The following is a 70201-nucleotide window of genomic DNA, read 5'->3' as shown; positions in this document are numbered from 1 at the left end:
ACCCAGATGCCTCAGCAAATACGCTGGAAAGTTCTCGCCTGCTTTGGGGCACAGGCTTCCACAGTCAGAAGACCCAGTGGTGGTGTCAGGAAAACAGCTCATTGCCTTCTCTAGAAAGCCAAGGAAACAGAATGGCCTCCCTGTCACTGCTCACTGCCAGCACCAACAGAATCCTCAGGAAGCCCAGTATTTCTGGTCTTTAACTGGCAGACCAGCAGTCGTGCATCCTACGGGATGTGGCCTCTTGTGTGCACTTGGGGTCCAGACAGTCAAGCTGATTCTAGTTTCAACTGTGGCGCTTCTAAGTGCTGAAGTTTAAAGCCAAAATGAAAGAGAAGAAGAGCGGCAGTCCAGCCATGTGCCACCAGGAAGTTAAATCAGAAGAAAGGCCAGCGTGGCACACGTTCAAGGACAGGGCTGCCTGTAGCCCTTTGGCAGGGAAGCCTCTCCCCATCCAGCCGCATTTCTCCTCCTCTCCTACAGTTCTCCCCCTCTTTGTCCCCATACCTTCAGCTGGAAGGTCTGACTGGGATTCAGTGGTGCCAGGAAGGTGAACTGTCCCAGGAATGTTCCCTGCTCATCGTGTTCTTCCTTGAAGCCCTACAGAAGGACAGGGGTGGAGAAAACAAGAGCGTCTGGTGCACCATGGCAAGACTGAACCTCAGTCGGTGAAGTACAGCGTTATTTCGGCTACGTAGTCCAAGGACCATGAGCACAAGGAAAAGACGAGAAGCTGAGGATCACAAATCCCTCTGGCATTGGAATCCAAGATGGTCTAGGACCATGCATTGTCCAGCTCCTTTTCCCTATGGCTCCTGGTGTAGCCTCTTGCCCCAGAAGCTTCCTTTCGAGTGGTCCATTGAATAAAAGAGGAATACAATGGGAAGGGAGCAACCCCAAGGAGCCTGTTTCTTATGAGAGCCAGGAGGAACCTTCAGGCCACTCCACTCTCAGAACCACCTTCACCCCCTGCTTAGAAATGCTGTGCAAGCCCCTTCCCCCCACTCCAGAGAAATCACTTACGTAGATAGCAAAGTCCTTTGGAGCTCCGGAGACACTTTCTCCATGGAACGCTGTCCCCGACACATGGTCCATGGTGACTGCTCTGGGAATCACTGGCACAGATAGCTTGATGAAGACCTGTCCTTGACTTCCTGGGAAGGGCCAGCAGCTTCCAGGATGATTTTCTGGCTGAACAAAGAAGAAGAAACTACATTGACATGGAGAAGGTTGCCCTGGCCCTCTCCCAGAGCTCTGCAGGCACCTCTGCCCTTCTCCTTCTGTGCCGTGCTGACAGTTTGCACAGCGACTGGGCAGACACAGACTGCAGGAGCAGCCTGGCCTGGTAGAAGCTCCCACCGAGAACCTGGGGCACTCTGGGACAGGAAATACTCAGCAGGGAGACACAGGAGGAGAGCAGGTCCATGCGAGAAGGAGGCAGGAGAAGAAGCTTCGAGGAGCAAAGACGGGGGGAAAGGCAACTCCAGAGCAGCGTGTGTGGTTCATCCTCCTGACCTCTGTTTTACTGCTTCTTGGTGCTCCTACCTCAAGAACAAGCTCAGGGGACCTCATATAATCCATCACCGGCATGGAGTACAGGAAGACTTTGGCTTTGTCATTCCGGAGGGATGGAGAAGTCCTTGAATGAATGACAGCAGCCCCTGGAAATTCAAACATGAGCAGAATCATCAGGCAGTGTTGGGAGCAATATTGCACTGTTGACTTGAAAAAGCTTCTCAGTTGGCATCCATGTCCTACAGTGGGTTCCTCTCTTTCTAATTGGAATGACCCCTCTAGAACACACAGCAGGGAGTCCTGGGGCTGTGCAAAAAGACAAGAACGTGAACCAGGCTTTCTGTGCTTCCCATGGGGTCTGGCCCATTACAGGCTCTGTCAGTGGGGGCACTTGTTAGGGCACAAGGTGACCCTTGACTTCTCGCCCCTTCTCTCCTACCCCTGGGCATCTTCCAATGCCCATCTTGTCAATCTGGACAGGAAGCGCTTTGGAACTGGTTTGTTTGTACAGTGTCACGGTACCTGCTGATTTCAGGGCGTAATCAGGCATTGGGACCTGCATTTCCTCCAACTTCTCCAGGGCTTCATTGATGATCTCCTGAACCGCCTGGGAAGGAACACAAAGGAGAGCGCCTGTTGGAAGGAAAAGGAACGGGGCAAGCAGCTCCCCTGCAAGGCCAACCAAGGTGCATGGAGACAAGGCCCATATCAGATGGAAGGAACACCCAAATTGCCTGGAAGCCTCCCAGGTTTGCTCTGCTGTGCTTGACGGGATCAGAAAGGGGGGGCTGCTCACTCCAGTGCTCTGAATGCTGGAGCTGCGGGAAGGGGCTTTTCCAGTGGAGAGGCCCGAGGCCAGGCAGCACGGACAGACAAGGAAGCGTGGCCATGACAGCACTTGTTCCAGCAGCACCAGCCTGTTGGCTGTGACAGGGAATGGAGTAGGATACGTGCCGGAGGGAGGATAAAACCCCTGAGGAGATCCTTCTGCCTTGTGCCCTTACCCGTCCGGTAAAGCCTGGGAGCCTTCCCTGCTTCATGCCTTCATGGAGAGCCCGCTCAGCCACATCCTTTGCGCTCCAGCGCAGACTATAAAGCTGTTCCTGGAGCTTTCTGAGCTGGTCTGGCAGGGATTGGGTTTCGATCAGGTCTCCTAATTCCGCTGCAGTGCTCCAGAGCGATAAGGCGCCGAGTCGTCCCACATGGAAAACACCTGTCAGACACATACCAGAGCTTAGAACTTGGTCTAAGGCTGGGTTGTGCCTCGGGCTGCCCTCTCCCCTTTCTGTGTCTCTCCCCAGCGCCATTGTTGTCTCTCCTCTTATTGTCTTTGACAGTGGCCATCATGGCGTGCGGGCTCCGCAAGAGATGGGCGTTCCCTGCCCTGGACTGTGCTCCTCGTCCTGCAGAAGATTTTCATCCCCCTGGGGCAGGAGAGCTCAGCCACAGCCTCTCCCTCGGCTGAAGAGAACTGGCTTAGCCCTCCTGGGGAAGGCAAGTCACCCCTTCCTCACCCCCACACCCGTCTCGCTGTAGCAGGGACTGGCACAGCTCTGTCGGGGACTTTCTGCTCTCAGCTGAGCTCCTCTGGTCACAGCGGGGGAAGCGGACCAGGGCATGATGGAGCCCCAAGCACATCCTAAAGCACCGTCCTCAGGTCGGAGCCCTGCAGAGACTCACCGAGAGAGAACAGGCCCAGAAGCAGCACCAGGATTGTTGCCTTTACTGCCTTCATCTTCCTGCAGAGCAACAAGGAGGAAAAGGCTGGTGAAGCTGGCGGTTCCCGTGCAGATCAGCAGCAGACTGGAGAGCAGCAGCAGGGACTGCAGCCCTTGAGCCTGGCGTTCCTGGCGTGTGCGTTGGCTTGGTCCTGCACCAGCTCGAGTCACTGCTGGGGTTGTCACCAGCTGCACTAGTGGGGGATTTGTCACGGCAGCAATTGTTTTGTTAGGGACAAAGGGCTCAAGATTGACTCTGGACTAAGAGCAGGAGTTGCAACAAGAGCTGTGGCCACACCTCCCGTTTGTTGGGCTGGACAGGTATTCTTTGGAAATGGAAGGCACATGACGAATGCTGTTTCTCCTGCCCACCACCCGATGGGCACTTGTGCTGATCCTCTTTTCCACCCTCTCAAGAGAAGGTTCAGCCTGTGCCCCTACGGCAGGCTCTATCGGGACCACTGCTTGGGACTCCCTCTATGCGATCCAAAATAGACCTGTCCCTCATTCTGCAGAGATCAAAGGCTTTCTGGGCCTTGCCCCTGTGGTCATGAAGAGGCTGAAAGGCGGCTGCTGCCTTCCACCAGCTCCAGAGCGAGCTCTCAGGCTGCCCTCGTGTTCCTCTCCTGTCCACCCTCCACCCACCCCAGCTGATGAGGTTGAAAACACACCTGGGCAAAGGGGAGGAAGATTTTTTAACATACCCGTTCAGATCTTCAGCCTTTTCCGTCTGTCTCTTGGTACCTGCTGAGGTGCAGGTAACAAGCATCTGACTCGCTCACGAGTGAACCAAAAGCTCTGCGATCTCAGTTCCCTCAAGATCGAGAGTGACAAAGGCTCAGGGAGACCCCTGCTTTTATACTCTGCTGTTCCGACCTCAGCGCTGATGCTGCTTTGTGACATCAGCGGCAGTGGGTGATGTCACAGTGGAAGAGGCTGCGCCACGTTTGGAGGCAAAGTCCAACCTGACAGGAGCGGGTTTTGCAGTCCTCTCTGCAAGGGCAGAAATCCTTCGCCATAGAAAGACTGGAAAGGTACAGGAACATGTTACTCTCAGAAAACAGACTCTGTCAACCACTCTTCCTCTTGCTTACTGAAGTTCAGATGGTGTGAGAAAAAAAAAACCACCACAAAAAAGCAAGATTCTTGTTCTTATTTTATGGAGCCCATTATATCAGCCACTCAACATTAAGTCCAACTCCAGTCTGAACCTCAGAATAAGAAATGCCATCTTAAAATTTCCAGGAAATGGAAGGGCTTTGAAGTGGCAAGACCAGAAAACATTCATGAAAGCAGCGCCATGCAAGTCCACAGCCCTGATCACAGACCACCTGCCCCGTTACCTAAGGCAATGATGTTCTCAGCTGATTTGCAGCCACTGACATCTGGAAAACAGCACAAGGTCTCTTGTTCTTTCGCGTCGAGCACGTAGGTTGACACTGGAGCTGGTAAGAAAAACATCCACAGTCATTCTGGTTTCATTGGAGGACACCAGGACAAGTTCAGTTCACATTCACAAGGAATCACAGCAGGTCCCACCAGTCCCTGCAGACCCCGACACGGCTCCTGTGCAGGGTCCCAAGGAGCAGTGAGCGCAGAACAAGAAACCTTCCTTCAAAAGAAGGTCCCCAGCCGGCTCTTTCCCCAAGCTGCACAGAGCAGCAGCTGAGAACAACCTCTGCCACAACTACACCCGGCTCTGCCATCTGCAGGAGGAGACCAGCTCCTAAATGATCTCCAGCCCTACAGACACAGATCTTCCCCAGGGCAGTGCTCAGCATATACCAGAGCACAGCGACACCTGGTCATTCAGTTGAAGCTGCTGGGGAGAAGGACAGAGGACTAGAAAGAGACAAATCAGACAAGAGAGAAGAGAGAGGAGCCCCGAGAGAAAGAAACACACAGGGAAAAGGCTGGAGAGATGGAGAGATCAAGAGAAATAGGGACCACAATGAGACAGGGAGGAAGAAAGAGGAGGGTGGAGGAGCAGGACAGAGGGACAAGGGGATGGGAAGGAGAAGAAGGAAAGTTGGGTAGAGAAAGACAGGGACAGGGAGGGGGATGTACAGATGGAGAAAAGGAAGGAGAGAGAGCAGAACAAAGGGACTGAGAAAGAAAGGGAAGGTAAGATGGGGATGAAGAGACTGACAAAGGGAGAAAACCCACAGTGAGCTGGAGGAAGAGGAAAGGAGGGCTGAGAAGCAGCAAAGAGGAAGAGACAAAAAATAAAAGGCAGAGCCAGCTGGACAGGGGTCGATTGCCAGAAGCAATGGGACAGGCAGCGGGGCAAGAATAAAGAGAGAAAAGATGGGGACAGGCAGCAGGACAGAGGGACAGTGAGAGGATAAAAGGGGCAGGGAACAGGATATACATGGAGAAACAATCAGCAGGAACAGAGAGAAAGATAGAAGAGAAAAAAAGAGATGAAGAGGGACATGGGACAGGGAGACAAACAGAGAAGGAAAGGGAGCAGGACAAGGATTGTCAGAGAAACACAAAGACAAATTGTTTGGGAGCAGGACAGGGCAACACAGACAGAGAAAAAGGGTCAGGGACGCAGCAGAAAGGGAAAGACTAGAAGACGAGACAGGCGGCAGGGCACAGATAGAGGTAAAAAGGCCTGGGCTGGGCAGCAGGGCAGAGATGGAGACCAAAAAGCAGCTTTGGGCTGCAGGACAGAGATGGAGTGAGAAATGAAAGTGACAGGGAGCAGAAGAGAGTGACAGAGAGAGTGGAAAAACTACAGAGGGAGCAGGACAGCAAAACAGAGCAGGGGACAGACAGGGAGAAGGGCAGAGAAACAGAGAGGGAATGAGAGGGGCAGGGAGCAGGACAGAGAGCTGGAGCAGGAAGGGAAAATGAGATGGGCAGCAGAACAAAGGGAAGGAGAGACAAAGACAGGGGCAGGGAGCAGGACAAAGGGGTGGAAGAAGAAAAAATAGTAATGGTTCAGGACTGAGATGAAAAAACAAATGAAAAATACACCGGGACTGGGATGGAGTGACAGAGAAAGGGCAAAGGAACAGGGGGCGGGACAGCACTGAAGGAATAAACAAGTGTGGTGGGCAGTGGGACAGAGAGATGGAGAGAGGAAAAACAGAGCAAGAGAGAGAGGAAAGAAGGGGCAGCAGCTGGACAGGGGGATACAGTGAGAAAAGATGGGACCGGGAACAGAACAGAAAGGAAAGAAAAAAAAGGACAAAAAGACAGCAGAGGGGAAAATGCACAATCAAGCAATCAGGTCAAGAAGCCGACACCGGGGGGGCAGCAGCTGGGGAGAAACCGGGGACACCAGAGACCCTGATGAAGCCTCTCGAGTACCAAGGATGGACTTCAGCAAAGTTATGGCGGGGTTATGGAAATAATTTATGTTTGATGCATTAACTAAGCAGGAGAAACAAATGAATATGCAATAGGTGTATGTAAGAAATACCACGAAGTGCGAATCACACACACGCTCGATCAGAGGAGCAATCTTCCGAGTGTCCAGCGCGGTAACAAAAGTGCTGCTTTTACCACTTTCCAAACCGTGTTAAAGAACCTTTTTGCCGACTTTTCGGTACCATTTCCCCCCGCCCAGGAGAACAAGGCCAGAGCAGCCCACGCACACCTGAGCCAGATGCAGCAACAACATCCCCAGGGCCCCAGTTGCAGGAAAAAGGGCCCCAGGGCTGGGCCGGGGGCTGCTCAGCCTTGGGGCAGCTCCACGGGCGCCACGGCAAAGCTCAGCCTGGCCGCCCGCAGAGCCGCCGCCTCCTCAGCCTGGGCTGCGCCGCCATTGGGCGGGAGGGCTGTCAGTCTCCTCCCCTGAGGTGATCCTGGATCTGATTGGCTGCCTTAGGGGTCACTCCCCCCACAGTGCCCGCCCTGCCCTGAGGTAATGTTTCCTGTGATTGGCCGGCTGGGATTTCTCGTTTCCCCCCCTACCAAGTGATGGGTCAGAGCACTTGTCAATCATCCGGGTGCTGCACTCCCGCCAGCTGTGATTGGTGCAGCCAGCACGGCCCGCCCCTGAACGCTGCCCAGCTCGGTCAACTCTCGCCACCTTTCCTGCAGGCCTCAAAGCTGGATTGGCTGGGTACATATCAATCACATGACTTGCCCCGCCTCCTCAAATGCCATTGGCTGTCCTGGGTCCCCTGACTCCCCAGAGACTTCCGGTCGGTTGTTGCCAGGCAACGAGCTCCACCCAAACATGAAACTGTGGGCCCTGATCAGAGGCCGTGGGTGATAAATGACACGTTGGGACCCCGAACATGAGGATTTGTGCCCCAAGAAGGAGGCTCTGGGCACTCAAAAGGACGGGCAGATGCTGCAGGTGGCGCTTTGGGCCCTGAACACGAGGGGACCCTCTTGGTTCCCACCCGAGCTGGGTTTGGTGCCCGTGACCCCACGGAACAGACACCTGTGCTGTCCAGAGTGGCCACGGAACAGACGGAGCCCAAAGCCACGGACTCCATGAGCTCAACGGGGAGTTGTAGACATTTTATGGACGTTTCACAGGGCGGCCCATGGGCTGAGGGCAACTGTGTGTGTGTGACATCAAAGGGTGGGCAGGGGAGCGGTGGTTGGTGAGGACGTGTTGGATCGTGTGGGACCTGAGCCTGACGCCCATGGGGTGGAACAAGGGCTGGAGAAAGGACCGTCGTGTTGAACCCCAGCCGGTAACTGAGCCCACGCAGCCGCTCGCTCCCTCCCCACAGCGGGACGGGGGAGAGAAGTGAAGGGAAACTGTAGAGAACACTCGTGCGTTGAGTTAAAAACAGATTAAAATTGGAATTAACAAAAATAAAGATGAAAATTTTAAAAATGAAGTTAAAAAATTGAAATGAAAATATGTAGTAGTAAAAATTATACCTATGATAATGAAGAAGAAAATACCAAATAGAAAGATAAAAAAGCCATAGAATCATTTCTTGAGCTGGAAGAGACACACAAGGATCACCGGTTCCAACTCCTGTCCCTGCCCAGGACACCCCACAGTTCACACCGTGTGTCTGAGGACGTTGTCCAGTCTCTTCTTGAACACTGTCAGGTTGGGGCCGGGACACCTCCCTGGGGAGCCTGTTCCAGTGTCCAGCACCTCTTGGTGAAGAACCTTTTCCTCATGTCCAACTGACCCTCCCCTGGCACATCATCCTGCCATTCCCTCAGGTTCTGTCATTGGTCACTAAGGAGAAGAGTTCTGTTCCTGCCCCTCCAGCTCCTCTTGTGAGGAAGATGTAGACCGCCAAGAGATCTCAGTCTACTCCAGGCTGAACAAACCCAGTGACTTCAGCTGCTCCTCAGATGCCGCCCCCTCCAAACCCTTCCCCAACTTCGTAGCCTCTTCTGGACACTCTCCAGTAGCTTTATCTCCTTTTGATCCTGTGTCCCCAGCCCTGCACACAGTGAATGCTCCAGGTGAGGCCGCCCCAGCGCAGAGCAGAGCGGGACAATCCCCTCCCTGCCCGGCTGGCCGTGCTGTGCTGGAGGCACCAGGACACGGGTCCCTCTTGGCTCCAGGGACACTGGTGGCTCATGTTCAACTTGCCATTGACCAGAACCCCCAGATCCCTCTCCGCAGAGCTGCTTTCCAGCATCTCATTCCCCAGTCTGTCTGTACAGCCAGGGTTGCCGTGTCCCAGGTGCAAAATGGTACCCCCAGAATATCTGACAGCATTTGTGCTTACTTGGGCTCATCTCGCCTCATGTACATGACATTCATTCTCACATCTCGTTTGTACAATGCAAAGATGGACTTCTGACCCACTCATTCAGTGTTTTTCCATGGAGGGAGAAAGAACCTCTCTGAGCTGGGGTGAGAGGCCAGTGCTGGAGATGGAGGTTGTGAGGGATTGGTCCATGATGATTGGGGCAGATTGCATTGGGGGTCCAGTGCACACGGGCACAGCCCAGACCCTGCTCTGCTGGTCCTGCAGGTCTCTGGCAGGAGGCCTGGCTGTGAGAGGACACTGCTGTGTGCCCAGCCCTGCACACACACACTGTTCAGCTGTGCCCTGGTGTCTTGATCTTCAGGCCACATTCTCAGAATGTTTCTGAGAAAAAGTTTGAATGAAGACCTAAGCCTTTCACCTTTCTTTCTGGAAAGGCTGTTCTGAGGCCAGCTCTGTCCCACAAGTGCCCATTGCCTGTCCCTGCCTCCGCTCACAGGACTCACTCACAGCAGGACGGTGACCAGGCTGCCAGAGCACTCAGGCCTTGCACCAACACAAGGGATGAGAAGGAGAGTGTGGGAGTGGAACGAGAACAGCTCTGGAAGGCCAAGTGCTGGTGCTCCCTGGCAGTGCTACCAGGCTGGAATCTTTTCCCCTCCACCCATGCACAGGAGCTCTCCCTGCAGCTCCAAATAGGCTTTGGAGGAAGAATCTCAGTAAAAAATAGAGGCTGTGAGGCCTTTTAATTTGTTTAAACACAGATACAGCAAAGCTGCTCATTTACACAGCCTCTCAGTAAACAAAGAAGACAGTGAATTGGAAAGGGGATAACAATATTATCAAGTGAAAAACCACAAGCGGCAACATAAAATACAGAAAACGGGCTGGGCCTGCAACAATTTACACTGTAACTGTTATGCAGAAGATGATGGGCAGTTTACTGCTTCAGAAAATAATCCAGTCATCAGTTTCCACACAGCACCCTTGAGCTCCTGGTTCCTCATGCTGTAGATGAGGGGGTTCACTGCTGGAGGCACCAAAGAGTACAGAACAGACACCACCAGATCCAGTGATGGGGAAGAGATGGAGGGAGGCTTCAGGTGGGCAAATATGGCAGTGCTGACAAACAGGGAGACCACGGCCAGGTGAGGGAGGCACGTGGAAAAGGCTTTGTGCCGTCCCTGCTCAGAGGGGATCCTCAGCACGGCCCTGAAGATTTGCACATAGGAGAACACAATGAAAATGAAACACACAGAAATTAAACAGGCACTGAAGACAAGAAGCCCAAGTTTCCGGAGGTTGGAGCGAGAGCAGGAGAGCTTGAGGATCTGGGGGATTTCACAGAAGAACTGGTCCAGGGCATTGCCCTTGCAGAGTGGCAGTGAAAATATTCTGACTGTGTGCAGCAAAGAATAGAAAAACCCAGTGGCCCAGGCAGCTGCTGCCATGTGGAGACAAGCTCTGCTGCCCAGGAGGGTCCCGTAGTGCAGGGGTTTGCAGATGGCAACGTAGCGGTCATAGGCCATGACCGTGAGAAGAAAATATTCTGCTTTAGCACAGAAAAGAAAAAAAAAGAGCTGGGCAGCACATCCTGTATATGAAATGGCACTGGTGTCCCAGAGGGAATTGGCCAAGAACTTGGGGACAGTGGTGGAGATGGAGCCCAGGTCAAGAAGGGCGAGGTTGAGCAGGAAGAAGTACATGGGGGTGTGGAGGTGCTGGTCACAGGCTATGGTGCTGATGATGAGGCCGTTGCCCAGGAGGGCAGCCAGGTAGATGCCCAGGAAGAGCCAGAAGTGCAAGAGCTGCAGCTCCCGTGTGTCTGAGAATGCCAGGAGGAGGAACTGAGTGATGGAGCTTCCATTGGACATTTGCTTTCTCTTACATGGGGCTCTGTCACAGGAGGAAAAGACTGTGACAAGTTAGGTGAGACTTGTTCAAATACAATGAAAAGCTTTTTGCATAGAGTCTCCACCTGTCACAGACACAGACCCTTTTCTTTTTCCAGGGTATATACCTTCAGCTCCATGGCCAGAGCCTTGTTCGATGCAATGAAGAGCAAGTCCTCTGCCCATGGGCTCTTGATAAATCAATCCAACCCTGGAGAACCGAGTAGGGGCAGGGATCGGTCCTGGCATTCAGCTTTCTCAGATGAAACCACTGCCAATGCAGAATGGCCTGTCAGCATCTGCAGTGTCAGTGCTATGGAATGGGAGGTGGCAAGGCAGTTTAAGAGTTCTATGTTTTTTACATCTGCCCCCCAACTCCCCTGGGGAGTGTTCTTGGGTGACAGAAAACTTCAGCACTTCTGCTGCGAGACCTGCATGACCAGAGGGCACCTGAAGGTTTTGTACAGAGTGAGGGGAGCTGCTCTGTCCCTCTGTCACCTTTCTGAGATGGAGTCTGATCACACTCCCGTGGTACCCTGAAAATCCACCAGGCACTGCAGAGAGCAGAGGGATCCACCTCTGACCACAATGTCTCACCCTTTCCCAATGTGTCAGCACCCCACATTTAGCCTAGGACACACACGGCTCATTTCACAAACCCAACAGCATTTTCTCTGTCACAGCATGTCTGTGTTTCTTCATGGCACTTTCAGATAACACAAGGATGCTGTATGACAGATTTGCATCCTGGAGGGATGATCATAGCTTTGATTGAAAACCTCAAGGAGACAGCCAAGGGTCCTAATGATGGCATTTAATTGGGGGAGACTCAGCTCATTCCCCAGCCCCACAGACTGCATTGCCCACAGCCCCACAGGGCAGAGGAAAGCTGGGACACGTGTTCCCATGGACACAGCTGCAGGAAAGGACCCACAAGGTCAGGCTGTGACTGCAGCTGAAACTCCCATCCCCAGAGAGCCTGACAGCAAGAACAAGATCACAACAGCAGTGACCCAGAGCAGTGGAGCAAGAAGGAAACTGCGGTGAGGGTGGGTCTGAGAGAGGCCAGGGCAGAGGCAGCCGGGCACTCAGACAGCGTCACCCTTCCCCAGCTGTGCAGCCACCTCCCACACACCAGCATTGCCGGGCAGCTGCTCTCAGCCCCTGTGCTCTGCAGAGGGAACTGGAGCTCTGGCTGCACAGGAGCTGCTTCATGCCTTGGAGCCCCCGGCCCTGAGGGCAGAGGCTTTGCTGGGTGGGAGAGGAGGTAAGGGGGCTGCTCACAGGAGGGATCTGCATTGGAGGGCTTCGTACAGAGTTTCCCGCATTCTCCCTCCTACAACATTCCTGTTTTCATTTTCCTCTCCTTCCCAGATCATATCCTTGCTGCAGGGAGATTTTCCTCCTGGGAGGTGTTTCCCTGTCCATGTCTTTTCCCTGTCAGCACTCACAGACCATCCCACTCTCTGTGCCCTCACCCTGGCCCTACAGATCCCCTGCCTGTTGCAGGGCACTGCCTGGGGGCATCTTCCTGTTTGCAGCTTGGAAAACAGGACAGGTCAGACTAAAGCTGAGGGGTCCAGGAAAGGTGATGCAGGTGCTGTCCACAGCCAGAGGAGTGGTGAAGAGATGTTGTGAGCCTCCTGGGAGATGAACTCATCACTCAGAGTTGCAGTTCAGGAGTCTCAGTGACTTCTTTAAGCATGAGGGTTCATTTTCATTTTATCCTTTTCTGCACCTCTGAACCCTTGGGATATGAAACTGAAAAGAAAGGCTCAGGAAGGCTTCTTATCTGTCTGGTAATCCTTGCATTGATCTTCTCCTTGAGGCATCTACTTGGAAAAAGTCCTGGGGGTGATCTGGAGCTGTGAGCAGCCCTGAATCACACAACTCCCTCTCCACAGCACAAGCTCCCTTCCTGCCCTCATAGGGGTCACTCCTTCCTCCCACAGCACCGTGGGGATCTCCCTGGGCAGGCTGAGCGCTGACCCTGGCAGGCGGCAGAGTCCCTGCCCCGGCACAGCCCTGGGGTGCAGGGACCCTGCTGTGCAGGACAGCCCTGGGCACCTCTGGGTGCTCACCCGGCTTCACAGCTGTTTGAAATTGCCTGACAAAATCCCCGTCCTTATAGATCCCACCAGCTGTGGCTGTGCCAGTTTTTGGAGTTGACTCCATGAGTTCCAGCTGCATTGCCCTGCACCCAGAGACTTACCATGGCAAGGGCTGCAAAGATTTCTCCTCCAGTGAGCTCTCAGTCATCCTCCCAGTCCTGACCACCTTTAACCTCTCTCTGCCTTGTCCGTCTCCCTGAGATCCCCAGGCAGAGCCCTCAGCCCTGCTGCGCTTTGCAGAGGAGCTGCTCCTGGGCAGAGCTGTCTCTCTGCAGCGCTGCCGCTTGCCATGAGCTCCCTCTGTCCCAGGAGCCCAGCCCAGCTCAGCAGCACAGGAGCAGCCCAAGGCGCTTTAATGCCCCCTCTGTTGGCTTTGGTGCTGAGTCCATGAACCTCAGACCCTGGAGGAAGTTGAAGAAACCTCTCAAGAAGTCAAGTCAGATTCAAACTCCAAAGTTTCTCATAATGTTAATGGGTCCCACTGAGGAACACTACTGAGGAACTGACCCCAGCGTCTGGTTAGAGAAGGAAACTGGAGGCGGAGATGACACATCAGGAAAAACAAGGTGAAGGTCTCTGATGATCAGGAAACCTGGATGTGTTTCATTAACCAAAGGGCCAAGCCCTGACCCCCAGCCCTGGGAAGGCAGATCCTATCCCTCCCACGTTGCCCAGGGCTGTTCCTGGGACAGTGTGATGTGGGGCTGTGCAAGGCCAAGGGCAGGACTATGGTCTAACACCTCCCAGGTTCCTGGCTGGGGACAAGGAGGCCATGAGGCCCCTGTGCTGTAAGGACAAGGTGTCTCCTCACAGGCATCGGTGCTAGAGACAACAGCCATAGCTGAGGGGAGAAGGAGCTCATGTCTGTTGGGGGCTTTCAGCCTCTTTACATCCCTTGATCATCTCCACGACAGCCTGTGCTATGGTGTGGCATCACCTGCACCTCTTTCCCTGCAGGCTGGAGACATCCCCCCTGCTGCCCCACCTTGCTCTTGTCTGAGCATCTTCCTTCCTTTGCTGATCTCTCTCCATCCTCCCCAGCTGTTCCTTGAAGCACAAAGCCTTGGGCTGATGCAGACTCCCTCTGGGTGACCGGCTCCACCACAGCACTGCCCTTCCACTCACATTCCTTTCTCCTCATGTCCAGCTGGAACCTACCCACCTGCACTTTGTGGCATTATTTCTTTCTCAAGCTTTTTCCCACTATGAAGAAAACCTCCACCATCTCTGAAACCACCCTTCAAGCACTCTCAGGCTCCTCCTACACTGCTGCTGCCTCCCCAGCGCTGCTGGACCAAAGCAGCCCAGGTCCCTCAGCATCCCACACCATGTGCACAAGGTCCTGAACCCTGCCTTGGCAGAGCCCTACACTCTCCAGTTCCTCCCTAGCTCTCCAAACTGGGAAGCCGCACACTGGCACACACCCGTGTGTGTGGGGTCACACCAGTGCTGAACTGAATGGGATGAGAACTCCAGGTGTCTGGGTCCCCACGCTCCTCCTCATGCAGCCCCGTGTGCAGCTGCCTTGTTCATGGTGAGCGTGCAGCACGGGCTTGTGTGGCGGCCCTTGTAGTGCCCAGGCCCTTCTCCTCAGGGTCCCTGCTCAGCGTGTCAGGTCCTGCTCTGTCCTGATGGATGGGGTTATTCTCCTGCCCCGATAAAGCTTTTTCAGAGCTTTGTGATGGTGGAATCCCAGATTTTCTCAAGGTCTGGACCCTCCCTGGACTGAAATCCATTTGTGGTCAGCTCTTGATGTTTACATACAGATGGCTTATCCTGATGAGGGTGTCTCTCCAAAGATAACAGCATGAGGAGTTTCAGGGCACTACAAATAGCCCCTCCTGGAGAAACTGTGGAGTCTTGAGGGTCTAGTGCTCATCATGCCAGAGGTCTGGACTCCGAGGGGAAGTTGCCCTTTATGTGAGGGAGCAGCAGGAATGTGTGGAGTTCTGCCTGGGGACAGAGAATATCAGCTCAGAGCTGAGGAGTCAGCATGAGAGGGCAGAGCAACGTGGGCAATGTTGTGGTGGGTGGACATCAGCAACAGACTCACTGGAAGAGGAATTAGATGAGGCCTCCTTCAGACAGATGAAAGTAGCCTCATGTTTGCAGGGCTGTGTCCTCATGGCAAACCTAAGATATCCCAATATTTGCAAGGTACCAGCCATCCAGGATGGGCTTGGAGCTCATTGACAACATCTTCCTGGCACGGATGACTGAGGAGTCAGTGAGGTGAGGTGCCCTGTGGGACTTTACACCTACAAACCAGAAAGAGTTGGTCAGGAATGTAACAGTCAGGGATGGGAAAGGAGACTTGAGGCTCCTGGAAGATGATAACAAGGCAAAGAGCAGGATTTCAGGAGAGCAGGCTTTGGCCTGCTGAGGGTATTACTTGGGTCCTATGGGGTATGACCTTGGTGTCTGTAGCATTTTTCCTTTTATATTTCCTCCCTCCTCTCTCCCACCTGCTGTTGTGCAGTGGTTTTTACCCATTATCAAATGCAATATCACAGAGGTGCTGTCAGCATCACTGAGTGTCTCAGATTTGGCAAGGAGTGGGTCCATCTTGGAGCCAGCTGAAATAGGCTCTGTCTGACGTCAGTCAAACTCCTGTTGTTTTCTCCGAGAGGTGACAACTCTAGCACAGCCACACTCAGCCCAGTTCCAAGACTTGGCCATGCAAATCCAATACAGGGTGACAACGTGTTGGATTTTACAAACTTCTTGACCATGAAGAAGAAATGGGAAAGATCTTCTATCAGCAACCAGAGGAAGTCTCCAGTCAATGAGCCGGTTCCTATGGGGAACTGTAATTGCCCTGGCATTCACTGGCCAGGCAAAGTGGCAGGTGCCAACTGTCCAGAGGGTCTTGGGTCAAGTTCTTAACACGGCTGCCTGGTGGGTCAACAAGGGTGATGCTCACCAGGATCTGGAACTGGCAAACAAGTCGAGGATGTGAACATCAGTGTCCACCTTGGCTGGTGTGACCAGGAAACAGTGGGGTCCCAGGCACCAGAGGGGAGGGAGGAAGGCCAGCAGCAGAGCACAGGCTGGTGGGCTCCAGAGGAGAAGACTTTGACATGACTGGGGGCGCTGGTAGAGGTGGTGCCAGTGAAGCAGCTCTGAAAGCTGAAGGAGCTCAGGAAATCTGACAGGCCTTACAGGACAGCCTGCTCTAAGAACGCGAATGATCTCTCTGAGTACCCATGAGAAGTAGCATTTATCTTGTGAGGCTGCTCGTCTGAACTGACGGACCTCCAGGGGAAAAAGGCAACATACAGGAGGTGGGAGCGTGTCGAGCTGTAAAGGAGGAATTTAGAAACGTTTTCCGTTGATGTGGCAATGATGCCTCAGCTGCCGTGGACTTGAAACCTGCAGGGGAGGCTGAGGGCAGCCAGATGAGCTGACGCTGCTTCCTTACAGTAAAATAACCGACCAGGGTAACATGGACCTGCTGCTGGACTTTGTAAGAGTAGAAGCAGAAAGGACTGAGGTACTTCACGGCTTCTTTGCCTCCATCTTCACCAGCAAGGTCTCCTGGGGCTTTGTTCCTGAAGGCAGGAGTCTGGAGAACACCCAGGAGTGGATGTGGCTCAAGTCAGGGGTTACTTGAGCAAACTCAGACACCATGACAGAAAAGGAAATGGGTCATTTCACCAGCTCCCCGAACACAAGTATCGCTGTGCTGTGGCACCTGAGATTCCCAGGAACACCCACCTCTTGGTCCAGAGGAGTGTGACTCCTCTTGAGCTGTCCTGGCCTGTCTCCTCACTCACGTGGTGATTCAGGCACCCACTTTTCTGACATCTTCAATCTTTATCAGGAGACGCTCCAGATCAATATGAACAGGAGACTGCTGAGATCACCTGTTCTGGAAAGGGAGGGAAGGGTGAGCAGGGAAGGAAACAGAAGAAATACTGGTTTATGGCTATTTATTAAGGAAATGCTCTCTGTTTGGCTGTTCCTGAAATCTCTCTAATCACCCACACCAGACTTGAAGCCTTTTGGAAAATGATGCCCAGAGGCTTGGCTTGTAAGAGCATTTTAGATGTTAGTGATCCCTCTGGTGCCATGATCCTGAACTGCAGCTACTGGAAGAATGAACAAAGCTCTAATGAAGTGAAAGGCAGAAGCAAACCCCAAGTTTCTGAAGGTGTTTGGGACCCCACGAAGGGCCATCACTGACACAGCTGTGAAGGAAACAACCAGTCGAGGTCCCTGTCCCTGGAGGCTGGTGAAGGAAAGACTTGGAAACACTGGTTACAGGTAGTGAGGGTGACGCGCGGAAAGTGACCTTACAACCTGTAAGATTGTAAAGCAGGTATGTTTATTTTAGCGCTGGACACATGGGGAAATAATTTTCACCAAAGACGTGCAAATTTCCAGTAGCTGTGAGCTTAGTTAAATACTGTAAAGTGTTATATATTCATGAAAGTTCTAGGAACGCCTATACATATTCATAACCTGTCCCCGAGAAGGTGGTTCTTATTACAATGAGCTCTGGGAAATCATTCCCATAGTCTCCACCCTTGGCCCCTCCTGGTTGCGCCTGCGCAGTGATGGTGGACCGGGGTCATCTTCTCTGTACACGTTCACCTCTGGCCTGGTGTGATGAGTTGGCTGGGACTCAGGCTGCTGAGTTGGTTAGAACTGGCGTATCTCCTGTCCTGTGCCCAAGTTTCAGTTCTCTAATTCACCCAAGGATGTACCCAAGATTTTGTCTCCCTGCAAGGCCTGTAAAGTCATCAATAAACTTTTGTTTCTCTTACACAAGGCTAAGCAAAGCTAGGCAATTGTAATGTGGGTTAAGGGTTCTAAGTGTTGTGAGTTAAGGGTTTGCTCTCTAAGCGTTAGCTCCTTGAGTGTTAGTTCTCTAAGTATTAATTAGTTACGTGTTAATTAGTTAATTCCCTGTATCAGTCCTCTCTTTTCTAAGACGTTAGTAAATTCTTTTACTAATATGATGATTCTTTATGTTTTCTCTGACCACAGGTAAGAAGGGTACTTCTACCTGAGAAAACCCATCTCTATCCTTCAAAGAACAAACAGATCTTAACGTTAATGCAAAAGTCAGGCTCCTGGTGTTTGTCCGCCATGCTGCTAAGCTCTTTTGGGGCAGCTGGCAATCATATGGCTGCTGCTCCAGCAGAAACGGCATCTTTTGGGCTGCGTTGGGAGCTTGCGTTCTTTGGCGTGGTAACCCTGCTCACTGCAGTTGTAGCATTTGTCTCCTCTTTTGGGTTTCTTCTTGCTGATGTAGTAAGTGCCGCCTGGGCCCATAAGGACCAGAAGGACTAAAAGGACCAAAAGGTCTAGGTCCAGAAGGACCAAAACATGTCAAGGTGGATGTAACCTAATTTCTTTGATAGAATTTCAGGAATACTTTGGTTAATTATCACAAACTTAAAACTGTCTCCTGCAGAAGTGGGCAATGTAACATATACATTCTGATTGGTTTGATTCCAAAGCACCAATTTAAAGTGTCCCCCCGTGGTTTTATTCAGATTTTGCCCATGCCGATTTTCATCCCACCCATGTGCTAAGGCTATGAGCATAAGAAATACAATTTTCCAGGTTGCACCTAGGTTACCCTTCATAGTGCTTTGCAGGCTTTCTTCACTTCAGAATGATGGATCCAGGCGTTCTGTTCTTTAATCTTGATAGCAGTGAAGGATGTCAGGAGGACTTGAAATGGCCCTTCCTATTGTGGTTCCAAAGTCTTTTCTGCAAGAGACTTCACATACACATAATCTCCCAGGCGGATGTTATGTACTGCCCCATCCAAACTCCTGCTCTGAGTCCCAAACACGTTTCCCAGTTTTGTTAAGTTGTTTACCCAATGTCACCAGATAAGAAGTCATAATTTCATCCCTTATTTGTGTAGACATTCCCTTCTGTACTCTATAGGGTCTCCCACACTGGATTTCAGAAGGACTTAACCCTTCCTTTGCTCTTGGCCTTCTTCATATATGCAAGAGGGCCAAAGGCAAAGATTGAGGCCAAGCTAAGTTCACCTCCTGCCCCAGTTTTACAATTTGTTGTTTAATTGGATGATGCATTTTTTCTACCTGGCCACTGGATTGAGGACAGCAAGGGGTATGTAGCTGCCAGTCTATTCCCAAATGCTGACTGACTTGCTGTATAACTTTTGAAATAAAATATGGCCCTCTATCAGAGGATATGGCAGCTGGAACTCCAAACCTTGGGATTATTTCTTGTGCTAATGTTCTGGTTACCTCCCGAGCTTTTGCTGTTCTGGTAGGGAATGCTTCTGGCCAACCTGAAAAGGTATCAATCAGTACCAACAAATATCGGTACCCTCCTTTTCTTGGGAGTTCCGACAAATCAATTTGCCATTGTTGCCCAGGTCCTTTTCCTTTCCCAATTTGACCTATTTCTGGCTTGGGTGTATTTTTGGGATTAGTCTGGAGGCAAAGATCACATTGGTGTGTCACCTGTCTTATGGTAGTATACAAATTTCTAGCTATTATTTTCTGATCAAACGTTTATATAGTGCTTCTGCTCCCCAATGTCCCCTTCTGTGCTCTTCCCTTACTAAAGGCCAAACTAAATAGGAGGGAACAATAAGTTTTCCTTGTGGGGTGTGAGCCCACCCTCCCTTATCATATGATCCTTCTAAATCTATAATAAGTTTCCGGTCTTCCTTAGTATACTCTGGCTTACCTTCCAAAGAGACCTGCCCATTGGGGACCAGGGCACTTTCTATTTTTACCTTTTGCTTAGCTGCCAATTTTGCCTCTCTGTCTGCCAACTCATTTGCTTTTTCCAATTCTGAGCTCACTTTCTGGTGTGCCTTGATATGCATGATTGCGACCTTCTTAGGAAGTTGCTGCCTCCAATAATTTCAATATCTCATTTGCATGTTTGATATATTTGCCTTGAGAGTTCAAGAGTCCTCTTTCTTTCCAAATTGCTCCGTGCGCATGCACGATCCTAAAAGCATACTTAGAGTCCATATAAAAGTTCACAGTTTTACCTTGAGCTAGTTCCAGATCACAAGTAAGGGTGATTATTTCTGCCTTTTGTGCGGAAGTACTTCTAGGCAGAGGTCCAGATTCCATCACTTCGTGGCCAGTCGTTATAGCATGACCAGCATGCCTTTCACTGTTCAGGATATAGCTGCTTCAGTCCGTAAAGCAGTCCTCAGTGTTTTCCATAGAATTGTCCTTTAGATCAGGTCAGCTGGAGTATGTTGCTTCGATGGTTTCCAGGCAATCGTGATGAACTGGTTCTCCGATGTTACCACTGAGGAAAGAAGCTGGGTTCACAATGTTAGTGACGATGATTTCTACATCATTCTGTTCCACCATTATAGCCTGATATTTAAGAAATCTTTGCGGGGAAAACCAATGTCCCCCTTTTGCTTCCAAAACTGTAGACACCGTGTGGGATACTAGCACAGTCATCTTCTGACCCATGGTAAATTTCCGGGCCTCCTGTATGTTCAGTACCACCGCTGCAACTGCCCATAGGCATCCAGGCCACTTCTTTGCAGTTGCGTCTAATTGTTTGGAGAAATAGGCCACTTCTCGTCGGTACGGGCCAAGATCCTGTGCCAGTATACCCAAGGCTATTCCCTGCTCCTCGTGAGAGAATAGAAAAAATGGTTTACTCACATCTGGGAGTCCTAAAGCAGGGGCTGACATCAAAGCCTTACCAAGTTCTTCAAAGGCTCGTGTAGCTTCTTTATTCCATTGTAGGTGTTTCTGTTCTGTGAGGTCCAGGTTATGCACATCTCCTTTGTTCTAGTAGCGATCAAAATATCATCCACATATTGTAGCATCTGTCCTTCATCAGACGGGGCTTCCCAAGATTCAAGATCTTTAGCAAGTTGATTTCCAAATATTGTCGGGCTGTTCTTAAATCCTTGTGGCAACACCATCCATGTGAGCTGTGTTTTACATAAATATTGTCTGGCTGGCTTCATGGAGAGGGAGGCAAAAAAAGGCATCCTTTAAATCTAAAGCAGTAAACCAAATCAGGGTTAATACAGTCAGAATGGTGTATGGGTTTGCTACCACTGGGTAGAGATCCTCTGTTATTTTGTTTATAACCCGATTTGCAGGAATTTCTCTATCACCGTCCGAATTCCCTCTCTGTCCTCCCTTTTCAAAGGGTATTGTTTTATCCTTACCAGTTTTTGTACTTCTTTGATTTTTACCTCGACAGGTGCAGCAATTTGGCCCTTCCAGGTACATCAGTAGCCCATACCCTGGGATACACTTGGTTCATGACTTCTTCAATAATATTGCCTTCTGTGGGAATAGTTCACAGAATCACACAGAATCACAGAATGTTAGGGATTGGAAGGGACCTCAAAAGATCATCTAGTCCAATCCCCCTGCCAGGGCAGGAACACCTAGGTGAGGTTACATAGAAAGGCGTCCAGGTGGGTTTTGAATGTCTCCGGAGAAGGAGACTCCACAACCTCCCTGGGCAGCCTGTTCCAGTGTTCCGTCACCCTCACTGAGAAGAAGTTTCTTCTCAAATTTAAGTGGAACCTCTTGTGTTCCAGCTTGAACCCATTACCCCTTGTCTTACTGTTGGTTGTCACTGAGAAGAGCCTGGCTCCATCCGCGTGACACTCACCCTTTATATATTTATAAACATTGATGAGGTCACCCCTCAGTCTCCTCTTCTCCAAGCTAAAGAGACCCAGCTCCCTCAGCCTTTCCTCATAAGGGAGATGCTCCACTCCCTTAATCATCTTTGTGGCCCTGCGCTGGACTCTCTCCAGCAGTTCCCTGCCCTTCTTGAACTGAGGGGCCCAGAACTGGACACAATATTCCAGAAGAGGTCTCACCAGGGCAGAGTAGAGGGGAAGGAGAACCTCTCTCGACCTACTAACCACCCCCCTTCTAATACACCCCAGGATGCCATTGGCCTTCTTGGCCACAAGGGCACAGTGCTGGCTCATGGTCACCCTGCTGTCCCCCAGGACCCCCAGGTCCCTTTCCCCTACACTGCTCTCTAACAGGTCATTCCCCAACCTATACTGGAACCTGGAGTTGTTCCTGCCCAGATGTAAGACTCTACATTTTCCCTTGTTATATTTCATTAAATTTTTCCCCGACCAACTCTCTAGCCTGTCCAGATCTCACTGGATGGCAGCACAGCCTTCTGGCGTGTCAGCCACTCCTCCCAGCTTGGTGTCGTCAGCAAACTTGCTGATAGTACACTCAATTCCCTCATCCAAATTGTTGATGAATATATTGAATAGTTTTGGTCCCAGGACTGACCCTTGAGGCACTCCACTAGATACAGGCCTCCAACCAGACTCTGCCCCATTGACCACGACTCTCTGGCTTCTCTCCTTCAGCCAGTTTGCGGTCCACCTCACTACCCGATCATCCAGTCCACACTTCCTCAGTTTTGCCGTGAGGATGCTGTGGGAGACGGTGTCAAATGCTTTGCTGAAGTCAAGGTAGACCACATCCACTGCTCTGCCATCGTCAATCCACCTTGTTACATCTTCATAAAAGGCTATGGGGTTGGTCAAACACGACTTCCCCTTGGTGAAGCCATGTTGACTGTCCCTGATGACCCTCTTATCCTTGATATGTCTTAAGATGGCACCAAGGATAAGGTGTTCCATCACTTTCCCAGGGATGGAGGTGAGGCTGACCGGTCTATAGTTGCCCGGGTTCTCCTTCTTGCCCTTTTTGAAGACCGGAGTGCCATTTGCTTTCCTCCAGTCCTCAGGCACCTCTCCCGTTTCCCAAGACTTGGCAAAGATGACGGAGACCGGTCCAGCAATGACTTCAGCCAGCTCCCTCAGCACCCGCGGGTGCATCCCATCTGGACCCATGGATTTATGGATGTCCAGATTGATTAACTGGTCCCTAACCCAGTCCTCATCAGCTGAGGCAAACTCCTCCATTGCCCTGCCTTCCTCTGGGGCCTCAGGGGTACGGGGCTCCTCAGGACAGCCTCCGGCTACCAGGGTTCTGTCAGGTGTCCACATCTGAGCTGGCCTCATGGACTCCTTATGCACCCAGGGATGCTCACAGACAGAGTCTGTCCCTTTCACACATAGAGGCAGGAGTCACAGTGCCTCTCTGGCCTCCTGTTGCCACTCCCAAGGGACGGGAGACACCTCAGCCCTGTGGTGTGTCCCCCTGCTCTGCACTCATCTGAGATGTCCCACGTCATGAGGAATGGACACGGGGACCTCAGTTAAAGGAAGCACATCCCAGGGCTGCATTCAGGTGATTTCCCATGGGGTGTTCCTCCCAATATGAAGTGACCTCAAGGCCTTCTTTGTGCCACAGGCCTTCATGGAACCCCAAGGAATAGTTGATGGTGTTTGTGCTCACTCGTGTTCATGTCACATCACATACATGATGTGCGTGCTCATATCTCATCTTTACAATACAAACTTGGACTGCTGAACTATTCATTCAGTGTCCATCCATGGAGGGAAAAACAACCTCTGTGGGGAGAAGCCAGTGCTGGAAATGGTGGCTGTGAGGGGCCAGTGCATGATGATTGACCTGAGGCTCCTTCCTCAGGGTGTCCAGTGCACATGGCACAGCCCAGACCCTGCTCTGCTGGTCCTGCAGGTCTCTGGCAGGAGGCCTGGCTGTGAGAGGACACTGCTGTGTGCCCAGCCCTGCACACACACACTGTTCAGCTGTACACTGGTGTTTCAACCTGCAGGCTGCTTTCTTGTGCATGTTCTTAAGAGAAACTTGAAAAAGACCTAAGCCTTCAGGCACTGCCCTGTGAACATCACTTTTCTTTACAGAAGTACTATTACGGAGGCCAGCTCTGTCACAGCAGTGCCCATTGCCTGTCCCTGCCTGCGCTCACAGGACTCACACACAGCAGGACGGTGACCAGGCTGCCAGAGCACTCAGGCCTTGCACCAACACAAGGGGTGAGAAGGAGAGTGTGGGAGTGGAACGAGAACAGCTCTGGAAGGCCAAGCGCTGCTGCTCCCTGGCAGTGCTGCCAGGCTGGACTCTTTTCCCCTCCTCCCACCCACACAGGAATTTTCCCTGAACCTCCAAGTAGGCCTTGGAGGAAGGATATAGTGAAAAACAAGTTACTACAGGAATGTTTATTTTGTTTAAGAGACAAGGAGAGCACGGCTCCTCATTTACATAGCCAGTGGTTGTAAAAGAAAAGCAGAGAGAGAACTAGAAAGGGCATGACAACATTATCACAATAAAAAACCAACCAGTAACAGAAAATCCAGATGACAGGCTAGGCCTGCAATTAGCTACATTAAAACTCTTATGTAGAAGCAGATGGGCAGTTTATTGCTTCAGAAAACAGTAAGATATGAGTTTCCACAGGGCACCCTTGAGCTCCTGGTTCCTCATGCTGTAGATGAGGGGGTTCACTGCTGGAGGCAGCACTGTGTACAGGACAGACACCACCAGATCCAGAGAAGGGGAAGAGATGGAGGGGGGCTTCAGGTAGGCAAACATGACAGTGCTGACAAACAGGGAGACCACGGCCAGGTGAGGGAGGCACATAGAAAAGGCTTTGTGCCGTCCCTGCTCAGAGGGGATCCTCAGCACGGCCCTCAAGATCTGCACATAGGACAGCACAATGAAAACAAAACAGCCAAAAGTTAAACAGACAGTACCTACAAGAAGCCCAACTTCCCTGATGTAGGCATCTGAGCAGGAGAGCTTGAGGATCTGGGGGATTTCACAGAAGAACTGGTCCAGGGCATTGCCCTTGCACAGTGGCAGTGAAAATGTATTGGCCGTGTGCAGCAGAGCAGTGAGAAACCCAGTGGCCCAGGCAGCTGCTGCCGTGTGGCCACAAGCTCTGCTGCCCAGGAGGGTCCCGTAGTGCAGGGGTTTGCAGATGACAATGTAGCGGTCGTAGGACATGATGGTGAGGAGACAATATTCTGCTGTACCACAGAAAAAGGAAAAAAAGACCTGTGCAGCACATCCTGTGTAGGAAATGGCGCACGTGTCCTGGAGGGAATTGGCCATGGATTTGGGTACAGTGGTGGAGATGAAGCCCAGGTCAAGGAGGGCGAGGTTGAGCAGGAAGAAGTACATGGGGGTGTGCACGTGCTGGTCACAGGCTGTGGTGGTGATGATGAGGCCGTTGCCCAGGAGGGCAGCCAGGTAGATGCTCAGGAAGAGCCAGAAGTGCAAGAGCTGCAGCTCCCGTGTGTCTGAGAATGCCAGGAGGAGGAACTGGGTGATGGAGCTGCCATTGGACATTTGCTTTTCCTGAGCATGGGGCAGTGTCATGAGAAAAAAAAAAAAGACAGTGAGAAGCCAGGGGAAAGTCCTCTGACTATAATCAAACCAACTCCCATAGACCCTCACCTGTTACACACAGACACCCTTTTCTTTTTCTAGGAGAACTTTCTTCAGCACTGTGGCTGGAGCCCTGCTTGGTGCTGGCCAAATGTGCAACCAAAAGCAGGGCCTCTGCCCATGGGCTCTCGCTAAGTCAGCCCAGCCCTAATGAAGTGCAGTCAGGGAACGGTGGGGACTGTCCTGGTTCTGCTAACATAGAAGGGCTGTCAGCACTTGCATTCCCAGTGATAAGTAACAGAGAGGGTGAATGAAGTTTAGGAGTTCCAGGGTTTTTACACCTCCCCCCATGGTCACTGCAGATTTTGTTGGGTGTCATAAACCCTCAGCATTTCTACTGTGCTCAGGGAGAACAGAGCGAGTCCTGCAAAGCAAGAGAATGCCTGTGGGTCAGTGCAGAGTGAGGGCAGCTGCTCTGTCCCTCTGTCTTGCTCCCAGCTGCCCTGGGCTGGCAGCTTTCTGAGATGGAGGCTGATCACACTGCCATGCTACCCTGAAAAGCCACCAGGCACTGCTGAGAGCAGAAGGATGCACCTCAGGCCACAACATGACTAAACCTTTCCCAAGGTCTCAGTACCCCGCATTTACTCCAGAACACACATGGCTCATTCCCCAGCCCCACAGACTGCATTGCCCACACCCCACAGGGCAGAGGAAAGCTGGGACACGTGTTCCCATGGACACAGCTGCAGGAAAGGATCCACAAGATCAGGCTGTGACTGCAGCTGAAACTCCCATCCCCAGAGAGCCTGACAGCAAGAACCAGATCACAACAGCAGCGACCCAGAGCAGTGGAGCAAGAAGGAAAATGCGGTGAGGGTGGGTCTGAGAGAGGCCAGGGCAGGGGCAGCCGGGCACTCAGACAGCGTCACCCTTCCCCAGCTGTGCAGCCACCTCCCACACACCAACATTGCCAGGCAGCTGCTCTCAGCCCCTGTGCTCTGCAGAGGGAACTGGAGCTCTGGCTGCACAGGAGCTGGTTCATGCCTTGGAGCCCCCGGCCCTGAGGGCAGAGGCTTTGCTGGGTGGGAGAGGAGGCGAGGGGGCTGCTCACAGGAGGGATCTGCATTGGAGGGCTTCGTACAGAGTTTCCCGCATTCTCCCTCCTACAACATTTCTGTTTTCATTTTCCTCTCCTTCCCAGATCATATCCTTGCTGCAGGGAGATTTTCCTCCTGGGAGGTGTTTCCCTGTCCATGTCTTTTCCCTGTCAGCACCCACAGACCATCCCACCCTCTGTGCCCTCACCCTGGCCCTACAGATCCTGCCTGTTTGCAGGGCACTGCCTGGGGGCATCTTCCTGTTTCTTGCATGGAAAACAGGACAGGTCAGCCTCAGGCTGGTGGGTTCAGCAGAGGTGGTGCTGCTGCTGTCCATAGGCAGAGGAGTGGCTGAAGGGATGTTCCGAGTCTTCTGGCAGATGTGCTGATCACTCAGAGTTGCAGTGCAGGAGTCTCAGTGACTTGTTAAAACTTGAGACCTCCTTCTGCATTTATCCTTTCCTACACCTCCCTCCCCCCAGTCTTGGAAGAGGAAACTGAAAGGACAGACTCAGGAAAGCTCGTTATATCTACACTAATAACTCCATAGACCTTCTCCTTGAAACCTCCAGTTGGAAGTAGTCTGCAGTGAGCTGGAGCTGTGAGCAGCCCTGACCCACGGAGAACCCAGCAGCAGAAGGACCCTGCCCTGCCGGGGGTCGTTCCTTCCCCCCACAGCTTCTCCCCTCAGTGTTGTTGGGATCTCCCCGGGCAGGCTGAGCGCTGACCCTGGCAGGCGGCAGAGTCCCTGCCCCGGCACAGCCCTGGGGTGCAGGGACCCTGCTCTGCAGGACAGCCCTGGGCACCCCTGGGTGCTCCCCCTGCAGTCACCCTCAGCAGAAGGTGCCATCATGCCCTTTCCCACTGACAGGGCAGCAGGGAAGCTCTGCTCTGGAGTGTGTTCTGCTCTACAACAGAGATAGTGTGAGAGAGACCTGACAGATCCTGCAAACTGTGTCATGTGCCAGCTTTAGGAGATCCCTCCAGGAAATGCAGCTGCATTGTCCTACATGCAGAGACTTACCGTGTTAGGACTGTTAAGATTTGTCTCTCAATGAGCCCTCAGCAACGTACCACCTACATTGCCTTTCCCCTCTCTGTGCCTGGCTCCTCTCCCCTCGGTGCTGCAGGCAGAGCCCTCAGCCCTGCTGCGCTTTGCAGAGGAGCTGCTCCTGGGCAGAGCTGTCTCTCTGCAGCGCTGCCGCTTGACATGAGCTCCCTCTGTCCCAGGAGCCCAGCCCAGCTCAGCAGCACAGGAGCAGCCCATGATGTCCCTTTCTCTGGCCCCTCGCGGCTCCCTCCAGGAGTCCCTGGGACTCCAGGGGAACAGCCTTTGAAACAATCTCAGGTAATCAGTGATGTAGATTTTCTCTCTTCTGCACAGAGACTTCCTTCCAGCATTGTGTTCTTTGTATTTAAAAATAAATTGGTATGAGAATCATCTTTTCTTCTCCCGTCATTCGACAGGACACAAGGAATGTTACAGGAAATGATCTAATTTCTCCAAGCTGGGGGAGGAATATCTTCAGTTGAGGGAATTTAGCCATTTGATTCTGATTTTATACTCCTAGGAGTAGAGAGACATTCAGCAATCTTTGGCCATGTCATGTCAGTGCTCTGAAGCAAAGCCTTTGCACACATGGGCTCTTGGACACTTGGTACCAGGTTTCCTTGGGGCAGGTCAGAGCTGGGCTGGTGCCACAGCTGGAGTGGTTCAGCCCAGATGTGAGGCAATGTCCTCAGCCAGGGACCTGACTGGCTGAGCTGGAGCTGTCAGTGTTGCAGACAGAGCTGCAACACGGACAGAATAAACTGCCAAGGCAGGGTGGCAGAAATTAGTTCGTCTGGTCTTCTAGGACATCAGCCTCCAAGCACAGCAACAGTCCAGATCAAAACTCGGTCTAGACGTGTAAGGCAATACAAGGAACAGTTAATAAAAAAATAAAGACACGGGGTGGCCACTGATGAAATTAATAAGGGAAAGAGTTGAGAATTTCTTTGTCCTCTTGTCCTCCATCTTCACCAGCAAGGTCTCTCTGGACTCTGTGACTGGAGGCAGAACAACCAGCAGTGGATGGAGATCAAGTCAGGAGTCACTGGCACTGACTTAATCCTTTCCAATCTGTGGGACAGGAGGGGCAGCATCCCAGGAGCTGAGACAGCAGGACCATGTCACAGTGAGGCCACTCTCCACCATCTTGGAAAGCTCATGGAGACTGGGGGGACTCCCTGACCACTGGCAGCTCTCACACATTGTGTGCACTTCTCAGAAATGGCCAATGGGTGAGAAGGAGAACTAAGGGCTGTGCCCCAGAACATGTCCACTGGGACCCCATTTCGGGGTGTCTGGAAGAGAAGGTGACGGGGTTTACCCAGGGCAGGTTGTGTCTATCCATCCTCTTTGCTTCCTGTGAGGAAAGGACAGGGTTGCAGGACGTGGGGAGAGCAGTGGTGGTCTGTTACCTGGCAGTCAGCAAGGCATTCAGCATCATCCCCCACAATATTCTTGTGTCCAAGGAAGGATAATAGGATCTGCATCGGTGTGTAAGTAGATGCGTAAAAACAATCTCGATAGTTGGGCTTGGAAAGGTGCTATAGAAAGGGAGAAACTTCCCAATCCTGAGGACAGTCAAGCACTGGAAGCTGTTTCCCAGGAGTGCACATCCACATTACCCCAGAAAGTGTCCAAGATGTGTTTGGATAAAGCCCTGAGTAATCTGGTCTGACCCTGCTTTGAGCAGGAGGTTGGTCAAGACACCTCCTGAGGTCTCATCCAGCCTGAACGAGGCTGTCCTTTCATCCCCTTCATGTGTTCAATTTAGGAAGAGCTCTCAGGATCTCTCTGACTAGAGGAATAATTCACATGAGGTCCAGGGCTGCTTTAAAAGTGCCCCCAAACAGTTCTGACCACATCTTGTGCATCCCTTTTCATTTGCCCTAACCTAGCATCTTCTTTTTTGCTATGTCCTCATGCCCACCTTGTTGTCCAAGTCTTTGCTTCACCAGCCTCCAGGGACAGGGACCTCGACTGGTTGTTTCCTTCACAGCTGTGTCAGTGATGGCCCTTCGTGGGGTCCCAAACACCCTCAGAAACTTGGGGTTTGCTTCTGCCTTTCACTTCATTAGAGCTTTGTTCATTCTCTCAGTAGCTGCAGTTCAGGATCACAGCACCAGAGGGCTCACTAATATCTAAAATGCCCTTTCATGGCAATCCTCTGTGCATCATTTTCCAAAGGGCTTCAAGTCTGGTGTGGGTGATTAGAGAGATTTCAGGAACAGCCAAACAGAGAGCATTTCCATAATAAATAGCTATAAACCAGTATTTCTTCTGTTTCCTTCCCTGCTCGTCCTTCCCTCCCTTTCCAGAACAGGTGGTCTCAGCAGTCTCCTGTTCATATTGATCTGGAGCGTCTCCTGATAAAGATTGAAGATGTCAGAAAAGTGGGTGCTTAAATCACCTCGTGAGTCAGGAGACAGGCCAGGACAGCTCAAGAGGAGTCACACTCCTCTGGACCAAGAGGTGGGTGTTTTTGGGAATGTCAGGTGCCACAGCACAGCGATACTTGTGTTCAGGGAGCTGGTGAAATGACCCATTTCCTTTTCTGTCATGGTGTCTGAGTTTGCTCAATTAACCCCTGACTTGAGCCCCATCCACTCCTGGGTGTTCTCCAGACTTCTGCCTTCAGGAACAAAGCCCCAGCAGACCTTGCTGGTGAAGATGGAGGCAAAGAAGCCGTGAAGTACCTCAGTCCTGTCTGCTTCTACTCTTACGAAGTCCAGCAGCAGGTCCATGTTACCCTGGTTGATTATTTTACCGTAAGGAAGCAGTGTCAGCTCATCTGGCTGCCCTCAGCCTCCCCTGCAGGTTTCAAGTCCACGGCAGCTGTGGCATCATCGCCACATCAATGGAAAACGTTTCTAAATTCCTCCTTTACAGCTCGACACGCTCCCACCTCCTGTGTGTTGCCTTTTGGCCCTGGAGGTCCGTCGGTTCAGATGAGCAGCCTCACAAGATAAATGCTACTTCTTGTAGGTACTCAGAGAGATCATTCGCGTTCTTAGAGCAGGCTGTCCTGTAAGGCCTGTCAGATTTCCTGAGCTCCTTCAGCCTTCAGAGCTGCTTCCCTGGCACCACCTCTATCAGCACCCCCAGTCATGTCAAAGTCTTCTCCTCTGGAGCCCACCAGCCTGTGCTCTGCTGCTGGCCTTCCTCCCTCCCCTCTGGTGCCTGGGACCCCACTGTTTCTGGTCACACCAGCCAAGGTGGACACTGATGTTCACATCCTCGACCAGCTCTGCCTTGTTTGCCAGTTCCAGATCCAGGTGAGCATCACCCTCGTTGACCCACCAGGCAGACATGTTAAGAACTTGGCCCAAGATCCTCTGTACTGTTGGCACCTGCTGCTTTGCCTGGCCAGTGAATACCAGGGCAATTACAGTTCCCCATAGGAACCTGCTCATTGACTGGAGACTTCCTCTGGTTGCTGATAGAACATCTTTTCCATTTCTTCTTCATGGTCAAGGAGTTTGTAAAATCCAACACGTTGTCACCCTGTATTGGGTTTACATGGCCAAGTCTTGGAACTGGGCTGAGTGTGGCTGTGCTACAGTTGTCACCTCTCGGAGAAAAAAACAGGAGTTTGACTGATGTCAGACAGAGCCGATTTCAGCTGGCTCCAAGATGGACCCACTCCTTGACAAATCTGAGCCACTCGGTGATGCTGACAGCACCTCTGTGATATTGTATTTGAGAAAGGGTAAAAAACGCTGCACAACAGCAGGTGGGAGAGAGGAGGGAGGAAATGTGAGAGAAAACACGCTACAGACACCAAGGTCATACCCCATAGGACCCAAGTAGTACCCTCCGCAGGCCAAAGCCTGCTCTCCTGAAATCCTGCTCTTTGCCTTGTTATCATCTTCCAGGAGCCTCAACTCTTCTTTCTCATCCCTGACTGCTACATCCCTGACCAACTCTTTCTGGTTTGTAGGTGGGAAGTCCCACAGGGCAGCTCACCTCACTGACTCCTCAGTCACCCGTGTCAGGAAGATGTTGTCAATGAGCTCCAAACTCCTCCTGCATGGCTGGTACCTTGCAGATATTGAGATATCTTAGGTCTGCTGTGAAGAAATGGCCCTGCAAACATGAGACTTCTTTCATGTGTCTGAAGGAGGCCTCATCTAATTCCTCTTCCTCATCAGTGAGTCTGTAGCTGATGTCCACCCACCACAACATTGCCCATGTTGTTCCGCCCTCTCATGCTGACTCCTCAGCTCTTCAGCTGATATTCTCTGTCCCCAGGCAGAACTCCACACATTCCTACTGCTCCCTCACATAAAGGGCAACTTCCCCTCGGAGTCCAGACCTCTGGCATGATGAGCACCAGACCCCCAAGATCCCCCAGTTTCTCCAGGAGGGGCTATTTGTAGTGCCCTGAAACTCCTCATGCTGTTATCTTTGGAGAGACACCCTCATCAGGATAAGCCATCTGCAGGTAAACATCAAGAGCTGACCACAAAAGGATCTTCAGTCCAAGGAGGGTCCAGACCTTGAGAAACTTTGGGATTCCACCATCCAAAAGCTCTGCAGGAGCTTTATGGGGGCAGGAGAATAACCCCATCCAGCAGGACAGAGCAGGACCTGACACGCTGAGCAGTGACCCTGAGGAGAAGGGCCTGGGCACTACAAGGGCCGCCACACAAGCCCATGCTGCACGCTCACCATGAACAAGGCAGCTGCACACGGGGCTGCATGAGGAGGAGCGTGGGGACCCAGACACCTGGAGTTCTCATCCCATTCGGTTCAGCACTGGTGTGAACCCACGCACACGGGTGTGTGCCAGTGTGCGGCTTCCCAGTTTGGAGAGCTAGGGAGGAACTGAAGAGTGTAGGGCTCTGCCAAGGCAGGGTTCAGGACCTTGTGCACATGGTGTGGGATGCTGAGGGACCTGGGCTGCTTTGGCCCAGCAGCGCTGGGGAGGCTGCAGCAGTGTAGGAGGAGCCTGAGAGTGCTTGAAGGGTGGTTTCAGACATGGTGGAGGTTTTCTTCATAGTGGGAAAGAGCATGAGAAAGAACTAATGCCACAAAGTTTAGCTTTGGTGGTTCCAGCTCGACATGCAGAGAAAGGAATGTGAGCGGAAGGGCAGTGCTGTGGTGGAGCAGGTCACCCAGAGGGAGTCTGCATCAGCCCAAGGCTTTGTGCTTCAAGGAACAGCTGGGGAGGATGGAGAGAGATCAGCAAAGGAAGGAAGATGCTCAGTCAAGAGCAAGGTGGGGCAGCAGGGGGAATGTCTCCAGCCTGCAGGGAAAGAGGTGCAGGTCATGCCACAGCATAGCACAGGCTGTCGTGGAGATGATCACGGATGTAAAGAGGCTGAAAGCCCCCAACAGACATGAGCTCCTTCTCCCCTCAGCTATGGCTGTTGTCTCCACCTCTGATGCCTGTGAGGAGACACCTTGTCCTTACAGCACAGGGGCCTCATGGCCTCCTTGTCCCCAGCCAGGAACCTGGGAGGTGTTGGACCATAGTCCTGCCCTTGGCCTTGCACAGCCCCACATCACACTGTCCCAGGAACAGCCCTGGGCAATGTGGGAGGGACAGGATCTGCCTTCCAAGGGTTGGGGGTCAAGGCTTGGCCCTTTGGTTAATGAAACACAACCAGGTTTCCTGATCATCAGAGAGACCTTCACCTTGTTTTTCCTGACCTGTCATCTTTGCCTCCAGTTTCCTTCTCTAACCAGACGCTGGGGTCAGTTCCTCAGTAGTGTTCCTCAGTGGGACCCATTAACATTATAAGAAACTTTGGAGTTTGAATGAGACTTTGACTTCTTGAGAGGTTTCTTCAACTTCCTCTCTGTGTCTGAGGTTCATGGACTCAGCGCCAAAGCCACCAGAGGGATCATTAAAGCACCTTGGGCTGTTCCTGTGCTGCTGAGCTGGGCTGGGCTCCTGGGACAGAGGGAGCTCATGGCAAGCGGCAGCGCTGCAGAGAGACAGCTCTGCCCAGGAGCAGCTCCTCTGCAAAGTGCAGCAGGGCTGAGGGCTCTGCCTGGGGATCTCAGGGAGGCGAGCGAGGCAGAGAGAGGTTAAAGGTGGTCAGGACTGGAAGGATGACTGAGAGCTCACTGGAGGAGAAATCTTTGCAGCCCTTGCCATGGTAAGTCTCTGGGTGCAGGGCAATGCAGCTGTACGTCCTGGAGGCATCTCCTAAAGTTAGCACAGGCACAATTTGTGGGATCTGTAAGGAGGGGCCTCTTGTTCAAGCAATGTTGAACAGCTGTGAAGCAGGGTGAGCATACAGGTGTTTCCAGGGCTGTCCTGCAGAGCAGGGTCCCTGCACCCCAGGGCTGTGCCAGGGCAGGGGCTCTGCCGCCTGCCAGGGTCAGCGCTCAGCCTGCCTGGGGAGATCCCCATGGCACTGTGGGGAGAAGCTGTGGGAGGAAGGAGTAACCCCTATGAGGGCAGGAAGGGAGCTTGTGCTGTGGAGAGGGAGCTGTGTGGGTCAGGGCTGCTCACAGCTCCAGATCACCCCCAAGACTTTTTCCAAGTAGATGCCTCAAGGAGAAGATCAATGCAAGGATTACCAGACAGATAAGAAGCCTTCCTGAGCCTTTCTTTTCAGTTTCCTATCCCAAGGTTTGAGAGGAGCAGAAAAGGATAAAATGAAAATGAGCCCTCATTCTTAAAGAAGTCAGTGAGAGTCCTGAATGGCAACTTTGAGCGATGAGTACATCTGCCAGAAGGCTCATAACATCCCTTCACCACTCCTCTGGCTGTGGGCAGCACCTGCATCACCTTTGCTGGACCCCTCAGCTTTAGTCTGATTTGTCTTGTTTTCCAAGCTGCAAACAGGAAGATGCCCCCAGGCAGTGCCCTGCAACAGGCAGGGCATCTGTAGAGCCAGGGTGAGGGCACAGAGGGTGGGATGGAGTATGTGAGCACTGACAGGGAAAAGACATGACAACATGGCAAGACCTCCCAGGGGGAGAATCTCTAGGCAGCAGGGAAATGATCAGAAATTCGAGGAAACTAAACCCGGAATTGTTATAGGAGGGAAAACACAGAAAACTCCCTGTGATCCCCCACAGTGCAGATCCCTCCTCTGAGCAGCCCCCTCGCCTCCTCTCCCACCCAGCAAAGCCTCTGCCCTCAGGGCTGGGGGCTCCAAGGCATGAAGCAGCTCCTGTGCAGCCAGAGCTCCAGTTCCCTCTGCAGAGCACAGGGGCTGAGAGCAGCTGCCCGGCAATGCTGGTGTGTGGGAGGTGGCTGCACAGCTGGGGAAGGGTGACGCTGTCTGAGTGCCCGGCTGCCTCTGCCCTGGCCTCTCTCACACCCACCCTCACCGCATTTTCCTTCTTGCTCCACTGCTCTGGGTCACTGTCGTTGTGATCTTGTTCTTGCTGTCAGGCTCTCTGGGGATGGGAGTTTCAGCTGCACAGTCACAGCCTGATCTTGTGGGTCCTTTCCTGCAGGTGTGTCCATGGGAACACGTGTCCCAGCTTTCCTCTGCCCTGTGGGGTGTGGGCAATGCAGTCTGTGGGGCTGCAGAATGAGCTGAATCTCTCTGAATCAAACGCCGTCATTACAACACTTGGACATATCCTTCAGGTGTCCTTCCAAGCTGGGAGCTTTGCTCCAGGATGCAAACCTGTCCTACAGCATCTTTGTGTTTTCTGAAAGGCACACAGAGAAACGCAGAGTTGCTACAGCAGAGAAAATGCTGTCGGGTTTGTGCAATGTGCCATGTGTGTCTTGGGCTAAACGTGAGATGCTGAGACCTTAGGTAAGGGTGAGACATCTTGTGGTTCCATCTGACAAAGCTGAACCCCAGGACTGGCCCCTGCCCCCGTTCCATGACCCCCTGCTGCAGAGCAGGGCTGACTCCTGGGCAGCCAGCGGGCACAGGCCCTGCTCCTCACGGCACCTCCAGCCAGCACCACCCAGGGCTCAGCCACGGAGCTGAAGGAAGGTCTGGAAAAGGACAAGGGGGTGTGGAGCAGGGGAGGGTGTGTGAGAAATGGATTTGATTTTGCTCAGAGAAGTTTCTGCTAATGTGTCGCTTTCATTCCCTCCTCTGACAGTGTCCATGCCCATCGGCAGCAAGTGTCCAACAGCAGCTCCATCACCCAGTTCCTCCTCCTGGCGTTCACAGACAGACGGGAGCTGCAGCTCTTGCACTTCTGGCTCTTCCTGGGCATCTACCTGGCTGCCCTCCTGGGCAACGGCCTCATCATCACCACCATAGCCTGTGACCAGCACCTGCACACCCCCATGTACTTCTTCCTGCTCAACCTCTCCTTCCTCGACTTGGGCTGCATCTCCACCACTGTCCCCAAATCCATGGCCAATTCCCTCTGGGACACCAGGGACATCTCTTACCAAGGTTGTGTTTCTCAGGTCTTTCTCCTTTTATTTGCAATATCAGCAGAGTGTGCCCTTCTCACTGTCATGTCCTATGACCGTTACGTTGCCGTCTGCAAACCCCTGCACTACGGGACCCTCCTGGACAGCAGAGCTTGTGTCCACATGGCAGCAGCTGCCTGGGCCAGTGGGTTTGTCTATGCTGGGATGCACACAACTAATACATTTTCACTGCCACTGTGCAAGGGCAATGCCCTGGACCAGTTCTTCTGTGAAATCCCCCAGATCCTCAAGCTCTCCTGCTCGCACTCCTACCTCAGGGAATTTGGGCTTCTTGGTTTCAGTGGTTTTCTGGTTTTGGGAAGTTTTATTTTCATCCTGCTGTCCTATGTGCAGATCTTCAGGGCTGTGCTGAGAATCCCCTCTGAGCAGGGATGGCACAAAGCTTTTTCCACGTGCCTCCCTCACCTGGCTGTGATCTCTCTGTTTATCAGCACTGGTGCATTTGCCTACCTAAAACACCACTCCATCTCCTCCCCATCCCTGGATCTGGTGGTGTCTGTTCTGTACTCAGTGGTACCTCCGACACTGAACCCCCTCATCTACAGCTTGAGGAACCAGGAGCTCAAGGATGCTCTTAGGAAGCTGATGACTGGATGTTTTCAGCAGCCATAGGCTGCTTAATTCTCTCTGAAAATTGCTCCCAGTGTATGTCATGACAGGCTGAGTTTGTCTTTCCTTTGCTATATTTTTTTTCCTTTTCCTCATATGATGATGTCTTCAAAGTAATGTCACTAGACATCCCATTAAGTATCCTCACATCTTGTGTGACTGAGACAGTTTGTGTAAATGAGGAGTTTCTCATTGTATTTGAGTGAAATAAATGAACCTACAACAGCTTTTCTTTTTTTTTTTTCAGTCTGAGGTCCATCCTCAGCATAGCTAGAATGAACAGGAAATGAAAACACCTTCCTGGATGCACCAGCGTGTGCCTGGAGCAGTAAGAGGTCTTGAGGACCTTAAGGGCCAGGGCTTTTCTGCTGGCCTGGAGAGAGGGGATGGCCTGGAGGGGCTGCAGACTTCTCAGGATCTGCTGGAGAGGAGAGCAAAGGACAAAGGTGCCTCCTTTTCCTTTTGTCGTGCATGTTCACCCACCTCTGGGGTGGCTCCTCTCAGAGCCCCAGGAGCTGCTGTGCCCTTCAGAGGGGCAGAGGCTGTGGGGTGACTGCCCAGAGCACCTGCAATGGGCACTGGTGAGGGACCAGCCCCGACTGGGCTTTGCTGGGGAGAGGGTGTTGATGGTGGAGAGAGGGCAGGGGAGGTGGGAGAGACTCGAGGGAGTTGGGATGGGCTGGAAAGGACCTGGGAGAGAAAAACATCAGCATGTATCTCATGCTGCATGACCACACAGGGTGAAGACTCACACCAGGGGTTGTGGTGCAGAGCCAAGGATTGTGAGAGGGATCAAGACATGCAGGTGCAGGAGAGAGGAGCCTGTTCTGTGCCCTTGGTGACACGGACAGACCAGGAAGGTGGCCCAGGGCCTTTGTCACCCCCCAGCCACTGGGCATCTCTCCTGGGCCATTTCCAGCACTGGCTGCTCACTCCAGGTTTATGGGTGAGGTTCCCTGTGAGGCCATTTAATAACAGCAGAGAGTGATGCTGGGGCTGAGGGACTCAATGCCTTCTGTGCCTGGGTCTTTACTGGAACACCCTCCCAGGCCTCTGTGCTCAGTGAAGGGGTTCAAGGAGGAGAGCACGTCTTGGCAGGAACCTCAGGAAACCCCAGCAGGACAAACACCAGTGTCTGCCCCTGCAGGGGACTCACCCTGGCAATGGCACAGGCTGGGGCTGCCTGGCTGCGAGCAGCTCTGTGGGAAAGGTCTGGGTGGGCAGGGAGCTGGGCAGGAGGCAGCGTGTGCCCTGGTGCGTGGGAGGCCAGGAGCACCCTGAGCTGTGCCAGCAGGAGCACGGCCAGGAGATGGAGGGAAGGGATTCTCTGGAATACTCCATCCAGATCTCAGATCCCAATTCAGGAAAGATATTGGCCAGATGGAGTGGGTTGAGCAGAGGGCCCTGGGGACAGCCAGGGACTGGAGCACTTTGCCTGTGGGGAGAGGCTGAGGGAGCCGGGCTTGTGCAGCCCAGAGAAGGGAAGGCTGGCAGGGACCTCATCACAGCCCGTCAGTACCAACGAGGAGGTGATGGAGAACACACAGCCAGGCTCTTCACCATGGTGTGTGGTAGAAGAACAAAAGAGAATGGGTGGAAGGTGAAAGAGGACAGGTTCAGCCAGGACATAAGGAAATTTTTTTTCCCCAGGAGCTCAGCCAAGTGCCATCTCAGGTCACCCAGAGAGTCTCTGCAGCCTCTGTCCTTGTGGGTTTTCAATCTCTGATTGAATGAAGGCTTGAACACCTTGATCTGACCCAGTTTCTGACAGGTTGGACTGCAGACTCCTGAGGTCCCTTCAGCCTCAGTTCTCTTATGATCCCATTGTGATGTTGGGCTCTGTTTCTAACTGGAGCAGAGCAGACGATTACAGGCCATGAATCCACCTGTGCTGTAGGTGACCATCTAAACCAACATCTCAACCAGTGAAGCAGTCAACACCTCAGTGTGACTCGCTCTGGGCAAAGTGTGAGGAGTCCTGGGCAGGGAAGGTTTAGAGGGCATGGGGTGCTATGCAAGACACAAAATGATCTTGGCTTAATGCCTGCAGGCCCGTCAGATATCAGTTAATGTCAACGAAAATTAAAATAAGAAGAACGAAAGATCCAAAGCAAAGGAAGGTGCCAACATACTTTTTTTTCCTTCTTTTTTCTTTTTAAGTCTTTGTGGGGGGGTTTCTTTTCTTTGAAAAGGAAAGAGTTTTCCAGAACTGGGAATGGATTTAGGACACAAATGTCTTCAGCTCCAGGGACACAGACACCTGGTGCCAGTGTAGATGCCCCAGGAACCCCTGCCCAGGCTCCACTTGCATTGCAAGGTGCTCTGGTCTCCCCCAGGTCCCCTGTGATAGATGCCAATCCCAGGCCAGCACCTCAGGTACACTGGGTCTCCTAAAATGGCACTGGCTGTTTATGGTGAGACAACAGATGACTGATGTCTGCCTGGAAAGGTGCACTTTGTTGTTGTTGTTGTTTTGTGGTTGGTTTTTTGCGGTTGTTGTTTGTTGGTTGGTTTGGGTTGGTTTTTTTGCTTTGGTTTTGTGGTTTTTTTGCTTCTTTCGTTTGGTTGGTTTGTTTGTTTGATTGGAGGTTTGGGTTTTTTTTAACATATTAAAAAAAAAAAAAAAAAGCCAAAAAGTGAATTACGGGGAAGTGTACTAAGGGTAGGAAAACAAATATTGGTCTTCCCCTGTACTTCTATTACCAACACTCTATTATTTCATCTCCCTCGTCATTCAGGAGTTTCCACCTCTCCTGATTAAATGTCCATGTCAAAGGACAACTTCCCAGCAGACTGTCTGGACATTCCCCGTTCCCAGTGCCGTCAGGTTTCGTCCTCCACTTGCTCTTTGGTCATTCAGTTGCCTCTCAACTCTCTGGTTTCTGCTTTGAGCCTCAGGGAGTTACAAACTTGCCCCATTCTTCAGAGGTCCAATTAACCTGTTAGTCAGCATGTTAATTGTGTTTCTATCTATCCTTTCCTATCTCTCTGTCTAAAACAGTTCTTGTGTGGATGTCCCTTGTGGATGGTGGATCTCGTTAGATCCAGCTTACACACACAGTTGAGGGAAGTGTTTTAGCATTTATTGCGTAGTGTTTACACAGGAGAGCGGGTGGGAGCTGGTGTGCAGGAGCTGCAGCATCCACCTGCAGAGCTCAGTGGAGAAGTCTGATGTGAGGAAAAGTGATGCAAGTGTCTGGTGGCCAATGAGGGAACTGGCAGATGGGGGTGGGGGGTGGGCAGCAAGGTTGTCCATACAGTGTCCAGCCTCAAGGGACTGTTCTCCTGCCTGTCCAGATGTCTTCAGGAGACCCTCTGGATCAATGTCCATTGTAGAATGCTGTTGTAACTTCTTCTATACGCTGAAAAATGATAGAAAATACCCTTGAGAGAAAAAACCCTTCTTTATGAAATCTTCTTTGAAATCTTCATCAGTAAGTGTCCCATTGAAACCTCTCCAGTTAGTTCTACAAGTCTTGAATATTTGAAGAAAATTACAGAAAGAAACATCGCTCGTTAAGGCTTTCTGTGTTTTAATGAGCCCCATGGCGTATTTGGTGCTGAGTCCATGAACCTCAGATACCAAGGACAGATTGAAGAATCTCCTCAAGAAGTCAAAGCCAGAAGCAAACTCCAAAGTACCTTGAAGCATTAATGGGCCCCACTGAGGGCTGTTACTGACAAAGCTTCCCAAGGGGCTCGTTAGAGCAGATAATTGGAGGCTGTGGTTCCATCAGGCAAAGGCAAAGTGCATCAGCACAAACCCTTGGTTTGTTTGATGAAGGAGAATGGCCAAGCCTTGAGCCCCTGCCCCTAGGAAGGGAGATCCTGTCCCTCACGTGTGTCTCAGGGCTCTTCCTGGGGTTGTGGAGAGTGCAATGCCCAGTGAAGGACAATGGTGTGACACTTCCTGGCCTCCCTGGGGGGTGCAAGGAGGCGATGGGGTGCCATGGGCATGACAACGATGTGTCTCCTCTTAGGCCTCGGTGGCAGGGACATCAGCCATAGCCGAGGGGACAAAGACCTTGGGTCTTTCAGGGACATCCAGCATCATCCTGGGCCATCTCCACCACAGTCCATCCTACACTGTCCCAGGCCTGTAGCTGTTTCCCCACAGGCTGCAGACACCCCATGAGCTTCCCCACCTTGTTCTCATCCCAGTGTGTCCCCACCTGTGCTGACGTCTCTCCATTTTCACCCGCTGTTCCTTGAAACACAAAGCCATGGCTGATCCATAGTCCCTCTGAATGAGCACAGCCCAGTGCTCAGAATGACATTTCTTTACCCTGAGGTCCACTCTGGACCTCCAGAGCTGCAGTTTCTGATGGTTTTCCTTTCTCATGCTCTTTCCCACTCCAAAAAAAAGGATTAAAAAATAGTGCCATCATCTTGGAAAGTGATTTTCAAGATTTCTTGAGGTACTACTCTTCTTTCTTGTCATGGTTTTACCCCAGCCAGCAACTAAGACCACAACAGCCGCTCATGTACTCCCCCAACTGACCAAGTGGGGTAAGGAAGATAACTGAAGGGAAGGGAGAAACCCGTGGGTTCAGAAAAAGCATTTTAATAAGACAATAACAATAGTATATTATAATATACTACTACTACTATTTATAAAATGAAATTAAATTAAATGAAAAAATTAAAATGAAATATAAAAAATCAAATTAAATTAAATTTAAAAATATGTTCAGTGCAATCCCTCGTGTAACTCCTGTCGCACAGAACAGCCAGTCCTGGAGAAGGGAGCACCTTGGTCCCAAACAGCCCATCCCAGCAAGACAGAGCAAAAAGGCCAAAGGGCCAACTGCAAAATGACAGAACAGTGAAAGGCTGAACTCACTCAAAACTCCCAACAGAATGGAACTTTTAAACAAAACTAACCAAAGTAACAGGAAAACCTGAACTAATGGAAGTACTAGCCAGAAAAGTCAGCTCCAGCTTTGTACTGAGCATGACACTAATTGTAGGTGTAGGAAGATAAGGGAAGATTGGCAAGGAGGAGATTTGTAAATACGCATAAGTGACTGTACCTGGGGTATAGAAAAACACAAATCAAACTAATTTTTGTTTGGCACGGTCAGCATCACCAGAAACAGCCCTGCCACAGTTTGCAAAAAGGTCGAGGACTGGGACGGCCATGCTGGTGACTCCCTGTGTTCAGGGATGGCCCAGTACTGAGCGCTGGGCCCATGTGGCCACTTTCCTGGATCAATTGGCTCTGCCACAGGCACGGCCTGAGATTGATGACAGGGCAGTGGTTACCCCGCAGGCAACTGAAACGGCTCTGCATGTGTTGCCATGGAAAGCAGCATTGGATTCTTCTCACGAGTTAGCCAGCAGATGGGTATGGTAATTATTTACCCATCTTAGAGCTCCTGACCCTGAAGTTCTCGCATTACAACGTATCAATGGTTGTGTGCAGGAGTTTTACCACCGTATGTTGAACCTGTCAAATCAGTGTCATCCCTCAGAACCTGGTGTGCAATGCAAAAATGTATTAATTGGATGTGGCAGATGGGGATGGCTCATGCATTGCTTTTACGATCCAATCTGGACAGTGTAGCAGTAACAAGTGTCAAAATGCAGTTTTTGAGAGGAGCGCCTGCCTCACTAAAACCCTTCACTACAGCAGCAGTGACAAATGCTATGGGTAATGTAGGAGTTCTAATAAATTCCTTGGGGGACATTTGGGCTCTAATTTTGGGACCCTCTGTTTGGGTGGTAAATAAAGGCAAGGCAGCAAAACCAAAAGGAATTACAGCATGGGTTATGAGGACACAAATGTAGAATGATCTTGTACAAGCTGGTGTCCCATGGTCAGAAATAGATGGGATCAGAACATCAGAAATGTTTTGCCGACAGCAAAATTAATGCTTATGCAAAAAAGCCGAGCACCCCTCGCCCCATCACCAGCACTGTGCCCACTCCCACCTGCCAGATCAATACAAGACCAGTTTGCCTTTACCTGGCAACAAAAGCAATATACTTTCCAAGTATTGCCTCAGGGATACACAGAATCATAGAATGTCCTGATTTGGAAAGGACCCACAGGATCATCGAGTCCAACTCCTGTCCCTGCCCAGGATAACCCCACAGTTCACACCGTGTGTCTGAGGACATTGTCCAGTCTCTTCTTGAACACTGTCAGGTTGGGGCCGTGACACCTCCCTGGGGAGCCTGTTCCAGTGTCCAGCACCCTCTGGGTGAAGAACCTTTTCCGCATGTCCAACTGACCCTCCCCTGGCACATCCTCCTGACATTCCCTTGGGTTCTGTCATGACATCCCCAGCTCTTCAAGCAATCTTGGATGAATCCCATCAGGCCTCATTGACCTGTAGGGATCCAGCTGGAGTAGCAGATCCAGTACAAGTTCCGGATCGTTTGGGAGTTTATTGCTCTTGCAGATGTGGTTTTCCAGCCCAGGGTTATGGGGTCCACAAGCACATCATCAGTGTTGAAGACCAAGGTGAAGAAAGCATTAAACATCTCAGCTTTGTCTATGTCCCTGTTAATAAGGTGACCATGCTCATCAAGTAATGGGCCCAAGTTATTTGTAGTTTGCTTTTTGCCATTAATATATTTTTAAAAGCTTTTTTAATTACCCTTCACACTATTGAACAGCTTCAATTCTAATTGAGCTTTGGCAGCATGAATTTCCTCCCTACAATAGCGAGCAGCATCTCTGTAGTCCCCCCACATTGCCTGACAAACACAGCCCCTCCATTTGCCACCAAATGATAGTAGCCAATGTTGCGCTCTGGTCAGGTACCATTTCTGTTTGCCATTATATTGCTGATCATGGCAGTGTCACAATAAGAAACTGAAGCAGCTGTCAAATCACTGAAATTTCATTTGCATGACCAAGGCTGGGCAACTAATCCAATGAAAACACAGGGCCCTAGTACTACTGTACTATTTTTAGGAATAGTTTGGCATGGACAGCTCAGAGAAATACCAAAGAGTCCAGCAGTTTTCTGTACCAGCCACAGTAAAACAATCGCATGCCTTTGGGGGATTTTTAGGGCATTGCAAAACTTTTATCCCTACATCTTCTGTGGAGGTGGATTCCCCTTGTGAAGGGTTAATAGAAAAGCACAACAAAGTTGATACATTTAAGTCACAAAACACTAGGGAAGTAAATAATATGTCCTCTGCCAAGCTGCATGCTGAAGATGTAAATGTGCATATAGCTTGTGGACATCAATCAGCTTATACTGCATGTGCAGGGAACATGGTTCACAATCAAACCCCTTTGCTATTATAGTCTTGTAAAACATGCATACATCTTTGTGCTGCTTGTACTCAGGTACATTTAAGGGCATTATGTAGGCCATGGGGAAGGATAAAACAGGGTCAGTGGGCCTTGCATACCTGTCAGGTTGATTATATTGGCCTCCTACCCCCATCTAGGGGGTGGCAATATGTACACACTGCTGTGGGTACAGTGTCAGGACTAACTACAGGGGAAATGGAATTTTCACACCAATGGAACCAGTGGGACTGCAGCCTATTGATGCAGATGTAAAAAATCATATAACTCCAGAGAATGCTGTGCAGTTCTTTACCCTGATTTCTCCTCTTATGTTACATCCTTCGCTAATATCACATTCTCAAGTTCTCGTATTTCAGTTATCTTCAGTGAACACCTGTGTTTTATCTAGAGGTGACAGCATTGGAACAATGTTATTGGTGTCACAGACCCAATGTCTAACCGAAGTCCAATCTGAAAAAGTGCAGGCCATGACTTTCCAGCCTGTGTGGGCAACTACCCCACACCAGGTTGTTAAACCCAGAGTGATACCAGCTGAAGGAGCAGGAGCAACAGCGTATGTATTACTGGAAGGTGACAACACTCCTGTTGGTTAACTGAGATTTGTCCTGGTAAACTTAGATTTGTTCAGCCTCTACAGTATCAAAATCATTTGCCTTTAATATTTAGGAGAAATTAACAGCTGCAGATCTCTTAATAATGTGTTTCATTGGCATGACAACCGTGGTAGCTGTATTACAGAATTCTGCTCTGCTAAGGGATTTTGACATTAATTTTCTTATTGTTGCTTTCTCTGAGTAGGTAGTGGCTGCAAATGCTGCTTTGATTTTGAAGGCATGTGTTGCTTCAACATAGATGATGAACTAGCCAGCATGGAAGGCAACATTTCACATCTTCGGGACTAATGCATTAAGTAGCGAGATCTGAACAGGCTGGAGAGTTGGGCAGGGAAAAATTTAATGAAATGTAACAAGGGCAAGTGTAGAGTCTGGGCAGGAACAACCCCAGGTTCCAGTATAAGTTGGGGAATGACCTGTTGGAGAGCAGTGTAGGGGAAAGGGACCTGGGGGTCCTGGTGGAAAGCAGGATGACCACGAGCCAGCACTGGGCCCTTGTGGCCAGGAAGACCAATGGTGCCTGGGGTGGATTAGAATGGGGGTGGTCAGTAGGTCCACAGAGGTTCTCCTGCCCCTCTACCCTGCCCTGGTGAGACCTCATCTGGAATATTGTGTCCAGTTCTGGGCCCTTCAGTTCCAGAAGGACAGGGAACTGCTGGAGAGAGTCCAGCGCAGAGCCATGAAGATGATTAAGGGAGTGGAGCATCTCCTGTGTGAGGAAATGCTGAGGGAGCTGAGTCTTTTTAGCTTGGAGAAGAGGAGACTCAGAGGTGACCTCATAAATGATTATCAATATGTAGAGGGTGAGTGTCATGAGGATGGAGCCAGGCTTTTCTCGGTGACAATCAATGATAGGACATGGGGCAATGGGTGCAAACTGGAACACAGGAGGTTCCACCTAAATATGAGAAGAAACTTCTTCTCAGTGAGGGTGACAGAACGCTGGAACAGGCTGCCCAGGGAGGTTGTGGAGCCTCCTTCTTTGGACACATTCAAAACCCACCTGGACACTTTCCTGTGTAAACTCATCTAGCTGTTCCTGCTCCGGCAGGGGGATTGGACTGGATGAGCTTTTGAGGTTCCTTCCAATCCATGACATTCTGTGATTCTGTGAAGTGAAGCCATCTACTGATAATGCCTGGCTGAATTACTCATTTAATTCCCCGGCAAGATGAATGGGACACCTGAATCAAAGCAGTATCATAGAGATATGTTTTTCGCTTTTTCTATATGTGTTTATTTTGTGTCCCTGTAAATTGCTCTGTGCTACACCTCACAAGCCCAAATGAACAACTCTGGCTTTGCTGTCCCCAGCAGGAGCTGTCTCTTGAGTGAGGGCGTGGAATGTGCGGGAATAATGCAAGAATGGGAAGGATGAGAATTGTATAATACGCTCAAGCGACTGCAGCTGTGATGTAGAAAAACACAAAAATCACAAGTAGAACCTCTGTGTTTAGACAACAGGCCTGTGAAAAGAGTCATAAAGGCACCTTATCGTACATGCTTGGGATTCCTGCAGGCAAAGATCAAAGCAGTGTGGTAAACTGCGCCTGCGTGAATCCCTATATGAAATTGGCAAGCTGGTTGATCTTCTACCAGGGCTGAATCCTGCAATGCCCGCATCTCTGGTTGTGTGACCTTTGCCCAGGAGCTTAAGTCCTGTTTCAGGGATCTCCTGGTAGCGAGGTAACAAAAATAAATTCGCTCTTTGCAATTGCATGTGTGGCCTCTGGTTGTTCTTGTGACCCGCCTGCGTTGGCTCACACAGACAGGACAGACTGCAATGGTTGGGGTCCTTCCCCAAACTTCCCATGATAAGTCCTGTGCAATCCAAAAACGTTCTTCCCCTGCATCGAATAATGTGTTCTACACCCCCAGGCAACAATTCTCCTAGTCCAAGTGATGATCCAGAGAGCTGCTCTCAGTGACTCTTCTTGATGGGTTTCACACCTGGACGACGAGGCTGATGGCTCTCCCAGGGTGGCCCTGGGACAAGATGTTCATTCCCCAGAGCCTGTAATCTGGGTTCCCACTTCCCACTGAGACTCTGTGCTCTTCTTGGTTTTGGAGATGGGCTCTTGATGAGCTGGTGGCTCTCCAGTGATGGGCCTGAGAGCAGCTGGGGCAGGGTATTAACTGAGTTACTTCTCCTGCCATTGTTAGTGCCTTCTTTGTGTGTGCAGATGAGCTTCTAACCATTTAACACAATCCAACAAGAACGCGTATTTCCTGAGGCATCTGTGTCTGGAGGTTACATACATATGCATTGGTATTATCTAACATACGATAGCAGATCACCGGTAGTGCTGTCCAGAAATGCCGCGTGATTAGGGGAAAAGCTGTGTTGTTATATGGGCAATGGCTTCATTCAGGGCCAGTATCACAGTCTTGTTTCTGAGACTGTAGATGAATGGATTTAAGAATGGGTACAGGACGGTGTTCAGCAATGCTACAATGCTGTTAGTCTCCAAGGAAACATATTCTGAAGGACATGCATAGAGCACAATACAGCTCCCATATACAATGGCCAAAGTGGTGAGATGGGAAGAACATGTGGTAAAAGCTTTTTTCCTCCCAGAGGCTGCTGGAAGATGTAGAATACAGAAAAGGATGCACATGTAAAATGCCAGAGTTAAACATAAGGAACCCAGAATGACAAAGGATAAGAAAACAGAGTCTATTTTCCAGAGCAGGCTGGTGTCAGAGCAGGACAGTTTGAATAAGGGGGAGTTGTCACAGAAAAAGTGGTGGATCTTATTTGAGCCACAGAAAGTCAGCTGGGAGAGGATGACCAGGCGGTAACTGAAGAGTGTGAAGCCTGTGACCCAAGCAGCAACAACCAGGTGGATGCAGAGCTGAGGCTTCATGATGGCAGCATAACGCAAAGGTTGGCAGATGGCAACATAGCGGTCAAAGGACATGACAACAAGTAGAACAAACTCTGTACAGCCCAGGGCAAAATAGAAATAGGATTGGGCAAAGCAGCTGCTTAGTGAGATTGTTCTCCTACCAGAACCCAGGATCACAACCAATTTGATGCTTGTGGAGGATGTAAACCAGATTTCCAGGAAGGCCAGATTGCCAATGAAAAAGTACATGGGGGTTTGTAGGCGGTGATCTGCATACACGAGGAAAATGATGGTAGCGTTCCCCATCACTGTTGTCAGGTATATGAGCAGAAAGAACAGAGAGAGTAAGAGCTGTAGTCTTTGATCAAGCCCTGAGAAACCCTCTAGGATGAACTCAGTAACTGCAGTTCCATTTTCTGGTCCCATGTTGAATTTCGGTTCGCCATGCCAAGACAGGAACATGTCAAAACCCAAGTGTGATAATTCCACAGTCTGGGTGAAAGGCTCTCCAAAACCTTCTCTGCTTCCTTCCTTTCTTCCAGTCTTCCTACAGCACACAGAGTACTTCAACCATTTCTCATACTCTGATTTTTCTATATCAAATGTCAGTCGGAGTTCTCAGAGAATTTGTTGTCTTCTTTCAACCTTTTTCAAACACTCATAAAGAATTCTTTCTTCATAACAGGGGCTTTTAAAGTCTCTTAGCTATTTATCCCATTCCTGGCAAATTCCAAATTCACGCAGACCTGTTCCAAACATCTGTCACACCTATGTGGCGAAGTCATCTCTTCTATTGCACAAACGCTAAACTATCAAATCAAATCAAATCAAATCAAGTCAAATCAAATGCAGGTTGAAATATTTTCTTTCTACTTTTCAGTACTTGCCTTTTTTGACTAGGAATCCCTAAGTAACTACCGATTTCAGAATAAGAAGTATCAAGCATCTCTTTCGTAGTCCCCTGCTTTCTTCCACAGCTTTGTGCTCTCTGTTTCTTCAGGAAAGGGGAGGGGAGGCTGGAATAGGGACCAAGTATAACTCATCTTCTTTAGTACTCTAAGTAATGACTGAAATTTGTTATGGTTCCACACAGTCTCGTCTGACATCCATCTGCACTGAAATGTAGTTGCTTCCAAACAGTTGCTCATTTCTATTACCATCAAATGTCCTGACCCTTTTAATTTCTCTTTTTTTTTTTGTTTCCTCTAATTAAAAGAGTCCCCCTGTGCCTGTTTACATCCAGATCTCTAAGGAAAGCACAAAGTAATTCCTGCAAAGAAGCTGTAACAATCAGGTGCAAACTTCAGTGTAGAATCAGATGTAAAGAAATGTGATGTAACTCCCTGGGGGCCAATGAGCAGAACAGGGCATTTGGGGAGCTGATTATAGATTTCCTGCTAACAATTTGAGTATAGAAACATTATTCACTGGAACTGCTCTGTTTATGTTGGCACTTTTCATGTTTCCTCATCTGCCTTTTTTTTTTTCTTCTTCTTTTCTTCCCTCCCTCCACCAATTCTGTCTTCCAAAACCTCTCCAAGGAAAAGAATGATAGAGTAAGTCAGGTTTGAAGTGAGCCCTGAGCACCACCTTGTCTCATTCTCCTGCTCAGGGCAGGGTGAACCAGATGAGGTTGTTCAAGGCCTCTGCCCAGCTTTGCACCATCCACAAAGGAGCTGAAGTTTCACTCCATCACATCATACAGGGGGAGAATAAAGACATTCAACGGTGTTGGCCCAAGTGCTGGTCACTGAGGGATTCCACTGGTAACTGGTTCTGTGGGGCACTTTGTACCACTGGGGACATTTGGGCTTCCTCATCCAGCCACCTTCCCACCCAGCATCCACTTCTTTAGCCCAGAGAGCACCAATCGCATTATAAGGACATCACGGGACACCATGTCTGAGGCTTTGCAAAATTCCATGTCCACAACATGCCTTTCTTTCCCTGCCCACTTGGGTTCAGCAATCCCTTCCTTGTTTTCCAAGTGCCTGGACAAGGCTGCCTGGGGATTTGTCCCATCCCCTTCCCAAGGACGGAGGTAGGCTGCCCTTCTTGAAGACAGATTTGACAACTGCCTTTTCCAAGGACCTCAGAACCTCCCTGATTGCTCTGGCACGTTTGAGACCACAATCCAGAATCACGGGTAAGTATGACATAGCAGGCAGACATGAAATTAATCTGTGTGGGACAGTGGGTTTTTTTCTGGAGTCACACACAGAAATGTCAGGGTTTTGTCAGGCGTCCACATCTGAGCTGGACTTGTGGACTCCTTATGCACCCAGGGATGTTCAGAAACAGAGTCTGTCCCTTTTACACACAGAGGCAGGAGTCACAGTGTCTCTCTGGCCTCCTGTTGCCACTCCCAAGGGACGGGAGGCACCTCAGCCCTGTGGTGTGTCACCCTGCTCTGCACTCATCTGAGATGTCCCACGTCATGAGGAACGGACACGGGGACATTGGTTAAAGGAAGCACATCCCAGTAATGCATTTAGACAGTTTCCATGGGATGTGACTCCCAATGTGAAATGACCTCAAGACCCTGCCTGTCCCACAGAATCATCGAATGTCCTGAGTTGGAATGACCCACGGGATCAATCAGTCCAACTCCTGTCCCTGCACAGGACACCCCACAGTTCACACCATGTGTCTGAGGACGTTGTCCCGTCTCTTCTTGAACACTGTCAGGTTGGGGCCGTGACACCTCCCTGGGGAGCCTGTTCCAGTGTCCAGCACTCTCTGGGTGAAGAACCTTTTCCTCATGTCCAACTGACCCTCCCCTGGCACCTCTTCCTGCCATTCCCTTGGGTTCTGTCACTGGTCACAGAGAGAAGAGCTCAGCCCTGCCCCTCCTGCTCCCCTGCTGAAGCTGCAGCTGCCATGAGCTCTGCCCTCAGTCTCATCTTCTCCAGGCTGAACAAACCCAGGGACTATACCCGCTCCTCATATGGCTTCCTCTCCAAACCCTTCCCCAACTTCGTAGCCTCTTCTGGACACTCTCCAGTAGCTTTATCTCCTTTTGATCCTGTGTCCCCAGCCCTGCACACAGTGAATGCTCCAGGTGAGGCCGCCCCAGCGCAGAGCAGAGCGGGACAATCCCCTCCCTGCCCGGCTGGCCGTGCTGTGCTGGATGCACCAGGACACGGGTCCCTCTTGGCTGCCAGGGACACTGGTGGCTCATGTTCGACTTGCTGTTGATCAGAACCCCCAGATCCCTCACCGCAGAGCTGCTCTCCAGCATCTCATCCCCCAGTCTGTATGTACAGCCAGGGTTGCTGTGTCCCAGGTGCAGAATCCGGCACTTATTCTTATTGAACTTCATGTAGTTGGTGATTGCCCAGTTCTCCAATTTATCCAGATTCCTCTGCAGGGCCTCTCTGCCCTCAATTGCCAACAGCTCCTCCCAATTTCATGTCATCAGCAAACTTGCCAAGCAATCCCTCAAGTTCTGTGTCCAGGTCATTTATAAAGACATTGAAGAGTGCTGGCCCTAAGATGGGCCTCTCTAGAACCCGCTAGTGACTGGTCGCCAGCCTGACATGACCCCATTTACTAGAACCCCTTGAGCCCAGCCCGTCAGTCAATTGCTCACCCACTGCACTGTGTGTTTACCCAGCTGTGTGCTGGACATCTTGTCCAGGAGGATCCTGGGAGAGACACTATCAAAGGCTTTACTGACATCCAAAAAGATCACATCGACAGGCATCCCTTGGTCAGCTACGTGGGTAACTTTATCCTAGAATGAAATTAAGTCTGTCAGGCAAGACTTTCCCCTCATGAACCCGCGCTGGCTGGGACCAATGACTGGTGTTGTTCAGATGTTTTTCATCTGAATGAGTTACCCGGAGTTACCCCCGTGTCTGTGTCTTTCTGGCCAGGAGTCTGTCCTGAGAAGGGCATCCAGCCTCTGCCACTCTCTGGAGAGACAAGCCTTGTGTCCATGGCACCGAGAACACAAAGGGTGACTTGTGCAAGACCACCCTTCATCTGAACCACTTAGGTATGTACTTGTGGATGGGGTATTACGCCTTATAGCGTAAACGCCCATGTAATTGGCACTGCCCAGAATGGCTACTGCAGACGCAGACTGCTGTGCTGCAGAGCTTTATATTGAGGCAAATTAAGTGAGGAGCACTGAGGCCAATTCTGTTTCATGTCTTTATCAATGATCTGGACGAAGGGATCAAGTGCATCTTCAGTAAGTTTGCAGAGAACACCAAGTTGGCTGGGAGTGTTGATCTGCTGAAGCGTGGGAAGGCCATACAGAGGGATCTGAACTGGCTGCATCGTTGGGCTGAGGCCAGTTGTTTGAGGTTTTACCAGGCAGAGTGCCAGGTCCTGCACTTGGGTCACAACAACCCCACGAACGCTCCAGGCTCTGGGAAGAGCGGCTGGAAAGCTGCCCCATGGAAAAGGACCTGGATCTGTTGGTCAACAGTGGCTGAAAATGAGCCAGCGTGTGCCCAGGTGGCCAAAAAGGCCAATGATATCCTGGCTTGTATCAGGAATGCCTGGCAGCAGGACTGTGAGAAAGCTGCCAAAACACTCAGGCCTTACACCAACACAAAGCATCAGAGACAGTGGAAGTCGAAAGAGGGCATGGCTGGAAGACTAAGCACTGCTTATCCCTGAATGTTCTGCTGTCTCTCTGTTTCCTTCCACCGACCCACACATACAGGAACTGTCCATGCAGCTCCGAAACGGCATTGGAGGAAGGACCCAAGGAAAAAAATATAATTGCTCCAGGTACATTTCCTTTGTTGAAACACACGGGAAGCACGGCTCCTCATTTACACAGACAGTCATAAAAGAAGACAGTGAAATCGAAAGGGGATGGCAATATTATTAATAAATAAAAAGCAACCACCAATAAGAAAAAAAAATAAAAAAGGGAAGTCTGAGCCTGCAATGATACAACTGTTAAGCAGAAGGTGATGGGCAGTTCATTGCTTCAGGAAACATCCAGTCATCAATGTCCACAGGGCATTCTTGAGCTCCTGGTTCCTCATGCTGTAGATGAGAGGATTCACAGCTGGAGGAACTACTGAGTACAGAACAGAAACTATCACACCCAGGGATGGGGAGGAAATGGAGGGGGGCTTCAGGTAGGCAAACATGCCAGTGATGATAAACAGGGACACGATGGCCAGGTGAGGGAGACAGGTGGAAAAGGCTTTGTGGCGTCCCTGCTCAGAGGGCATCCTCAGCACGGCCCTGAAGATCTGCACATAGGACAGCACAATGAACACAAAACACACAAAGAATAAAAAGGCACTAAAACCAAGAATTCCATCTTTCCTGAGGTAGGAGCATGAGCAGGAGAGCTTGAGGATCTGGGGTACTTCACAGAAGAACTGGTCCACGACATTGCCCTTGCAGAGTGGCAGTGAAAATGTACTGACCGTGTGCAGCAGAGCACTGAGAAACCCAGTGGCCCAGGCAGCTGCTGCCATGTGGACACAAGCTCTGCTGCCCAGGAGGGTCCCGTAGTGCAGGGGTTTGCAGATGGCAACGTAGCGGTCGTAGGACATGACTGTGAGAAGAGAATATTCTGCTGTAGCACAGAAAAGAAAAAAAAAGAGCTGGGCAGCACAACCTGTATATGAAATGGCCCTGGTGTCCCAGAGGGAATTGGCCATGGATTTGGGAACAGCGGTGGAGATGGAGCCCAGGTCGAGGAGGGCGAGGTTGAGCAGGAAGAAGTACATGGGGGTGTGGAGGTGCTGGTCACAGGCTATGGTGGTGATGATGAGGCCGTTGCCCAGGAGGGTAGCCAGGTAGATGCCCAGGAAGAGCCAGAAGTGCAAGAGCTGCAGCTCCCATGTGTCTGAGAACGACAGGAGGAGGAACTGGGTGATGGAGCTGCTGTTGGACATTGGCTGGCTTTGGGCATGGACACTGTCAGAGGAGGGAATGACAGCAACACGTTAGGGGAGACTTCTCTGAGCAAAATCAAAGCCATTTCTCACACACCCTCCCCTGCTCCACACCCCTTGTCCTTTTCCAGACCTTCCTTCAGCTCCGTGGCTGAGCCCTGGGTGGTGCTGGCTGGAGGTGCCGTGAGGAGCAGGGCCTGTGCCCGCTGGCTGCCCAAGAGTCAGCCCTGCTCTGCAGCAGGGGGTCATGGAACGGGGGGCAGGGGCCAGTCCTGGGGTTCAAAGTTGTCATCTGAAACTGCTGATGATGAAGAAGATCCTGTCAGCATCTGCACTATCACCAAGAATGAAACAGGATGGTAAAATGAAATTTGAAATGTTTGGTTATATAAAGCTTCACAGAATCACAGAATGTTTGGGATTGGAATGGACCTCGAAAGATCATCTAGTCCAATCCTGCAACTCCCCTGGAGAGTATTCTTGGGTGTCATAAGCCCTCAGCATTTCTCTTCCACTCAGGGAGAACAGAGCGAGTCCTGCAAGGCAGGAGAATGCCTGTGGGTCAGTGCAGAGTGAGGGCAGCTGATCTGTCCCTCTGTCTTGCTCCAGCTGCCCTGGGCTGGCACCTTGCTGAGATGGAGGCTGATCACACTGCCATGTTACCCTGAAAAGCCCCCAGGTACTGCTGATAGCAGAGGTTTGCAGGTTGGAAAAAAGGACAGGTCAGCCTAAGGCTGATGGGTTCAGCAGATGTGATGCTGCTGCTGTCCATGGGCAGAGGAGTGGCTGAAGGGATGTTCTGAGGCTTCTGGCACATGTGCTGATCACTCAGAGTTGCAGTTCAGGAGTCTCAGAGACTTGTTAAAACTTGAGAACTCCTTTTGCATTTATTCTTTTCTACACCCCTCTCCCTCCCCCAAGTCTTGGAATAGGAAACGCAAAGCACAGACTCAGGAAAGCTCCTTCTCTTTATAGTAATACCTGTATAGATCTTCTCCTTGAAATGTCCAATTGGAAGTAGTCTGAAGTGAGCTGGAGCTGTGAGCAGCCCTGACCCACAGAGAACGCAGCAGCAGAAGGACCCTGCCCTGCCGCGGTTCGCTCCTTCCCTCCACAGCTTCTCCCCTCAGTGTTGCTGGGATCCCCCTGGGCAGGCTGAGTGCTGACCCTGGCAGGTGGCAGAGTCCCTGCCCCGGCACAGCCCTGGGGTGCAGGGACCCTGCTCTGCAGGACAGCCCTGGGCACCCCTGCCTGCACATTTGCATTTACACCCCACAGCCATCCTTGGGAGAACGCAGCATTCATGTCTTGTCATTCTGACAGTGCAGAAGGCAATCCCTGCTCTGCAGCACATCCTTCTCCTCTGATCAGACAATCTCTGAGAGTTGTACTTACATCTCTTGCAGGCTCTGCGATGTAAGAGATTTCTGAGATCCTACCAAGATTTGCAGATGCAATGCCCTGCAGCCACAGGCTTAATATCTGAGAAGATTTTTCTCCAAGTGAGCTCTCATCTGTCCTCCCACTCCAGACTGTGTTTCCCCTCTCTGTGCCTGGCTCCTGTCCCCTCGGTGCTGCAGGCAGAGCCCTCAGCCCTGCTGCGCTTTGCAGAGGAGCTGCTCCTGGGCAGAGCTGTCTCTCTGCAGCGCTGCCGCTTGCCATGAGCTCCCTCTGTCCCAGGAGCTCAGCCCAGCTCAGCAGCACAGGAGCAGCCCATGATGTCCCTTTCTCTGGCCCCTCTGGTCTCTCTTGTGCTGTTCCTGGAGCTCTAGGGGCACATTCTTGGAAACGAAATGAAGTAATCAGTAATGTTGATTTTCTCTCTTCTGCAGAGACACCTCTTTCCAGCATTGTGTTCTTTGCATTAAAATATAAACTGGTATGAGAATCATCTTTTCTTGTCCCATCGTTGGACAGGACACAAGGAATGTTACAGCAAAGGACCTAATTTCTCCAAGCTGGGTGAGGAATATCTTCAGTTGAAGGAATTTAGGCATTTTATTCTGGTTTTATACTCCTAGGTCTAGAGAGACATCTAGCAACCTTTGGCCATGTCATGTCTGTGCTCTGAAGCAAAGCCTTTGCACACATGGGCTCTTGGATACTTGGTACCAGGTTTCTTTGGGGCAGGTCAGAGCTGGGCTGGTGCCACAGCTGGGGTGGTTCAGCCCAGATGGGAGGCAATGTCCTCAGCCAGGGACCTGACTGGCTGAGCTGGAGCTGTCAGTGTTGCAGACAGAGCTGTGACACGGATGGAATAAACTGCCAAGGCAGGGTGGCAGAAATTAGTTCATCTGGTCTTCAAGGACAGCAGCCTCCAAGCACAGCAACAGTCCAGATCAAAACTCGGTCTAGACCTGTAAGGCATTTCAAGGGCCCCATAACGAGCTGTTACTACTGCAGGAACAGTTAAAGGAGAAACAAAGACACGGTGTGGCCATTGATTAAATTAATAAGAGAAAGAGGTGAGAATTCCTGTGTCCTCTTCTCCTGCCTCTTCACCAGCAAGTTCTCTCAGGCATTTGTGACTGGAGGCAGGAATCTGGACGAGAACAACCAGCAGTGGATGGAGATCAGTTCAGGGGTCACTGGAACTACCACAATCCTTTCCTGTCTATGGGACAGGAGGGGCAGCATCCCAGGAGCTGAGACAGCAGGACCATGTCACAGGGAGGCCACTCTCAACCTTCTTGGAAAGCTCATGGAGACTGGGGGGACTCCCTGACCACTGGCATCTCTCACACATTGTGTGCACTTTTCAAAAATGGCCAATGGGTGAGCAGGGGAACTGTGAAATGTGCTATTGTGATTCGTGTCACTGTGAGAGTGTATCAGGGGACAGAAATAAGTATTAGTGTACTAACATTTCGAAAATGCGCCAACAAGAAGTTAAGATAAGTGCACTGAGATAGCCAAATAAGGCATGCAGCAAGGACATTGGATATTGCGGTTAGGTAGCACTAAGGACTTATGTAAAGAAAAGGATATTGCGGTTAGGTAGCGCTAACGACTTGCTTAAAGAAAACCCACTTTACGCATGCACCGAATAAAGGGTAAAGAAAAGGACACTAAAGGAGAGGAGACGCCTTCCTCCCGCCGACCACCAGGAGGGGAGAGACCACCACCTAAACCTCTGAGACATGCGCAGAAACCCCAACGCCACATTAATCTGGAGAATCAAAACTAGGAGGATACTTCTTGGAAAACGGAACTTAAGAAAGTGTAAAAAACAAGGGAAAAAGAAAGCGGTGTGCGTGTTGGTGGGGCGGTGGCTCCCCGCACATCCAGCGCTGTTTGCTTGCCTTTTATTACCTAGCCTTTTGCTTTGATATCTGTTAATGAAATGACTGATTCTGATTGAAACTCAACCAGCCTCAAGTCCTGTTTATCACAGAACTAAGGGCTGTGCCCCAGAACATGGCCACTGGGACCCCATTTCTGGGTGTCTGGAAGAGAAGGTGACGGGGTTTACCCAGGGCAGGTTGTGTCTGTCCATCCTCTTTGCTTTCTGTGAAGAAAGGACAGGGTTGCAGGACGTGGGGAGAGCAGTGGTGGTCTGTTACCTGGCAGTCAGCAAGGCATTCAGCATCATCCCCCACAATGTTCTCGTGTCCAAGGTAGGATATTATGGTCTGTGTCAGTGTGTAAGTAGAGGGATAAAAACAATCTGGATGGTTGGGCTTGGAAAGGTTCTACAGAAAGAGAGAAACTTCCCAATCATGAGGACAGTCAAGCACTGGAAGCTGTTTCCCAGGAGTGCACATTCACTCTACCCCAAAAATTGCCCAAGATGTGTTTGGATAAAGCCCTGAGTAATCTGCTCTGACCCTGCTTTTGAGTGCCCAGAGCCTCCTTCTTGGGGCCCAAATCCTCATGTTCGGGGTCCCAACGTGTCTTTTATCACCCACGGCCTCTGATCAGGGCCCACAGTTTCATGTTTGGGTGGAGCTCGTTGCCTGGCAACAACCAACCGGAAGTCTCTGGGGAGTCAGGGGACCCAGGACAGCCAATGGCATTTGAGGAGGTGGGGCAAGTCATGTGATTGATATGTAACCAGCCAATCAGGCTTTGAGGCCTGCAGGAAAGGTGGCGAGAGCTGACCGAGCTGGGCAACGTTCAGGGGCGGGCCATGCTGGCTGCACCAATCACAGCTGGTGGGAGTGCAGCACATGGATGATTGACAAGTGGTCTGACCCATCACTTGGTAGGGGGGGAAACGAGAAATCCCAGCCGGCCAATCACAGGAAACATTACCTCAGGGCAGGGCGGGCACTGTGGGGGGAGTGACCCCTAAGGCAGCCAATCAGATCCAGGATCACCTCAGGGGAGGAGACTGACAGCCCTCCCGCCCAATGGCGGCGCAGCCCAGGCTGAGGAGGCGGCGGCTCTGCGGGCGGCCAGGCTGAGCTTTGCCGTGGCGCCCGTGGAGCTGCCCCAAGGCTGAGCAGCCCCCGGCCCAGCCCTGGGGCCCTTTTTCCTGCAACTGGGGCCCTGGGGATGTTGTTGCTGCATCTGGCTCAGGTGTGCGTGGGCTGCTCTGGCCTTGTTCTCCTGGGCGGGGGGAAATGGTACCGAAAAGTCGGCAAAAAGGTTCTTTAACACGGTTTGGAAAGTAGTAAAAGCAGCACTTTTGTTACAGCGCCGGACACTCAGAAGATTGCTGCTCTGATCGAGCGTGTGTGTGATTCTCACTTCTTGGTATTTCTTACATACACCTATTGCATATTCATTTGTTTCTCCTGCTTAGTTAATTCATCAAACATAAATTATTTCCATAACCCCGCCATAACTTTGCTGAAGTCCGTCCTTGGTACTCGAGAGTCTTCATCAGGGTCTCTGGTGTCCCCGGTTTCTCCCCAGCTGCTGCCCCCCCGGTGTCGGCTTCTTGACCTGATTGCTTGATTGTGCATTTTTCCCTCTGCTGTCTTTTTGTCCTTTTTTTTCTTTCCTTTCTGTTCTGTTCCCGGTCCCATCTTTTCTCACCGTATCCCCCTGTCCAGCTGCTGCCCCTTCTTTCCTCTCTCTCTTGCTCTGTTTTTCCTCTCTCCATCTCTCTGTCCCACTGCCCACCACAGTTGTTTATTCCTTCAGTGCTGTCCCGCCCCCTGTTCCTTTGCCCTTTCTCTGTCACTCCATCCCAGTCCCGGTGTATTTTTAATTTGTTTTTTCATCTCAGTCCTGAACCATTACCACTTTTTTCTTCTTCCACCCCTTTGTCCTGCTCCCTGCCCCTGTCTTTTCTCTCCTTCCCTTTGTTCTGCTGCCCATCTCATTTTCCCTTCCTGCTCCAGCTCTCTGTCCTGCTCCCTGCCCCTCTCATTCCCTCTCTGTTTCTCTGCCCTTCTCCCTGTCTGTCCCCCGCTCTGTTTTGCTGTCCTGCTCCCTCTGTAGTTTTTCCACTCTCTCTGTCACTCTCTGCTGCTCCCTGTCACTTTCATTTCTCACTCCCTCTCTGTCCTGCAGCCCAAAGCTGCTTTTTGGTCTCCATCTCTGCCCTGCTGCCCAGCCCAGGCCTTTTTACCTCTATCTGTGCCCTGCTGCCTGTCTCTTCTTTTTGTCTTTCCCATCGTGCTGCCTCCCTGGACCTTTTTTCTCTGTCTGTGTTGCCCTGTCCTGCTCCCTGTCTTTCTGTTTCTCTGACCATCCTTGTCCTGCTCCCTTTCCTTCTCTGTCTCCCTGTCCCATGTCCCTCTTCATCTCTTTTTTTCTCTTCTGTCTTTCTCCCTGTTCCTGCTGATTGTTTCTCCATGTATATCCTGTTCCCTGCCCCTTTTATCCTCTCACTGTCCCTCTGTCCTGCTGCCTGTCCCCACCTTTTCTGTCTTTATTCTTGCCCCGCTGCCTGTCCCATTGCTTCTGGCAATCGACCCCTGTCCAGCTGGCTCTGCCTTTTATTTTTTGTCTCTTCCTCTTTGCTGCTTCTCAGCCCTCCTTTCCTCTTCCTCCAGCTCACTGTGGGTTTTCTCCCTTTGTCAGTCTCTTCATCCCCATCTTACCTTTGCTTTCTTTCTCAGTCCCTTTGTTCTGCTCTCTCTCCTTCCTTTTCTCCATCTGTACATCCCCCTCCCTGTCCCTGTCTTTCTCTACACAACTTTCCTTCTTCTCCTTCCCATCCCCTTGTCCCTCTGTCCTGCTCCTCCACCCTCCTCTTTCTTCCTCCCTGTCTCATTGTGGCTCCTCGTCCCTATTTCTCTTGATCTCTCCATGTCTCCAGCCTTTTCCCTGTGTGTTTCTTTCTCTCTGGGCTCCTCTGTCTTCTCTCTTGTCTGATTTGTCTCTTTCTAGTCCTCTGTCCTTCTCCCCAGCAGCTTCAACTGAATGACCAGGCGTCGCTGTGCTCTGGTATTTGCTGAGCACTGCCCTGGGGAAGATCTGTGTCTGTAGGGCTGGGGATCATTTAGGAGCTGGTCTCCTCCTTCAGACGGCAGAGCCGGGTGTGGTTGTGGCAGAGGTTGTTCTCAGCTGCTGCTCTGTGCAGCTTGGGGAAAGAGCCGGCTGGGGACCTTCTTTTGAAGGAAGGTTTCTTGTTCTGCACTCACTGCTCCTCGGGACCCTGCACAGGAGCCCTGTTGGGGTCTGCAGGGACTGGTGGGACCTGCTGTGATTCCTTGTGAATGTGAACCGAACTTGTCCTGGTGTCCTCTAATGAAACCAGACTGACTGTGGATATTTTTCTTACCAGCTCCAGTGTCAACCTGTGTGCTTGGCGCGAAACAACAAGAGACCTTGTGCTGTTTTCCAGATGTCAGTGGCTGCAAATCAGCTGAGAACATCATTGCCTTAGGTAACGGGGCAGGTGGTCTGTGATCAGGGCTGTGGACTTGCATGGCGCTGCTTTCATGAATGTTTTCTGGTCTTGCCACTTCAAAGCCCTTCCATTTCCTGGAAATTTTAAGATGGCATTTCTTATTCTGAGGTTCAGACTGGAGTTGGACTTAATGTTGAGTGGCTGATATAATGGGCTCCATAAAATAAGAACAAGAATCTTGCTTTTTTGTGGTGTTTTTTTTTTTTCTTACACCATCTGAACTTCAGTAAGCAAGAGGAAGAGTGGTTGACAGAGTCTGTTTTCTGAGAGTAACATGTTCCTGTACCTTTCCAGTCTTTCTATGGCAAAGGATTTCTGCCCTTGCAGAGAGGACTGCAAAACCCGCTGCTGTCAGGTTGGACTTTGCCTCCAAACGTGGCGCAGCCTCTTCCACTGTGACATCACCCACTGCCGCTGATGTCACAAAGCAGCATCAGCGCTGAGGTCGGCACAGCAGAGTATAAAAGCAGGGGTCTCCCTGAGCCCTTGTCACTCTCGATCTTGAGGGAACTGAGATCGCAGAGCTTTTGGTTCACTCGTGAGCGAGTCAGATGCTTGTTACCTGCACCTCAGCAGGTACCAAGAGACAGACGGAAAAGGCTGAAGATCTGAACGGGTATGTTAAAAAATCTTCCTCCCCTTTGCCCAGGTGTGTTTTCAACCTCATCAGCTGGGGTGGGTGGAGGGTGGACAGGAGAGGAACACGAGGGCAGCCTGAGAGCTCGCTCTGGAGCTGGTGGAAGGCAGCAGCCGCCTTTCAGCCTCTTCATGACCACAGGGGCAAGGCCCAGAAAGCCTTTGATCTCTGCAGAATGAGGGACAGGTCTATTTTGGATCACATGGAGGGAGTCCCAAGCAGTGGCCCCGATAGAGCCTGCCGTAGGGGCACAGGCTGAACCTTCTCTTGAGAGGGTGGAAAAGAGGATCAGCACAAGTGCCCATCGGGTGGTGGGCAGGAGAAACAGCATTCGTCATGTGCCTTCCATTTCCAAAGAATACCTGTCCAGCCCAACAAACGGGAAGTGTGGCCACAGCTCTTGTTGCAACTCCTGCTCTTAGTCCAGAGTCAATCTTGAGCCCTTTGTCCCTAACAAAACAATCGCTGCCATGACAATTCCCCCACTGGTGCAGCTGGTGACAACCCCAGCAGTGACTCGAGCTGCTGCAGGACCAAGCCAACGCACACGCCAGGAACGCCAGGCTCAAGGGCTGCAGTCCCTGCTGCTGCTCTCCAGTCTGCTGCTGATCCGCACGGGAACCGCCAGCTTCACCAGCCTTTTCCTCCTTGTTGCTCTGCAGGAAGATGAAGGCAGTAAAGGCAACAATCCTGGTGCTGCTTCTGGGCCTGTTCTCTCTCGGTGAGTCTCTGCAGAGCTCCGACCTGAGGACGGTGCTTTAGGATGTGCTTGGGGCTCCATCATGCCCTGGTCTGCTTCCCCCGCTGTGACCAGAGGAGCTCAGCTGAGAGCAGAAAGTCCCCGACAGAGCTGTGCCAGTCCCTGCTACAGCGAGACGGGTGTGGGGGTGAGGAAGGGGTGACTTGCCTTCCCCAGGAGGGCTAAGCCAGTTCTCTTCAGCCGAGGGAGAGGCTGTGGCTGAGCTCTCCTGCCCCAGGGGGATGAAAATCTTCTGCAGGACGAGGAGCACAGTCCAGGGCAGGGAACGCCCATCTCTTGCGGAGCCCGTACGCCATGATGGCCACTGTCAAAGACAATAAGGGGAGAGACAACAATGGCGCTAGGGAGAGACACAGAAAGGGGAGAGGGCAGCCCGAGGCACAACCCAGCCTTAGACCAAGTTCTAAGCTCTGGTATGTGTCTGACAGGTGTTTTCCATGTGGGATGACTCGGCGCCTTATCGCTCTGGAGCACTGCAGCGGAATTAGGAGACCTGATCGAAACCCAATCCCTGCCAGACCAGCTCAGAAAGCTCCAGGAACAGCTTTATAGTCTGCGCTGGAGCGCAAAGGATGTGGCTGAGCGGGCTCTCCATGAAGGCGTGAAGCAGGGAAGGCTCCCAGGCTTTACCGGACGGGTAAGGGCACAAGGCAGAAGGATCTCCTCAGGGGTTTTATCCTCCCTCCGGCACGTATCCTACTCCATTCCCTGTCACAGCCAACAGGCTGGTGCTGCTGGAGCAATTGCTGTCATGGCCACGCTTCCTTGTCTGTCCGTGCTGCCTGGCCTGGGGCCTCTCCACAGGAAAAGTCCCTTCCCGCAGCTCCAGCATTCAGAGCACTGGAGTGAGCAGCCCCCCCTTTCTGATCCCGTCAAGCACAGCAGAGCAAACCTGGGAGGCTTCCAGGCAATTTGGGTGTTCCTTCCATCTGATATGGGCCTTGTCTCCATGCACCTTGGTTGGCCTTGCAGGGGAGCTGCTTGCCCCATTCCTTTTCCTTCCAACAGGCGCTCTCCTTTGTGTTCCTTCCCAGGCGGTTCAGGAGATCATCAATGAAGCCCTGGAGAAGTTGGAGGAAATGCAGGTCCCAATGCCTGATTACGCCCTGAAATCAGCAGGTACCGTGACACTGTACAAACAAACCATTGGAAGATGCCCAGGGGTAGGAGAGAAGGGGCGAGAAGTCAAGGGTCACCTTGTGCCCTAACAAGTGCCCCCACTGACAGAGCCTGTAATGGGCCAGACCCCATGGGAAGCACAGAAAGCCTGGTTCACGTTCTTGTCTTTTTGCACAGCCCCAGGACTCCCTGCTGTGTGTTCTAGAGGGGTCATTCCAGTAAGAAAGAGAGGAACCCACTGTAGGACATGGATGCCAACTGAGAAGCTTTTTCAAGTCAACAGTGCAATATTGCTCCCAACACTGCCTGATGATTCTGCTCATGTTTGAATTTCCAGGGGCTGCTGTCATTCATTCAAGGACTTCTCCATCCCTCCGGAATGACAAAGCCAAAGTCTTCCTGTACTCCATGCCGGTGATGGATTATATGAGGTCCCCTGAGCTTGTTCTTGAGGTAGGAGCACCAAGAAGCAGTAAAACAGAGGTCAGGAGGATGAACCACACACGCTGCTCTGGAGTTGCCTTTCCCCCCGTCTTTGCTCCTCGAAGCTTCTTCTCCTGCCTCCTTCTCGCATGGACCTGCTCTCCTCCTGTGTCTCCCTGCTGAGTATTTCCTGTCCCAGAGTGCCCCAGGTTCTCGGTGGGAGCTTCTACCAGGCCAGGCTGCTCCTGCAGTCTGTGTCTGCCCAGTTGCTGTGCAAACTGTCAGCACGGCACAGAAGGAGAAGGGCAGAGGTGCCTGCAGAGCTCTGGGAGAGGGCCAGGGCAACCTTCTCCATGTCAATGTAGTTTCTTCTTCTTTGTTCAGCCAGAAAATCATCCTGGAAGCTGCTGGCCCTTCCCAGGAAGTCAAGGACAGGTCTTCATCAAGCTGTCTGTGCCAGTGATTCCCAGAGCAGTCACCATGGACCATGTGTCGGGGACAGCGTTCCATGGAGAAAGTGTCTCCGGAGCTCCAAAGGACTTTGCTGTCTACGTAAGTGATTTCTCTGGAGTGGGGGGAAGGGGCTTGCACAGCATTTCTAAGCAGGGGGTGAAGGTGGTTCTGAGAGTGGAGTGGCCTGAAGGTTCCTCCTGGCTCTCATAAGAAACAGGCTCGTTGGAGTCGCTCCCTTCCCATTGTATTCCTCTTTTATTCAATGGACCACTCGAAAGGAAGCTTCTGGGGCAAGAGGCTACTCCAGGAGCCACAGGGAAAAGGAGCTGGACAGTGCATGGTCCTAGAGCTTGTTGGCTTCCAATGCCAGTGGCCTTTGTGATCCTCAGGTTACCTCCCTCTCACTGGGAGCGTCTGCTCCTTTTCTGACCGGCAGCTTGGACTCATGAGTAGGCAAGTGTGGCGTGCTGCCCACCTGCAGCTTCTCATCTTTTCCTTGTGCTCATGGTCCTTGGACTACGTAGCTGAAATAAGCCTGTACTTCACCGACTGAAGTTCAGTCTTGCCATGGTGCACCAGACGCTCTTGTTTTCTCCACCCCTGTCCTTCTGTAGGGCTTCAAGGAAGAACACGACGAGCAGGGAACACTCCTGGGACAGTTCACCTTCCTGGCACCACTGAATCCCAGTCAGACCTTCCAGCTGAAGGTATGGGGACAAAGAGGGGGAGAACTGTAGGAGAGGAGGAGAAATGCGGCTGGATGGGGAGAGGCTTCCCTGCCAAAGGGCTACAGGCAGCCCTGTCCTTGAACGTGTGCCACGCTGGCCTTTCTTCTGATTTAACTTCCTGGTGGCACATGGCTGGACTGCCGCTCTTCTTCTCTTTCATTTTGGGTTTAAACTTCAGCACTTAGAAGCGCCACAGTTGAAACTAGAATCAGCTTGACTGTCTGGACCCCAAGTGCACACAAGAGGCCACATCCCGTAGGATGCACGACTGCTGCTCTGCCAGTTAAAGACCAGAAATACTGGGCTTCCTGAGGATTCTGTTGGTGCTGGCAGTGAGCAGTGACAGGGAGGCCATTCTGTTTCCTTGGCTTTCTAGAGAAGGCAATGAGCTGTTTTCCTGACACCACCACTGGGTCTTCTGACTGTGGAAGCCTGTGCCCCAAAGCAGGCGAGAACTTTCCAGCGTATTTGCTGAGGCATCTGGGTGCTGCTTCTTCCTTTACTAGTTCTCATGGCCCAACGAGGTAGAGCAGGACAAGGACATCTTGCCCACGACAGGTCCAAAGCCCTCGCGGGGCAGCTGGAAGGAAGCTGTTGAACGAGGCCGTCGCTGCGGCACTTCTGTCAGTGGTCACGTACCAGAGAGGAAAAGGCGACTCCTTTCTTCTTGTAGTTTCAGAACGAGCTCCCTGGGGTCGTGAATTACATCCAGCTGCAAGTGCTGAGCAACTGGGGCCACCCGGACCACACCTGCCTGTATCGGTTCAGGGTGCACGGTGATCCGCCCAAAGACGGGGGAGAGGTGCCAGTTTCATTTATCAATAAATTCCATTAATGTTCACCAAGTTGAGTACCAGTCTGCTTTGCCTGTGATGCTGACTGGTCCTCCCTGAGCTAACTGCAGCTCCCCATCCTTCTCTGAACCCATCAGCTTATGGGAGACTTCAGGAGTCCACAGCAAGATTTTCCTTATTAGGGAAAACAGGAAAACTCAGTCACAAATCTGCAGAAAGCCTGACATCCACATGCTTGCTGCCTCCACAGGAACATCAGCAAGGCCCTGCCTGTACACCAAAGATTAAATTAATGGAGAGTTTTCCTGTGCAGGAAGCAACTAAGGATCAATGGAACCATCCGTTGTTACCTGTTTTCACAAGAGGCAGATGCTGCTTCAGTGTCCATCTTTCAGTGTGTTCCCAATGTGAAAATGGAAGTGTGTTTTTTTCTAAGAAGGACACCTTAACTGGAAAGTTGGTTCATGCCTCATTTGCCTCTCTGTGCCTATAATCGAATTAATAGCTCAGGAACCGTTACAGAGTGATTAGCAAAGCAATCTCAGGACACTTCAGAGATCACATAACCACATGAGTCTGTCTTTCCTTTTGACCCCGAGTTTCCCAACCCCAAGGCAGGAGCAGGCAGGGCAGTCGTGTGCTTGGGTGGCACCAGGGAGGAGAGAGCAGCAACAGCGCTTGGCACCCAGGGCTGGCAACAGCAATTTGTGCTCTGAGCTGGGGCTTAGTCCATGTGCAAGCCCAGCACTGATCCAGATACCAAAGTGAGGGTGTCAGTTCATCCCCGCTGCCACACACACGCTGCACCTTCTTCCATCGCCTCCTCCCGATGAGCTGTTTTCCAGCCCCTTCCATCTCAGCCCAGCTCAGACACCTGCACTCTGGCCCAGGGCTGACTGGGGCTGGTGACCCTCGGGGCAGCAGCAGGAACCGCTCTGAGCCTGGTTGTGGGGCTGTCCCTGGGCTGAGCCCTCAGGCCCAGGGCTGCTGAACTGGGCCATGGTGGGGCCCAGGGGTGCCGAGGTCGACAGGTCCCCCCAGCCTGTCTGTGCTGGAGACACCTGCTCCTGCAGCAGCCCTGGACCTGAACCTGCTCCATCCTCATCCAGAAGTACACGTTTGTTTGGCATTTCCTTAAAACTGAAGATCATTCAGGTAGAGGCAGAGCCTGTTCAGCAGTTTGAGTAGTTTGGGGACAGAGGCCAGTTGGGGGCCAGGGCCCTCAGGGGTGGGGGCTGTTTCTGCCCTGTGCCCTTGGCCTGGCGCTCACAGCTGGGAAGGGACTTTCCAAAATCCTGCTGGGAGGAGCCAGATGTGCCCACCCCCGGCACAGCCTCAGGGTCTGCTGCTAGCCTGCCTTCAGATCATCTCTCCATAGAATCATAGGATCGTTTTGGTTGGAAGAGACCATCAGGTTCATGGAGTCCAAACATAACCCAACTCTAGTACTAACCCATGTCCCTAATGACCTCCAGTCTAAACCTCCCCTGGCACAACTTGAGGCCATTTCCTCTTGTCCTCTCACTTGCTCCTTGGGAGAAGAGACCAACACCCTCCATGCTCCAACCTCCTTTCAGGCAGTTGTAGACAGTGATCAGGTCTCCCCTCAGCCTCCTGTTCTCCAGGCTGAACCCACCACTTCCCTCAGCCGCTCCTCATCACACTTGTGCTCCGGCCCCTCAGCAGCTTTGTCACCTCCTCTGCACTCTCTCTAGTGCCTCAATGTCCTTCTTCTGATGAGGGGCCCAAAACTGAACACAGGATTCAAGCTGCGGCCTCACCAGCGCCGAGCACAGTGGCAACAATAAAGTGTGGCTGATGTTCTCTCTTGACCACACTCCCTTCCCCACTAAGGAAAGGGAAAAGGAGGAAAAGGGAGAAAGACTTACAAGTTGGATAGATTTATAAAACAAAACAAGACAAAAATTAAAACTTTCCTCGTAATACTAATAATGAGACAAATAAGGCAAAATATACAAAACCAATATTGTATTTCCCAGAGTAGCCAAAATGCTGCCACAGGGGCTGGTGTCACAGCAGAGGCTGCAGGGAAGACATCAGGAAGTCCTGGACTGGACTCGGCAGTGCACAGGAACTGGATTCAGGGATGCAAGGACTGGAACCAGGATCAGGGTTGCAGGCAGGACAACGGGCAGGCTCCTGTTGAGATGCCGGCCATGCACGAAGAGCCTGAGACCCTTGTGATCTCCCAGCATTAAACTGTGCATGACGTGGATGGCATGGAACAACTCGGTTTTCAATTGGCGTCACTGGTTCTGTCCAACCTGCCCTGCAAGTACAACCCCCTCACTTATGCGACATAAGAGATTCACCAGCGATGTTGGCTGCTATAGCAATAAGATCTAGTCCTAGGCCTTTTCTGCATACCAGCCCTACTGTTAGCTCAGTAAAACTGTCAATATTGGCCGTTGTCGGCTCTGGAGCAGACAGTGTTTGAAAAACATGCGTCCAACTGCAGAAATATGCAGTTACTTAGAAGAGCTTAAGCTGAAAGGAAAATTCACCAAAAGAGAATTAGTCTTGTTTTAACGAAAAGCAGGAGAGCCCCCATCACAGTCTGCACCTTCCTCAGAGAGGCAGCAGAGGTGAGGGGCCAATGTCCTGTCTCGGGTGACCAGTGAGAACAAGACAGCTGGAAATGGAATGAGGCTGCGTCAGGGGACGTTCAGACTGGACATTAGGAGGAAGTTCTTCACTGGAGGGTGGTCGGTCACTGGAACAGGCTCCCCAGGGAAGTGGTCACGGCTCCCAGCCTGTCAGAGGTCAAGGAGTGTCTGGACGATGCTCTTTGTCTTGTGGTTTAATGTTACGTGGTTGTGCGAGCAGCGGGGAGCTGGACTCATTGATCCTTATGGGGATCTTCTAACTCGAGATATTCTATGATTCTGTGATGTTCGAGCTCAAGAATAGTCCATCCCAGACCCATTTGTGTGTGTGTGTGTGTTTGTCTCTTTCTGGGCTAACTGGGGAGATGAGGAGATGTCTGGGAGGAATGTAAACCTTACCTGTGTCATATGGATGAATATTTTCCACTAGCACAGTCAAGAGTACAGAGAGACATGGCGGGGTTGGGGAGGTGAGGAGCAGGTTCTCCATACAGTGATGGACCTCAGGCAGACTGCTGCTCCTTCCTGTCCACACCTCCTCAGGGGACACTCTGCATCAATATCAATGGGAGAATTCTCCTATCACTTCTTCTAAGTGCTCTTTCTGTACCTTCCTCCTTCACTACACCCTTGAAACTTATCTAATTAAGCGTACAATTGTTGAAGAACAGATGTACATGATGGAAGCGACAGGGCTCTGTCAGTGCTGTCTGATAACTGCCAGTCCCAGGCAGATACCTCAGGTACCCTGGGGGCTCTGGAGGTTTGCACTGGGGGCTTATGGTCAGACCATGGAGCTGTGCCTGAAAACATGAGAACTGCTCTCAGTTCTTCAAAAAACAAACAAACAAACCATACAAAACCACAACTCACTCATCAGCTGAAATGATTCAATGTTTTAAATAAATAAAATGCCCATGAATTTCTGTCCTGCCAAAACATGGATTTTTACAATATGTATGAATTGCAGGAGAAGAAATATTGTAGTTACCCTGTGCTTGTATTTCCAGAACTCTGCCTATGAGACTGTGTATTTAATCCCCCTGAACATCCAGGTGTTTCTACCTGTCCTTATTCAACCCACCATGTCCGCAGTCGTCTCTTCAGAAGCCTGTCTGGACATTTGCACTTTCCATTGTTCTCCAGAGGTTCTTCCTCCTCTCACTCTTTGCTCATTCAGAGCCTGTCACCTTTCTCTGCTATGAGCTTCAGGCAGGTAAAGCTGAATTGTCTTTCAGCTGTCACTCTCATACTCCCTGTAGGCAACTCTTCAGTTGTGGTGATGGACCTCACTGGAAGTGGCTTAAACAAACGACAGAGTATATTTTATTGTTCATTATGTTCTGTTGTGTTTTCTTTCTCATTATCTTTTTTGCTTTTGCCAATTAAAAAAGCCTCTTTGTGCCTATTTAAATCCAGATCTCTAAGGAAAGCATGAAGTAATTCATGGAGAGAAGCTGTAACAATCAGGTGCCAACTTGAGTGGAGAATCTGATGTAAAGAAAAGTGATGTAACTGCCAGGGAGCCAATGAGCAAAACAGGGAAGTTGGAGAGGTGAGGAGCAAGGATGTCCACCCCGTGTCTGGCCTCAAGGTACTGCTTTTCCCACCTGTCCGACTTCCTTATTCTAAATATCCTCTTTACCTGCTCCCCTGAAGCTTCTCTAATTAGCTCTACGAGTCCTCAGTACTTGAGGAAAATGATGGAAGAGACATGGCTTCTGAGGGCTTGGGGCCCATGGTATATTTGAGGCTGAGTCCATGAACATCAGTTACTGAGACGAGATTCAACAAAGCTCTCAAGGAGCCGAAGGCAAAAGCAAACCCCAAAGTTCCTTGAAGCATTAATGGGCCCCACTGAGGGCTGTTCCTGACAAAGCCTCCCCAGAGACTCGTTAGAGCAGATAATTGGAGGCTGTGATGACATGGAGGCCAAGGCCCTGTGCAGGTGGCTCTGATGCTGAGAAACCCCTTGGTTTGCTTTCTGAAGCAGAAAGGAGAAGCCCTGACCTCCAGGCAATGGGAAGGGGGATCCTGTCCCTCACACACGGCTCAGGGCTCTTCCTGGGACCGTGGGATGTGGGTGTGCAAGGCCGAGGGAAGGACATGAGGTGACCTTGAGACACTGTCTGTCTCAAAGGCATTCATGGAACCCCAAAGAATAGCTGATGGCATTTCTGCTCACGTACATGATGTGCATGCTGTCCTCTCCTCTGTACAAGGCAAACATGGACTGCTGACCTGCTCATTCATGAACAAACTTTCCAAGATGGTGTGACAGCCCAGGGCTGGAAATGGTGGTTGTGAGGGGCCAGTCCATGACGATGCCCTGGGGCAGCTGCCGTGGGTTGTCCAGTGCACACGGGCACAGCCCAGACCCTGCTCTGCTGGTCCTGCAGGTCTCTGGCAGGAGGCCTGGCTGTGAGAGGACACTGCTGAATGCCCCAGACCTGCAGGCCTACAGTTTTTAGCTTTTTCAATCTGTCAGTCACTGTAATGGGAATGTTCTTGAGAGAAACTTTGTAGGAAGACATAAACCTTCAGGCCCTGCCCTGAGGACATCACCTTGCCATCTGGAAAGGCTGTTCTGAGGCCAGCTCTGTCACAGCAGTGCCCATTGCCTGTCCCTGCCTGCGCTCACAGGACTCACACACAGCAGGACGGTGACCAGGCTGCCAGAGCACTCAGGCCTTGCACCAACACAAGGGATGATAAGGAGAGTGTGGGAGTGGAACGAGAACAGCTCTGGAAGGCCAAGCGCTGCTGCTCCCTGGCAGGGCTGCCAGGCTGGACTCTTTTCCCCTCCACCCATGCACAGGAACTGTCCCTGCAGCTCAAAAAAGGTCTTGGAGGAAGAATCTCACTGAAATAAATACATGCAGAGCCCTTTATTTCATTTAAATACACAGAGAGCATGGCTGCATATCTACACAGCCCGTGGTCTGAAACATCTTTTCCATTT

The 70201-nt window shown here is 51.3% G+C and overlaps 3 protein-coding genes across 3 annotated transcripts; 1 reads left to right on the top strand and 2 right to left on the bottom strand.

The window, feature by feature from the left end:
- The first annotated feature begins 15063 nt into the window (after window positions 1–15063).
- LOC135999852 (olfactory receptor 14A16-like) lies at window positions 15064–36278 on the top strand. The gene is made up of 2 exons (XM_065653425.1): window positions 15064–15122; window positions 35324–36278. The coding sequence occupies exons 1-2, from the start codon at window positions 15064–15066 to the stop codon at window positions 36276–36278; spliced, it is 1014 nt and encodes a 337-aa protein (XP_065509497.1).
- A 10214-nt stretch (window positions 36279–46492) lies between these two features.
- On the bottom strand, window positions 46493–47440 carry LOC135999890 (olfactory receptor 6E1-like). Its single transcript, XM_065653463.1, has one exon. The coding sequence runs from the start codon at window positions 47438–47440 to the stop codon at window positions 46493–46495; it is 948 nt and encodes a 315-aa protein (XP_065509535.1).
- Window positions 47441–51957: 4517 nt separating this feature from the next.
- Window positions 51958–52890, bottom strand: LOC135999851 (olfactory receptor 14J1-like). Its single transcript, XM_065653424.1, has one exon. It carries the CDS (start codon window positions 52888–52890, stop codon window positions 51958–51960), a length of 933 nt encoding a protein of 310 aa, XP_065509496.1.
- Between the last annotated feature and the right edge of the window lie 17311 nt (window positions 52891–70201).

Source organism: Caloenas nicobarica, chromosome 30 (genome assembly GCF_036013445.1).
Source record: "Caloenas nicobarica isolate bCalNic1 chromosome 30, bCalNic1.hap1, whole genome shotgun sequence".
NCBI classification, from domain to species: domain Eukaryota; kingdom Metazoa; phylum Chordata; class Aves; order Columbiformes; family Columbidae; genus Caloenas; species Caloenas nicobarica.
The sequence above is the reverse complement of the archived record's forward strand: the minus strand, read 5'-3'. Positions and strand labels throughout refer to the sequence as shown.

Coding starts and splice junctions, on each gene's coding strand:
- LOC135999852 (XM_065653425.1), top strand. CDS start 15,064: ATGGGCTTGGAGCTCATTGACAACATCTTCCTGGCACGGATGACTGAG. Junction 15,123..35,323: donor ATGACTGAGGAGTCAGTGAG/GTGAGGTGCCCT, acceptor CTCCTCTGACAG/TGTCCATGCCCATCGGCAGC.
- LOC135999890 (XM_065653463.1), bottom strand. CDS start 47,440: ATGGGACCAGAAAATGGAACTGCAGTTACTGAGTTCATCCTAGAGGGT.
- LOC135999851 (XM_065653424.1), bottom strand. CDS start 52,890: ATGTCCAACAGCAGCTCCATCACCCAGTTCCTCCTCCTGTCGTTCTCA.